At 43.3% G+C, this 72,089-nt stretch overlaps 2 protein-coding genes, 1 long non-coding RNA gene and 1 pseudogene across 3 annotated transcripts; 2 read left to right on the forward strand and 2 right to left on the reverse strand.

Moving 5' to 3' along the window:
• The first annotated feature begins 23,551 nt into the window (after positions 1–23,551).
• On the forward strand, positions 23,552–24,272 carry LOC136551260 (uncharacterized). Its single transcript, XM_066542844.1, has 2 exons — positions 23,552–23,753; positions 23,859–24,272. The coding sequence occupies exons 1-2, from the start codon at positions 23,706–23,708 to the stop codon at positions 24,102–24,104; spliced, it is 294 nt and encodes a 97-aa protein (XP_066398941.1). The 5' UTR covers positions 23,552–23,705; the 3' UTR covers positions 24,105–24,272.
• Positions 24,273–30,425: 6,153 nt separating this feature from the next.
• Positions 30,426–31,415, forward strand: LOC136551261 (uncharacterized). The gene is made up of 3 exons (XR_010782511.1): positions 30,426–30,552; positions 30,659–30,784; positions 31,274–31,415. It is a non-coding gene; the product is annotated as an uncharacterized lncRNA (long non-coding RNA).
• Positions 31,416–33,273: 1,858 nt separating this feature from the next.
• Positions 33,274–36,282, reverse strand: LOC136548354 (uncharacterized). Its single transcript, XM_066539915.1, has 3 exons — positions 36,133–36,282; positions 34,530–35,406; positions 33,274–33,734 (listed from the first exon to the last, which is right to left on the reverse strand). Exons 1-3 carry the CDS (start codon positions 36,280–36,282, stop codon positions 33,274–33,276), a joined length of 1,488 nt encoding a protein of 495 aa, XP_066396012.1.
• Positions 36,283–39,938: 3,656 nt separating this feature from the next.
• On the reverse strand, positions 39,939–47,174 carry LOC136551262 (F-box/LRR-repeat protein 13-like; annotated as a pseudogene).
• Between the last annotated feature and the right edge of the window lie 24,915 nt (positions 47,175–72,089).

A 72,089-nucleotide genomic window follows, 5' to 3' on the forward strand; every position in this document is an offset into this window, starting at 1 on the left:
TTATATCTGTATATTCAAAGTTCACAAATGAAGAAACATGTGATATTTTTGATAAACTAAAAAACGCTTAGTTTATAAACTGGGTATCAAAATTGAGTTCCTATTTGACCATTATATATCCTACAACAAATCCTTCAAAAAAAAGACCCTACATGAATATATTTGGATAAAATTTCGTTAACAAACATTGATCTATGAAGATAGAAAAAATTCTTCTATTGAAACTGCATCTTGAAATAATGGCATATCATATAGTGATGAATATATGGCGGTTGATGGGCTGGATCATTAGCGGATGGTTCGTAGCGTTGTTTCCAAATAATATATAGCGTGTTTATTATACAAGCCATGGATTTACATCGATCTAATTAATTTCTAAAGTAATTTCATTGGTGATCCTTAATTATACTTGTCATTTAGAGTTCCAAATATTCAAAACTTGCCTTAAGATATGTTTTTATTTAAAATCATTTAGAGTTCCAAATATTCATTTTTAGTTTCTATAGATTTTGTGATTCAAAATTTGGAATTTTCAATCGACCTCGACCGTTGACATGGCTTACACCAAAGTTGTAGTTTTCGACGTGATCTATAACTCGGCAGTGGAGGGCTCGGACGAATGTACAAAGAGATCGACGAATATATCACCTCGAAGCTCGGCAGTGTACGTACTGGAGGGCCTCGGGCCGGCGCGGTGGGGCAACGCGCGGTGGAGGGCCTCGGGCGCGGAGGAGGGCGCGGTGGAGGGCCACGGGCAAGCGCGGAGGAGGGGCACGGGCGCGCGCGGTGGAGGCCGCACGAGGAAGAAGACGGCGGCGCCGGTGTCACGGAAGGCGAACGGACGCGGCGCGAGGTCGAAGAAGAGGGCGGCGGTGTTCGACGAGGAAGAAGACGAGCAGATCGATCTGCCAGGCGCTGGAGGTTATATAGCAGAGGAGAATTACTCCCGGTGCCAGCCACCAACCGGGAGTAAAAACCCTTTACTCCCGGTGCGTATTACCAACCGGGAGTAAAGGTGCCTTTACTCCCTGTGCGTGTTACCAACCGGGAGTAAAGGTATACCTTTACTCTCGGTTGGTAACACGCACCGGGAGTAAAGGCTTTTTTTTGGCGGGCCACGAAACTGCAGCCCACCTTTACTCCCGGGTGGGCTTCCCACCCGGGAGTAAAGGTGGCCTGCAGTTTCGTTTCCCGCCTGTTTTAAGCAATAGTCTTGTTAAATACAATAGAAATGCAATAGTTTTTATTAAATACATAGTAAATTAAATAAAAGGCATAAAATTATTTTGTTAAAAATATGAATTTTATTTTTGTTTATTGCACATAGGAAAAATCGATAACCTAACTTTTTTTATTTTTTGTTAGAATTATAAAACATAATGTAACTAATATTTATTATTTCGTTAATGCAAAAATGTAGTGTTTAATTAAAATTATTAAAATTATTGGTTTTGGACAGGAAATTTGTTTTCACATCATTTTAACGTTAATATTTTAATTTTTCATCACTCAGTATCCTAATTTACCTTTTTGAGAGAGAAATCCCACCAAATCAAACATTGATTTAATTTGAAATATGACATAATAAACATCTGAATTCACAATTATTACATAATATCTCAAACACACACTATATTAAATCACTATATCATCAAGTGGGCACAGCAGTGAACTTCTTCTTTACGTATGTCCCTTGGTTATGATCGCTTCGTAACCATGGAGTGTCCTCATCATTTACCAAGATGCTAGGGTCTTTGTTCACTTTGAAGGGCGGAATTCGGTCATCCTTTTCATATTCTTCTGACATGTCCGACTTGTCCTCAATTCCCACGATGACTCTTTTCCCTGAAAGAACTATGTGGCGCTTTGGCTCTTTGGTTGAGTCATTATCGTTTTTCCCTCTTTTTGGTTTGGTAGACATATCATTGACATAGAACACCTGATTCACATCCTTGGCAAGGACGAATGGTTCGTCTTTGTACCCAATATTACTAAGGTCTACTGTTGTCATTCCATACTCGTTGTCTACTGTTACTCCGCCTCCGGTCACCTTGACCCATTGGCACTTGAACAATGGGATCTTCAAAGTAGGTGCATATTCTAGTTCCCATATTTCATCTATGCGTCCATAATATGTCTGCTTATTCCCATTCGGGTCTGTGGCATCTATGCGGACACCACTGTTTTGGTTGGTACTCCTTTTATCTTGGGCTACTGTGTAGAATATGTTCCCATTTATCTCGTACCCTTTGTATGTGACGATATGCCATGATGGTTGCATAGCCAATAAATACAGTTGCTCATGGATGCTCTCATCACCTTGACATTTTTTTCGCAACCAACCGCCGAAAGTTTCCATGTGCTTATGCGTAATCCAAGCTTCAGTCTTGCCTGGAAACTCGGATCGTAAGAGATCCTTGTGTGTCTCAATATACGGATCTACCAAAGAGGAGTTCTGTAGAACTGTGTAGTGCGCTTTATTGAAATAATCATCATCCGTACCAATATATGTTTTCCTCCCTAGTGTCCCCTTTCCGCTTAGTCTCCCCTCATGTCTCGATTCAGGAACACCAATCGAGTCAAGGTCGGGAATAAAGTCAACACAGAACTCAATGACCTCTTCTGTTCCATAGCCCTTGGCGATGCTTCCTTCTGGGCGAGCACGGTTGTGAACATATTTCTTTAGGACTCCCATGAATCTCTCTAAGGGGAACATGTTGTGTAGGAACACAGGACCGAGAGTGAAAATCTCCTTGACTAGGTGAACTAGGAGGTGTGTCATAATATCAAAGAAGGAAGGAGGGAACACTAACTCAAAGCTGACGAGACATTGAACCACATCATTCTGTAGTTTAGCTAGATCAGTTGGATCAATTGCCTTCTGAGAAATTGCATTGAGGAATGCACATAGCTTTACGGTGGCTAGACGTACATTTGGAGGTAGAATTCCTCTTAATGCAACTGGAAGTAATTGCGTCATGAGAACGTGACAGTCATGGGACTTTAAGTTACAGAATTTCTTCTCTGTCACATTTATAATACCCTTTATATTCGAGGAGAATCCAGATGGTACCTTGATGTTGTTTAAGCATTCAAACATGATTTCCTTCTCCTCTTTGCTTAGAGTGTAGCTAGCAGGACGTAAGTAATGGCGTCCATCATCTGTCTTCTCTGGATGCAGGTTGTCTCTTTCTCTCAAACAACGCAGGTCCTGTCGTGCTTCAAATGTGTCCTTAGGCTTTCCATACACACCCATAAAGCCTAGCAGGTTCACATAAAGATTCTTCGTCAGGTGCATCACGTCGATCGAGCTACGGACCTCCAGGACTTGCCAATAGGGTAGGTCCCAAAATATGGACTTTTTCTTCCACATGGGTGCGTGACCGTTAGCGTCTTTCGGAATAGGTTGGCTTCCATGTCCTTTTCCAAAGACGACTTTCACATCATTGACCATATCGAGTACATCCTCACCGGTTTGGTTGCGAGGCTTGGTCAGGTGGTCTGCTTTCCCTTTAAAATGCTTACCTTTCTTTCTTACGGGGTGATTTGCAGGAAGAAATCGACGATGGCCAAGGTACACGACCTTTCGACATTTTTTCAAGAATACACCTCTAATATCACCGAAGCAGTGTGTGCATGCATTATATCCCTTGTTTGACTGTCCTGAAAGATTACTTAGAGCAGGCCAATCATTGATTGTTACGAACAACAATGCTCGCAGATCAAAGTGTTCCTGTTTGTACTCATCCCACACACGTACACCTTCTTTATTCCACAAAATGAGAAGTTCATCAATAAGTGGTCTCAGGTACACATCGATGTCATTGCCAGGTTGCTTCGGGCCTTGGATGAGCACAGGCATCATAATGAACTTCCGCTTCATGCATAACCAAGGAGGAATGTTGTAGATACTTAGAGTAACAGGCCAAGTGCTATGACTACTGTTCTGCTCTCCAAAAGGATTGATACCATCTGTACTTAAAGCAAACCTTAAGTTTCTTACGTCATTTGCAAACTCCGGGAATTCTCTATCGATTGCTCTCCACTGGGACCCATCAGTAGGGTGTCTCAACATATTGTCTACCTTACGGTCTTCTTTGTGCCATCGTAACAATTTTGCATGTTCTTTGTTTCTGAACAGACGTTTCAAGCGTGGTATTATAGGAGCATACCACATAACCTTGGCAGGGATTTTCTTACGTGGACGTTCGCCCTCAACATCACCAGGGTCATCTCGCCTGATCTTATACCGCGACGCATGGCATACCGGGCATGCATCCAATTTCTCGTACTCTTTGCCACGGTATAGGATGCAGTCATTAGGACATGCATGTATCTTCTCTATTTCTAGCCCCATAGGACAGACAACTTGTTTTGCTTCGTAGGTAGTGGCGGGCAATTCATTGTACTTCGGAAGCATCTTCTTTTGGATTTTTAGTAACTCTCCAAATCCCTTGTCAGATACACCATTCTTTGCCTTCCATTGCAGCAATTCTAGTGTGGTTCCCAACTTTTTCTGCCCTGCATCACAAGTTGGGTACAACAATTTTTTGTGATCTTCTAGCATCCGCTCGAACTTGATCTTCTCCTTTTCACTTTCACATTCTCTTTGTGCATCACGAATGACCTGACAAAGATCATCAGCCGGCTCATCTTCTGCGGCTACCTCTTCTTCAGCTTCTCCCATTGCAGTATCATTGAAGCACGCACCATCAGGAATAATATCATTGTCGTCCCATTGTTCTTCTTCATCTTCTTCCATTACAACACCGGTTTCTCCGTGCTTTGTCCAACAAATATAGTTTGGCATGAAACCCGACTTGAACAAGTGTGAATGAAGAGTCCTTGAGCAAGGATATTCCACCGTATTCTTACATATGGCACATGGGCAGCACATGAAACCGTCGCGTTTGTTTGTCTCGGCCGCACGTAATAAAGAATGCACGCCGTCAATGAACTCTTGTGAGCGGCGATCAGCATTATACATCCAATGACGGCTCATCTGCATTACATGACATAAATATCATATTAAAACCTAGATCATAATTAATTATTTATACAACATGCGTGCCACCACAAAAGATACAAATTTATGAAAGCATCGCTACAATGTAGACAATCCCAACTACCACTAAAAGAACTAAAGCTAAAATACATTTCAGGAGCACAAGGATTTCGCGACCAATCTCAACTAAAACAGACAGATCCCCCGATTGTGCAACATCTTTGGGCTTCTTCGGCTGGATCACTGCCTCATTAGCCGCCGTATCTGCCTGTTGTGCAAGATATTTTTGCACGAGTTCAACATACTCTTCCTCCCAGTAGAAGCCTGAACATCGTCCACTGCCATCCCACTGAAATTAAAACAAAAAACTAGAACTTTAATCACAACCATCATGAAAATAGGTATAAACTAACCATAATCATTAAATACGATAAAATAACTCACATTGCGATCCGGACACTTGTAGAAGATACGATCCTTGTTGGGACCCTCCTTCTTCACTCGGTACTCCATCACAATCTTCATCTCATCACGACACTTGCCGCATGGAATGAGAGGAAGGCCCGGCCTAAGTCGCTTTGGAAACCCATGAGAGGCCGAGGACCCGGAAGCAGTTGCCATCTACTCTCTATACTCATTTTTTAATACACTATAAATTTCTTCTTTTATAAACAAATAAAATTAACAAACTATAAAATTATCTAGATCTCTAAACAATGATATTTTTAATGGTCATTGTGTTCTCGTCTTTTACTGCGGCAGGTAAGTAATTCATATGATATTTCCGCAAATTAACAGAAGAATGGGAATGTACACACATAACAGACTACTACGACGATATCGGGACGTGTGAATAAATAACCATCCGTACTAGTTGACCTTGCTTACGTGATCATCTCGGCGAGCATTTCTCCACCGGACAGCACCATACTTGGTCAAGGAAGAGCTCCGATTCTATGAGGAAGGGAACACGGTCTCCCACGACCGTTGTCGCTCTCCCTCGTAGAATCAAAGCTCCTCCTTGATGTCCGTTACCGCTTGACAGAGAACATGCTTGCCGAGCTGAACACGGTCCGCAAGTTCAACTAGTACGGATTTTCTATAATTTTCTAACTATTTTCTAAGTTTTTATTTATATATACTACGTTTAGGTACGGTGATTGACAGACTACTACGACGATATCGGGACATGTGAATAAATAACCATCCGTACTAGTTGACCTTGCTTACGTGATCAGCTCGGCGAGGATTTCTCCACCGGACGGCACCGTACTTGGTCAAGGAAGAGCTCCGATTCTACGAGGAAGGGAACATGGTCTTCCACGACCGTTATCGCTCTCCCTCGTAGAATCAAAGCTCCTCCTTGACGTCCGTTACCGCTCGGCAGAGAACATCCTCGCCGACCTGAACACGGTCCGCAAGTTCAACTAGTAAGGATTTGCTATAATTTTCTAACTATTTTCTAACTTTATATTTATATATACTTTAACCTTCTTTCATGTAAATATGCAAGCTTAAAGTGATTTTGAGCTCAAATTGCTTACAAATGAAAAAAAACCACAATAAAGAACCATAAATATATATAGTGAATAAAATGGCATAAGAAAATGGTAAAAAATGAGAGTATGAGATTGGTAACCTTTACAACTGAAGAATCGACGGAGGAATCGAAGAATGGATGGAGGAACAATGGAGGGAGGGAGGAAGCAAGAACACTACTGCAGTGAGCTTCAAAATGTGCTGAGCTCGGGCTCGGGGAGGAAGGAGGAGACGGCCGATTTATAAAGGGAGAACATTTAGTCCCGGTTGATAGATCCAATCGGGACTAAAGGTAACTTTCCAACCCCGGGCGCAGCCACGACCCGGGAGTAGACCTTTACTCCCGGTTGGAGCCACAAACCGGGAGTAAAAGTATACCTTTAGTCCCGGTTGGTGGCTCCAACCGGGACTAAAGGTCCCTGCCACCTCTGTCTGGCGCAGTAGCCGTTGGGCAGGGACCTTTAGTCCCGGTTGGAGCCACCAACCGGGACTAAAGGTATTTCTAGTCCCGGGGGCAAAAAATTCCGGGACTAGAGCCCATTTTGACCGAGGATCAAAGGTCTGTTCTCTACTAGTGGAATCATTTCATCTTTGTATGAGAAATGCAAATGAAATAGGAAAAAAAATCCTGCGCTCCTCAGTAGAACTCTTTGTTTTATTAAAAAATCCTTAAGAATGATATGTTGAAAGAGTTAATTCTTCCAATGTCATGCACGGCCTGGTGCTGAGAGTTGATTCTTTGTCGTGTTTGCCATTTGTGCAGTAGGGTGGAGGTCAAGGCGGAAAGACCGGGTCCTGCGGAAACTGCCGATGCCGTTGCCGTTGCCGTTGCCTGAATAAGTGAATAGCTGGGTGGCAGGCATGCAACGCAATGGTATGGTAGTAACTCTATTCCTGGCTGGTTTCCAGTAAGACCAGACGTTTCCACCCCAAGCTATGATCGTGTAGCGTCCACTGCGTCATCTCTCGTCGTTGCATCTCCAAGCAGGCCCAGATCTCGATCGATCCTCTGCAGAAACGAGAAAAAAAAACAATGTCTTCTTCTCTCTGGGTTAGGCCGGCTGGAGGTATGAATTGATTACAGCATCAGGTTCAAATTAATTAACCCCTAGTATGTATGGTCTTCCATATCCAACATGATTTTATGTGTCTGTAAATGATTGCCAAAGATTATGGTTCATCCTTTTTTTTGTGATTGATTAAACTAATCAGGAGTAAGATTCATTTATGTTTTGGGCAATCTGCCGCCTGTCGTTGTAACTCACCAGTCTCTGTATCTATCTATATATCTATCTGTATCTATCTATATATGCATTTTTCACAATGAAAATAAGAAAAAAGAACCATAATCATTTATTCTAAAAGAAAAATCCCTCACGGTCACGGACATATGACATATCTGCATGTGGATGCGTGCATGCAGGTGTACCCGCTGTTCGCGACGACAGGGGTTGCGGTGGGGATCTGCGTGGTGCAGCTGGTACGCAACATCACCACCAACCCGGCCGGAGGTGCCGGTGACCAAGGAGAACCGGGCGGCCGGGGTGCTGGACAACCACGAGGAGGGGTGGCGCTACTCGCAGCACGGCGTGCGCAGGTTCTGGCTCTCCAAGCGCCGCGACTACATGCAGGCCATGGACAACGTGCCCACAGAACCATCGTCGTCAACGCCCACCACCAAGTAGATATACACAAATACATATGCCCAAGATATATTAGCACAACTGCAATGCATTATATTAATTATTGCAGCATCACATCCAGTCATTGTACGTGTTCGCATGCATTTTGACTGTAAGCTTAATGTTCATACTCTCTATATATAAATCGGATCTCACCCCGCTCTACATGTTCAGTAGTCAAACTGTTCGTTTCCTATAACGTGTTTCTATTTTTTCAGCCTGTTTTTCTCCTTGTGGTTTCATTTTAATTTGGGGATGTTCAATAGAAGAATGATATACATTTGGGCACACCACATTCATTCCGTGATGGAAATACTGCTCTCCCTCCATTCCAAGCTATAAGTTATTTTGACTTTTTCTAGATACATAGAGCCTATGTATCTAGACATAGTGTATATCTAAATACATAACAAAAATTATATACTTAGAAAAGACAAAAGCACTTATAATAATTTAGAACGGAGGGAGTGGAAGTTACAATAGATGTTGACACATCAATGTGAATAGAGCAAAGGAGGGAGACGGATCGGATATGGTCACAAGAACATAGCAGCGCGTGGTAGAGGTGCGAGAGATCAAAGATATGGGGGAGCTCATGTCCAAGGCTACAAAGGAGTACATGTCTGTTTTACTAGTGACTCTTCTTACACATGATTTTGTTTTTTGGTCCCTTCTCACACCATTTCCCCATCCTCTCTCTCCACTCTTGTAAAATAAAGGCCAGAGAAGGGAGGAGGGGAAAACCGGTGACAGTAACGAGGGTTGCACACTTGTGCCTGGGGATGTCTATCATGGATAGGGGTGAGGGAGTATGAGTGGAGGTGTATGGGAGAGAAATATGTACTGGGCTTGGACCAAAACACAGCTAGCCTAGTAACCTAATATAGCCCCGTTCGCAATTGCATGTCTAGTTGTCCAACATTTTGCTAATGGGACAATTAACCATATAATTAGATGACCACGGTTTTAGTCGCTCTTATCGAGTTGGAGTGCCTAATCGAGCCAGGGAGATTGATTAGGATGATTGATCGAATGACTTTGATAACACCACACTAGGTAAATATACCATATGCACATCTAGTTAGTATGGTTTAGCTTCGTCTCGTGAAAAGTTGAATAGGGCTCTAGATTAGTTTTTAAGTGATCTGGTTCATCCCTCCCCTCTTGGGCCACTCATTCTTTACAATTGTATCCAAGAATGTCTGAGTGGAGGCCATTGGTGCCTTGTGTACCACACTCCCAGCCTTCCATGTCACTTTGTCTCTCCTTTTTTATTAAAATATTTTTAATCTGCATTGAAATAGTCCTTGTATACTTTTAAAATGCTTCCACGATTTGTTTCATGAAAAGACTTCGTGAATGCATTTTCTAAAAAGTTTTTAAATTTTCTAAAGAATGAGTCCTGGTGAAAAGTCTTGATGGTTTGTTGTGGTTCAAAATCTGCCGGTTATCTTTTTGGGGATGTTTGTTGCAGAGGGGAAAATTGGTGTCCGGCCTACACATGCTCTTTTCCCTAGGTGGTTCTTCTTGGTAGAAGTTTCATGAAACACACTTTGATCTTCAATTTATTACAATGTATTACCAACTACTTTTACAAAAACCAATGATGTGTTAACCATCTTTGAAATATAAAATGTTGATATGACAATTGTCCACTAAGCATGCATATTATTTGATTAATTGGTAGTGAAAATCGAAAAGTTTAACAGTTCAAAATCCTAATATACCCTATCAAAACAAACAAAGGGAGTCTAAGAAAGTGGTACTTAAGAAAGTGGTACTTATTGAGTACTCAGCTACTTCGTGCAGTACATCGTAACAACTATATCAAAATAATGTAGATGGATTTAATACAAGCATATCAAAATGGTATATATCAGAATGAGTTAAATGCATGGGCAGCCCTTGAACTTGTGAAGGGGTGTCACTTACATCCAGTCATGAATGAGTTAAATGCATGGGCAGTTGTACCACAGTGGTCAGTATTGTCTAGAAATGGACCTATGGTGCACCATTTTACAAGTTTAGGGATATGTTGTGCACCACTTAACACGTTTAGGGACTTAGAAATGTGTTTTCAAAGTTCGTGAACCTAAGTGTGATAACCATTGACAAGTTCAGGCCGTTGATGCATTTAACTCGAACAAACAACCTACTATGGTCATACAAGAAAACAAATGGATTAATGAGCTTGGCACAAAAAACGAGGTGAGGAGTAGGGAGGTTGTGAAGATGAGAGGTAGTAGTTGATATTGAGTAGTAACACTTAGGCCAGTCTCAGTGGGGTTTCATCAGAGTTTTATGGGCATTAAATAGGCTGATGTGGCACCGTATTGATGAAGAGAGAGATGATAAGAGTTTTATGGGAGTAGAGAAAGTTTCATAGGGATGAAACTCTTCTGCACTATTTCTAAAATATGGATGCATTGGTAACAGGGCCATGAAATCCCCACTGAGACTGGCCTTATAAAAACATTTATTGAGTAGAACAGTAGAATAAATTAGAATCGTTGCATACAACTTTGTATCAAAAGATGTGAAAAGAATTTATTACAAATTTATTAGTTGTGTATGTGTGCTGGAGGGGTTAGTAATTCCCTTGAATCTGTACCTATCAGGAAGGATTGACATTAGAAATTGTTCATTTTCCACTCTAATCCCTCTCAATGGGTGAGAATAGTTTTATCCAAACAAATCCACTACCAAGTTAGGGGACCTATGTTTGCAATTTACTAAAAGTTTAGAGATTTGGATAAAACATTATTTGGAACAAATTAAAGAAGTGCTAGTATATTTTACTATGATCATATTGGTTTATGTGGAGTTTCATGGTAAAGCGCCAGAACTCAATGTATCCATTGTTTGCCTTTTCTTTGCTAGGTGCTACCTCTATCCTTTTGTACTTGATATTTTTGAATTTAGGGTCTTGAAATGCTATGGAAGCGCCTTAAGAGCCCTTTAATGTGCCACCTATCATAAAAAAATATCTAGGTTTGTCCTAAGTGAAACTTTTAATCTTTGATTATCAATTGTCTAAAATCTTAGATAAATTGACAAATCAATGTTGAAATTTCTAGTTTCATTATGAAAATACTTTATATCGTATAACTCTTTTTTCCATATTGCATCCTTTTTGACCGGCGGTTAGCACACCACTAACAAAGCAGTATTGTCCCTACCATTGTACCCCGGTCCACGAGCATGGATGCACTACAACATACCTGGGTTGCTGCAACAATCAACATTTGGCATTAAAGAGTAAATTTACGTCAAGTTATGGATTTTGTGACGCTTGCATTACACATTCCCATTCGTTGTCTATCTGACATGCTTAAATACCTTTCGTGACGAACACGGCTTATTTCATTGCTAAATTTTCGATGTACTGCTTTGCCAAAAAAATCTATGACATCTCCATAATATATCATTGTTTTAGGAAGAACAGCCACTAACTATAAGTGCCATAAACCACTATGATGGCATGGCTGTTTTCACACTATAAGATAGGTCCGAGAGAAGGCCAAATAGAGACTCACTTGCTCATGGGGAAGGCCCGTGAGCTATATGTTTCCACAAAGTTACTTGATTAGGAGCTTCTATAGCGAGGATTAGGGGGAAGCGAGAGCTTCTCGATACACCGGGAAAAAATCGTCATTGGTAAGTTTGCATTCGCTAACTCATTTACATTTCCGACACTTTTGCATTTCTAGGTTGTGTGCTTTTCCTAATCTAGCTTGTTAGGTTAGCTGTTAGAATTGGAATCATATCTATGCTGCAAAACTTTATTTGCGTCAGAGATAGCAATACTTTACAAAACCATAGTGTACATTTATGTAGTACTTTGTGTAGGTTTTGATAATAAGTAGGATATAGAGGACATTAGGTTTTAAATTGTCTAGTTCACCCGCTTTGTCTAGATATGCATAGAACCAATTATACATTCTCTTGTAAAGCATAAGGCATATTTGGTAGAATATAGAAAAAGAAATAGCACCACTAGTACAGAAACAAGTTGTACTCCCGGTTGGGAAAACCCTTTAGTCCTGGTTTTCCAACCGGGGGCACGAATCCGGGACTAAAGGGCCTCTCCTTTAGTCCCGGTTTCTCGCTCAGGACTAAAGATTCACCTTTAGTCCCAGTTGGTAATACCAACCGGGGCTAAAGAGGCCTCCTGTCCTAGCCACGTGGGCCGGCCCTTTAGTCCCGGTTGGTATTACCAACCTAGGACTAAATGTTTTCTTTTTTGTTATAAATGTTATAATATGGTAGCTGTTGTTTGGTTTTTTTGTTATAATATGGCTTGCTGTTTAGTTTATTGTTATAAATGTTAGATAAAAAGTTGTGGTAGCTATTTGGATTGCAGCCGCATGTTAGTCAAAATGCCCCGTCTACATTCTCACTAGGAAATGTTTGAATAATCATCACAACCACATGAGAAGCTTAATAATGTTTACTAAAACAGTAGCACTAGAGCAATATACTATCAGCTTCTAGCTTTTACAAAATGAATATCCAGCCACTACAAAATCAACAGCCGGTCTTCCATTCTTCATGACGAGACAGTCCTTGCCTTCCATTCTTCATGAGCAGATAGTCAAAATAACACATGCAAATGTTCAAAAGAAAGATGAAATTAGTAATATAATAAACTAAAATAGCTTGGAATACAAATGTACCGTATGAGCTAATTTTGTCAACAACAGAAAAATTCTAACACCACATGCCAAATCTGAAGATTTCCTATATATTAGTTAACCAAAAAATTGTCTATTCGATAGCAATCTTGCCTAGATTAAAGAAACGAAGCACCTGCAATGATTTGTCCATATGTACTAAAGAAAGGAAGCACTAACTAGCAAGAACCAGATGGATTCACCGCATCTCTGCATAGATTTATTCTTACAAAAATCAATGGAAAGGGAAAAATGGAAATGCCTTCTCTGACGGCTGCAGGGGTTATTGCGCCTGAACCTTCTTCCGCACAGACTGGATCTGCATGAATCACCACCATGAGATGGATGAATCTTCACCTGGCTGATTGATTTGCCTCGGCTGCGGCTTCCGATTCCACATCTACAAGATCACAGCTTCTACAAGACCAAAAGTATATTTTAGATCTACACAGATGGGGAAAACTAGAGATTAGCATATGGTAATGAGAGAGAAGATGAGAAGCTGCACAAGTTCATCACCTGTGTGGACAGGAGAAGACACCCGTGCTCAGCAGGGCAGGACGGTTCTTTATATAGGAGGGGACCTTTAGTCCCGGTTGGAGACAGCAATCGGGACTAAAGGTCCCTTTCTAGTCCCGAACGGAGCCTACAACCAGGAGTAGACTTTTACTCTCAGTTGGAGGGACCAACCGAGAGTAAAAGTTAACCTTTAGTCCCAGTTGGAGACAGCAACCGAGACTAAAGGTCCCTTTCTAGTCCTGGACGGAGCCTCTAGCTAGGAGTAGATTTTTACTCCCAGTTAGAGGCACCAACCGTGTCGACGAAATATGGTCGGCAGTCTACCTAGGGGTATGCTCAAGGTAGTAGATTATCGGTAGACAGGTGCACAAGCTACGAACGAGATGGTGACGCAAGACAGACACAAGGTTTTATCCAGGTTCAGGCCGCTGTGAAGGCGTAATACATACGTCCTGCGTCTGGTTGTATTGCTGTGTGTAAATGAGATCATTTTTGAGAGGGTCCCCTGCCCGCCTTATATAGTCTGGGGGGCAGGGTTACAGATCTGGAAACTAATCCCAACCAGTTACAATTGCCATAGGTGGCTAGGATAAGGATTCTTATTCTAACCGACCAGGATCTTGCTTGATCTCCAAGTCTACCTTGATTCCTTGCGTGGGACTCCGAGCAGATTGGCTAGGGCCATGCGTCGTCTTCTAGTGGGTCGGACCCCCTGGTCTAGGCCGGCCCAAACCTAGCCATAAGGGTATAGGGGTTAATACCCCTATAGCTAGTCCCCGAGGACCATGTATTATATTGCGACACGCTGTTTGATCTTCTTCGGCTAATGCGGTCTGTCTTCATGTCATCTCCAACTAGGTTGAAACATTGACCAAGCAAATAGTGCCTAGTATTCTAGTCAGCACAGAGAGCAGTAGACCATGATTATAGCCGAAGATTCCGGTTGTTCGAAGAATGCATGGTGCTCTAAAGAAAAAAATAAAAAGATTTCTTTCCTGATCAAGTGTGCCCACTTGTATTTCTGAAAAGAAATGTAAGTGACCCTTGTACAGTAGTAGTTATGGCCAACAGTCAGAGTGTCGGGGTCGATAAAATAAGCACATTCACCGCAAGGTGAAGTGTGCCCACTTAGTCCCCGAGCCTGGTAGTAGGTGACGTAGACACGTGGTGCCAGGGTCTAAAAAGAATTCCTAGTTAAGTTGAGAATCCAATCATCGTACAAGCGATACAAGCTGCACCGGTAGGTGCATCATACCGATGTAGTCCCTGAGCTTGCTGGAAGGCGAGGTATCAGCCTTGTAGCAAGGTCTAAGTGAGAAAAAATAAATGCTTCTCAACTGTATGTGAGTACAAATCACATGTACCCGAGGAGAGCGGTCCTCGAGCAATGGTCGGAGAGTGGTCGGGGCAGTCCCTAAGCGTAGCATGGGGAAAACGATGAATCCCCAAGAATAACCGTTGGGGGTGTGCATACATGTGCTAAGCATGGTATGTGCTCACTACCCCCTGATCGATCTCAAGCGCCTGGAGGGCTGGATACCCGAAGGAGGTAGATCCAGACAAGGACGAGGAGCTACAGGATGACCCTAGCTAGACTTGTCGGCGAAAATAATTGGCGATATTAACCTATGTGGAGGTGCTGACACCACCCGTACAAGAAACGCCGTCAACAAGTCAGCTGGGAGCGCCGTCATCCTCAAGCCAACCAGTGAATCCTACGGTCTCGACTAGCCAGGCATCGGCGGGGCCATCTTCTTTAGCTCGATCAATGGCAGAGTCCCCAAGACCCGAGCACGATGTCAGGCCCAGCGAGCAGCAGGCGCCGCGTGCCCCGACCAGCCAATAGTGTAGGCCATAGCTATAGAAGAAGATGTAGTTGGGTTATTGTAAACTTGGACCTTTTCAGGCAAGCTTGTAATAACGTACTTGTATATCAACATAAGCTTGTTTGTTTTGTAGAAAACGTGTTTAAGCTCGGATATCGTGTTGATGTAACTAAGTTAGAACGTGTTGGCATTCTGTTTAGTTGTACCAGTTTAGTCAACACATCATCCTAAAAGGTTTGTATGGCCCTAGTTTGTCTTGCGATCGGAGTGTGAGGTGCATAGCTTGTGCACACGTAGAAACACACAAGTCAAACCAGAGAGCACCTGCCGATCAGCCATAGCGTAGAGAGCGGATCCCATGCACGCGTTGGGAGGAACCAGAGACAGGGCCTGCTCTGAGAACCCGAGAAGGAATGGTGGCTGGTTTTAACTGGTAGAGTTAGAATAACAATAGACTTCGAAGTGACACATTAGAGTGTCGGAGAAATCATAATAGCTTTATTGAAATAAATCAAAAGTACAAGAGGGGTACATATCTTAGTAGCTAAGCATAGAAACGCCTAATTTTGTCGATGTGCTAGGAATTGGGTACGTCTGTGCCGTCTAGGCGAGCTAACCTGTAAGATGTAGGGCGTGTAACCTCCTTGATCATGAAGGGTCCTTCCCATGGGGTTGTGAGTTTGTGGACACCAGTCTGATTCGTCTTTCACTTCAGGACCAGGTCCCCGACCATGAAGAACCGCTCCTTGACGTTCTTGTTGTAGTACCTGCGCAAAACAATAATGTATTTGGCTGTACGTACGCAAGAATCAAGCCGCTTCTCTTTTGCACTATTCACTTCTAGCTCCCGCACTTCATTGGCCTTGTCTTCATCGAAGTTCTCTACCCATGCTGATCTGAAGGCCATATCTGCTGGGAGCACTGCTTCAGCGCCATAAACCATAAAGTATGGTGATACGCCGGTATTGCGACTGGGCTAGGTTTTGAGACCCCAGACCACGGCTGGTAACTCTTTGAGCCATCTTCCAGAAGCTTTAGTCATTCTCTCTGTACATCCTCTTCTTAAGTGTGTCTAGGATCATACCATTTGCCCGCTTGACCTATCCATTAGCTCTAGGGTGTGCCACCGAGACATATTTTACTACTATGCTCCTTTCATCGTAGAAGTCCCAAAAAGCGTTCCCGGTGAACTGAGTACCCAGATCAGTGATGATGCTATTGGGTATGCCAAAGCGGTGGATGTTCTGGTCAAGAACACGTGACAGCCTTTTCTGAAGATGCCTTGACCAGGGGCATGTACTCTATCCACTTGGAGAATTTATCGATCAGCACAAAGACGCATGTAAATTTTCCAAGGGCTGGTTTGAAAGGCCCAATCATATCTAGTCCCCAGCATGCGAAGGGCCAAGAGGTTGGTATAGTCTGAATCTCGTGTGCTGGTATGTGGATTCTCTTGGTGAAAAACTAACAACCTTCACAATGGCGGACTAGCTTCTCTACATCGGCTATGGCTGACGGCCAATAGAACCCTGCTCGGAAAGCCTTGCCGACCAACGTTCTCGAGGCCATGTGGTTGCCGCAGGAGCTAGAGTGGATTTTGTCTAGGAGATGTTCACCATCCTCCTGGGTTATACACTTCATCAAGATTTCCTCCTTCGCGTTCTTGCGCCACAATTTGCCATCGATGAGCAGATACTGCTTACTGCGACGCATCAGGCATTCGTTTTCTGTCCGATCGGTGTAACCGCTACCATCTGTCAGGTACTTGATGAAAGGTACTCTCCAATCGGGCTTCTTAGTGGTCGGAGGTGGTTTGGTGGTGTTTGACGCTGGAACCGTAGCCACCAATGGTTGGTCTGGAGGCTTGTTGACCATGGGATCTTCTTCTTTGATGGAGGGCGTGAGCAGGTCTTGAACAAATACGCCATGTGGACTTTGGCTCAGGGATGATCCTAACTTTGACAGCGCATCTGCTACTTGATTTTTGTCCTCGGACCACATGTGTGTACTCGATGCCATAGAACTTGCCTTCTAGCTTTCTGATCGCTTTGTAGTATGCGTCCATCTTTTCGCTGGTTGTATCCCAGTCCTTGTTGAGTTGGTTGATGACCAGAGCCGAGTCTCCGTAGACATAGAGATGCTTGACACCAAGCTCGACCGCAATGTGCAGACCGTGTAGGCATGCTTCATACTCGGCGGCATTATTAGACATCGGGAAATAAATCCTGAGGACATATCGGAGCTGCTCCTTGGATGGTGATACGAAAAGGACTCCTGCTCCTGTGTCCATTGATGTTGAGAGAGCCATTCGAAGTACATCTTCCAATACTCGGTGGGCCCCTGAGAGGCAGGTGTGCTTAAGTCTGTCCACTCGACGATGAAATCGACAAGTGCCTAAGACTTGATTGTAGTACGGCTTGCAAATTCCAAGGAGAAAGGGCATAGCTCCATTGCCCATTTGATGATGCGCCCATTTGCATCCTTGTTGCGAATGATGTCTCCTAGAGGGTACTCAGTCATGACCACCACACGATATTTGTTGAAGTAGTGTTTCAACTTTTGGGATATAATTAGTATGGCGTAGATCAGTTTCTGAATCTATGGGTACCTGGTCTTGGATTCACTGAGCACCTCACTAATGAAATAATTGGTCGCTTACCTTGTAGACAGTGGTCGGGCTCATCGCGCTCGACCACCATGGCAGTGGAGACCACTCGATTAGTTGCCGCAATCTAAAGCAGGAGGGTTTCGTCTTCTCTAGGAGCAGTGAGGACCAGAGGTGATGTAAGGAATTGTTTCAGCTGTGTAAAGGCAGCGTCTGCTTCCTTCGACCACTCAAACTTCTTGGATGCTTTGAGCAGCTGGAAAAACGATAGTCCTTTTTCGCCTAATCTAGATATGAAACGACTGAGGGCAGCCATGCATCCGGTAAGCTTCTGAACATCCTTCACCTTTTTGGGCGGCTTCATGTCCAAGATAGCTTTTACTTTCTCTGGGTTAGGGCATATGCCATCGTGACTGACTGACAGTTGCCGAGTAGTATACCAGATGGAACACCAAAGATGCACTTCTTTGGGTTTAATTTCCATTGGAATGTGTTAAGGGCTGCAAAGGTACGTTCTAGGTTATCGACAAGGGTGTATGCTTTCTTAGTTTTAACAACTACATCGTCAACATAAGCCTCAACGAGGTCGTCTTTTATCTTGTCTTTGAGGCAGGCCTATATGGCGCGTTGGTAGGTAGCCCCAGCATTCTTGAGCCTGAACAACATGGTCATGTAGCAGTAGGTGCAGAAGGGCGTGATGAAGGATGTCTTGATCTGGTCGTCCTTTTCGAGAGCGATCTAGTGATAACCAGAGCAGCAATCGAGAAAGGAAAGCAGCTCGCAACTGGCAGTTGAATCTATGCCCTTATCTATGCGAGGTAAGCCGAAGGGGTCTTTAGGGCAGTGTTTGTTGAGATCAGTGTAATCAACTGCACATTCTCCATTCCTTATTCTTTTTACATACAAGAACCAGGGTTGGCTAACCACTCCGGATGATATACTTCTTTGATAAATCCAGGCTGCTAAAAGCCATGTAACTTCAACCCTAATAGCCTCCTTTTTGTCACGAGCGAACCATCGTAGCTTCTGCTTGATGGGTTTGGCCTTGCCATCAACATTTAAGGAGTGCTCGATCAAGTTCTGAGGTACACCAGGCATGTCAACGGGTTTCCATGCGAACACACTCATGTTGCTCCTCAAGAACCTGATGAGCGCGTCTTCCTATTTAGGATCCAGGTTGGCCCTGATAAGGGCCATTTTGCTGGGATCACCGTCGACCAGCTAGATCTCTTTGTGCTCTTTGGACTTGATGTTCTTGCGTGGGGCCTCGAGCTCTAGGATCTCTAGGTGGTCGGCTAGGGTCTGCTTGGCATCGAGCGTGGTCTCAGCCATGCGAATACAGAGGTCGTGAGCCTCTGCTATTTTGAAGTTGTCATCCTCGCAGGTGTAAGCTGCGTATATGTTGCCCCTAGAGTTAGAACCCCCTTCTCAGTACGCATCTTGAGCACCAAATACCTGTAGTGAGGTATGGCCATGAACTTGGTGAGCGCTGGTCGGCCAAGGATAGCATGGTAGGTGCCTTCGAAGTCGGCGACCACGAAGTTGACGTAGTCGGTGCGGAAGTGGTCTAGGGTACCAAATTGCACACGTAGCGTGATCTGCCCGAGAGGTGTGGAGCTCTGTCCAGGGGAGAACACCCCAGAACTATGCCTCGTATGGCTTGAGATCAGCCTGGGTTATCTTCAGGGCTAGCAAACTATTCTTGAATAGTATATCGATGGAAACTACCATCGTCAATCAGCACTCTATCAAACTGAACCTTGTTGATACAAGGATCGAGAACCAGAGGAAAATGCCCTGGCTCAGGTATTGCAGCCCATTGGTCCTTTCTGCTGAAGGAGATCTCGCGGTGAGACCAAGGAGGGAGCCACGGATTGGCGAATGAGGTTGTCAGCATTGGCCATGTTCAAGCAAGCACGGGTGAGCAGCTTGCGCTCTCGTTTGGTCTCGATGGACACTCTACCCCCAATGATGGTGTGGACACTGGTCAGTTGGCTTGACTGTACTTGTGATGGGGATCTACGTCTTCATCATCGTTGTCCTCGTTACACTGCTCCCCTACGTCGTTAGGCTTGTCGGATTTATCCGTAGCCTGTTGGTGCATGTAGATGGATTTGAGAACACGGCAATTCCCCATGGTATGGTTTGACTTGGGATGGAGCTGGCAGGGTCCTTTCAATGCTTTGGTGTAGTCTTCTTCGTAGTTGCGACGTCCGCCACCTTTTTTTAATGATGTTGACTTTGACGTCATCTTCCCGAGCACGCTTGCCCCTGTAATCGTCACGGCGATTACGCCACTGATTACGCTGGTCGTGGTGGTCGCAAAAATTGTTACGCTGGTTGCGGCGATCAAAATTGTCAGTTCGACCATGGTTGCCACTGGTAGTCGTCGTGGTGTGGGGGGTGGTCAGAGCATGGAACCCTTGCTGCTTCTTTGATGATTATCTTTTTAGCATCATCGGCAGTCCGCATATTTTTTAGCAGTAGCTAGGAGCGCTGTGACCGATTCAGGTCTTTTGCGGAGGAGCTTGTCCCTTAGGGCATCGTGGAAGCTGAGACTAGTGATGAAAGCTTCCATTGCCTCATTGTCGGAGATTGATGGGACCTTGATGCGCATCTCCGAGAAGCGTCGAACATACTCGTGCAGTGGCTCATCTTTGCGATCTCGAATCCGCTGCAGATCATATTTGTTGCCGGGTTGTTCACAAGTAGCAAGGAAGTTGTCGATGAATGCTTGCTTGAGCTCTTGCCAAGAATCAAAGTAGTTTGCCGGCAAGCTGACCAGCTATTGGTGGCCTGCATGGCCGACGACGACTGAGAAGTAATTATACATGACGTGCTCATCAGCCATGGCTGATCTTGCACGCGGTTTCGTAGAGCATGACCCATAACTCGGGGTTCTCCTTGCTGTCGTACTTCTGGAGTTTTTTGAGCTTGAAGTTTTTTGGCCACATGACTTGGCGAAGGTGAGGAGTAAACTGCTTCTAAACCTGGAGGGCCGTGGGTAGTATCATATTCCATATAGCGATAGCTTTCGTGGGATGCATGATCGTTGGCTCTTTGGTTAATGTGATCGCGCAGATCGCGTTCTCTAAGGAAATGGCGGAGATCGTTATTGCCATCACGGCGATCCCGATTGCCACCCTGGTTGACCCCACGACCGCGGTTATCACTGGCGATTGTTGCGGTTATCTCGTCGATTATCGTCCCTGGTTGTTGCGGTTGTTATCGTCCCGGTAGTCGCGGCGGTTGTCGTCCCGACCACCATCACGACCACCATTTCCGCCTTGACAGTTGTCTAGTGGGTCGTTGTTGCGCAAGCCACGTTGGTTGGGTGGCTGTGGGTGACTTGAGTACTGGCGACTGTGGCTTGATTCGACTGAGACGGACGGAGCTCGGGCTTGGTTTGCAATCTCTGCGGTCTGGGCTATAGCAGCCAGTCAGGTAGGCTTGTACATCATCACTGAATTGCCTGGATTTCCGAGGTATTGGGTAGTCGTTGCATTGTCGTCATAGCAACAGCTACGTTGGCTCTTGGAGTCTTGAAGACCTACTTTTCCCCTACCCTATCAAAGGCATTGTTGAGATCGCGTGGCTGGAACCTTATGTGTCAGTGCCTCCTCTTCTGCCTCGGCTTCGGCTTGTCTGCGATTAAACCGGTCAATATTGCGTGCTTCGCATGCTAGCCTTTCTTGTTCTGTTTCGCCAACTGCCGGTGGTTCGTCATTACTGACGACATTGATCAAGTCTCCTCGCCTTGGTGGGAAGGATGGGAATCGTGGGAACCCCGGGGAGTGGTCTGGGATATCCAGATCGTATTCAACTTCTTCATTGTCACTGATGCTGAAGCTCAGTGTGGACGGAGCCAATAGATGCGATGTTGGACGGGGAGCTTGAATCGCCCTCTTGAACTGTGTGGACCGATCCTTCTTGATACTCCTCAATCCGAACCATGTTGACCAAGTTGCGTGGCTTTGGCCGAGGATCGATGTATAAAACACAGATCCGAGCAGCGTTGTATATTGTACGCGTAGTTGGAAGCAGCGTTTCACAGGCCGTAGGGCTGAGCCTGTTAATTCTCCATCAAGGCTTCGCACTCAGAGAGCCGGAGACCCGTTGCGGGGGCTGGTCGGCGATGAACGGAGTGCCCTTCAGGAGTAGACGTGACCACGAGATCCGTACCGAGTCGTGCAGGACGACTGTCCCTGAGCTGGTCGGGTAGATCTGTTGTGGGTAGTGGTTACCTGCTCGGTAGGTTGATTTTGAATCGAATCTACCAGAGCTAGGGTTTCAGCAAGCTTGGTGCCGACCTGATCGATGGAGTCGAGCAGGTCGGTGTTGTCGATCTGCCTCCCTTTGTAGCGAGGAAGCGAACGACGGGTTATCAGCGTGGCTGAAGACGATGCTGGTGTGGCCGGAGCCAGATCCAACGTGGTCGGAGCCGTAGCTGATGTTGGTGAAGCAGTGGTCGACGCAGATTGGATCTGCGCCTCCTCCGTGGTCATGGCGATGAAGTTGTCGGAGCCAGTGGTCCAGGTGATCTGGCCGATGGTGAACGTGAGGCCGTTCGGTGTAGCCATGGAACCGGGGATGACGACCATCTTGTTCGTCTGGGGAGCAGTACGCACACCCCCTACCTGGCGCGCCACTGTCGATGAAATATGGTCGGACAGTCTACCTAGGGGTATGTTCAAGGTAGTAGATTATCGGCAGACAGGTGCGCAAGCTACGAACGAGATGGTGACGCAAGACAGACACGAGGTTTTATCCAGGTTCGGCCGTCGTGAAGGCGTAATACCTACGTCCTGCGTCTGGTTGTATTGTTGTGTGTAAATGAGATCATTTTTTAGAGGGGTCCCCTGCCCGCCTTATATAGTCTAGGGGGCAGGGTTACAGATCTGAAAACTAATCCCAACCAGTTACAATTGCCATAGGTGGTCGAATAAGGATTCCTATTCTAACCGACCAGGATCTTGCTTGATCTCCAAGTCTGCCTTGATTCCTTGCGCGGGACTCCGAGCAGATCGGCTGTGTCGCGCGTCGTCTTTTAGTGGGTCGGACCCCCTAGTCCGAGCCGGCCCAAACCTAGCCATAAGGATATAGAGGTTAATACCCCCACAAACCGGGAGTAAAAGTTAACCTTTAGTCCTGGTTGGTAGCTCCAACCGGGACTAAAAGCCCCCTGCAGCAAAAGCCTGCCGCAGTAGCCATTGGGCAGGGACCTTTAGTCCCGATTGAAGCTACCAACCGGGACTAAAGGTTTTTCTAGTCCCGGACGTAAAAAAATATCGGGACTAAAGCTAAAAGTCGAAGTGGATCAAAAATCGTTTGTCTACTGGTCTAAGTGGAAGGAGGTTTTCGTAGAACGCCCCGTCCCCAAGCGTACGAAGAACGGCCCAGCCCATGCAACACACGCCGGGCCACGAACAGAGGAGAGACCTGGCCGGCCTTTGTCTTTTGTTTATTTATTATTAGTTTTTTTATATACTTTTGTTTTTTTTTAAATTAAAGAGAGAGAGAACGATTTGGAGCAAACCGGCGCGGCTCTTTCGGAGCAGTCGGCGCCGAATCCTCCTCGACGTTCCAGGTGGGCATGCATGTGAAAGCGACGCAGCCGCCGGGCCCACAAGTGCGTGCAGTCCAGCTTGCGTCTGCATTGCATGCCCAAACGACGACTCTCGCCTCCGACTCTTTCTTTGAGTTCACGAAGCAGCACGGCGCCGCCTGCCTATATAACACGCAGCAAGGCTGGCGGGTGGCGGCTGGCCACAAGTCTTCTCCTCTGACTCTGATCTGAAGCGCGTACGAGAGAGACGCAGGCGGCGGTTGAGGAGAAGGAGGGGAGATCCATCGAAGATGGCTTCCGCGTCTGCGTCATGGTCCAAGAGGTGGATCCGCCCCGAGGTACGTAATTGGTGTGCTGATCTGTTCGATCGATCATGGATCTGATGAGTAATTAATGTCCCTGATGGTGGCGCGCGCGCGTTAATTCATCGATGGATGGATCAGGTGTACCCGCTGTTCGTTCCGATGGCGGCGGCGCTGGGCATCTGCTCGTACCAGCTGGTGCGCAACATCACGGGCAACCCGGAGGTGCGGGTGACCAAGGAGAAGCGGGCGGCGGGCGTGCTGGACAACCACGAGGAGGGGGAGAGGTACGCCATGCACGGCCTCCGCAAGTTCGTCCGCGGGAAGAAGCCCGAGATCATGGCCTCCATCAACTCCTTCTTCGCCGACCCTCCCAAGGACGACTAGGCGCTAGCTAGGCGGATCGGAGACCGATCCAATGATCGTCGATCATATATTATCTATCATTCATTACCGGCCGGCCGGCCGGCGGTATACATTTTTGCTTTTGTATTCTAATAATCTTCCCCCATATAAATTAATGGAAGAACATGCATATGTTGTGATGCGTGCTTGGCTGCGAACAAATGAAAGCCGGCCTAGGCCGGCCTGATGATTTTCATCACATACCTACCGAATTCGAATATCTATGGTGGTGGTGTTGCGTGCTGTGCTTGGCTGCGAACAAATTAAAGCCGGCAAAGGCAATTCGCGTTTGGCCACCGATCGACGACCGACCGCGTGCGTGCCAGTGGCCAACTGGTTGGCGTATCAATCTCAATCAGTTCCGGCCGGACATGTGGGAAATAAAAGAGGCGAACCGACGGTCGCTGCCTGCACGTACGTCCAGGCTGTTGAACGCCCCTGTGATTCGCTTCCGTTTCCACAAAGCAAGGCAAGGTGCTTAGCCCAATTCCAGCTTTCAAACCCAGCCTGTGGAACGCGCCGCCGCTAGCGCTTTCCGTCACGCTTTCCACAAAGTTTTATATTCCAATGTTTGACCTAAGTGAAGTACATATTATGCAGTGTAACGCACCCTTCATCGTAAAAAGATATTTATATTACAATATAGTTTTTTTTTGGCGAGACCCATATGGGTTGGTGATACAAATATAATTATTGTTGGCATACATACGAATGCCGCCATTTTAAATAAAGTTACTTCACCCTTTATATTTTGGAATCTTTTTAGTGCTTACATTTAGATCTCTTATATTTTCAGATAATGGAGAGAATACTAAGAGCCTCCAAGAGTTCCCAATAAAGTCTCTCATTCTAGGATTTTTTGGCACAATAGAAAAACATATCTCCAAGAGTCCCAATCCCACCTCCAAGCTTTTGGCAATTGAAAAAAAAACACCAAATGCGCATGCGCCTTCCACAAGCGTATCGGCCCGCCAATCTAAGGTGGAAGGGCATGAGAAAGAATAAAGAGTTGAAAAAGGTTTCTGCTGCAAATGTACAAGAGAGAAAAATGTATAAAAGTGGTTACATAATTTAGAAATAGTATATGATTCCTGATGTAAAATTATCTTCTATATTTTAGGAGTGATTTATTGAAAACCGTTAAAGATGGTCTTATTTATTCCTCTCAATACTTTTCGGCGAGTTGAAAAACTCCATAGTTTTGGAAAGAAATTCTTGAGAACTCTTGGAGATGCTCTAAATGATATCCTTACAAGTTGCACTACATTTTTAACAAACAGTTGGTAACATAACTTAGTACAATCCTAAACAATTGTTGAAACAGTTGGTACCATAACTTTATACAATCCTAAAAAAAATGTTGAATTTATTAAATAATAAGGTAACCTTTCCTATTAAACATTGTGGAAAAAAATATGTCTATGATGCTTCGCATATAGCTAGTTAAAGTGATATTCGATCTCACGTGTCGTTCCTTACACGTGAAACACATGTGAAAATGGTTGCATGCATGTCCTTAGAAAATTTCTCACTTTATTATCTCTTTATTTGCTCATTAAGTTTCAGTTTTGCAATGAAATTCTGTTGACTGATATATATCATGTTCATCCCCATCTCTCGCAACAGTCTTACCAAACTTGTGCAAAAATATTCAGTGCAAACCTGCTTCTACTTAGTGGAATCATGAAAATCTTTTAGAAAAAACATACTTAGGAGTTCTCGAAACATTTGAAACTATGTACATCCATAGTGCACCTATAGATGTGTATTCTAGAAAAATTAAGATTCAAACTCGTTCTGTAAAAAATCATATTGAAATAACAAATTTTAGATGCATATGCACTGGAAGACAAATTCTCAGGAATTTTGTCCTCTAACGCATATTCACTTGAAATTTATTATTTTAATATGAAGTTTTATAGATTGAGTTTGAATCTCAAAATTTTCTACAATGTACATCTGTAGATGCACAATAGATGTGTATAAATCATATTGAAATAACAAATTTTAGATGCATATGCACTAGAAGACAAATTCTCAGGAATTTGTCTGGAATTTGTCTTCTAGTGCATATGGAATTTGTCTTCTAGTGCATATGCACTTGAAATTTGTTATTTGAATATGAATTTTTATAGATTGAGTTTGAATCTCAAAATTTTCTACAATGTACATCTGTAGGTGCACAATAGATGTGTATAATTTCCAATTTTTTGAGAACTCCAAAATATGTTTTAAAAGGTTTTCATGATTCCGCCAAGTAGAGGGTTTATGCTGAATATTTTCCGGCATCGCAAATCCTAACGTAGAAAACCAATCGTACACGGGATGCCTAACACAGAAAACTAATGTTCCCTTGAACTTGTTAGCCTGGCTTATCAGCCATGGTACAGTGCTTTTCTCTCACAATAAATTAACGAATAGTATTTTTTAGCCTGGCTTTTCAGCGAAACGAACAAGGTCTAATACATGCTAGATACGGATGCAAGGCGGGTTATCCGCGAACCAGTAAATAGGCTAAATTTTTGCACAAGATGGTGAAAGTCCCTCAAACTCTGCCGTCCTCCTAGGAAAGGTGATAAATAGTGCATCTCCAATGTCTCCAAAGTCCACCCACCTTTCACCACCCGATCTACTGGTAGCGCATGACCGGCAAACAACAATGACGATCGACAATAATTCCTTTTGAGCAGTAGTAGTTGAGATTCTTATTTCCACAAAATCCCCATAAACTGGAGTATCCCCTTCTCTAATACTATATATGCTGGCGGAAGATCATTTCAGATGATTAAACAGTAGTTTGGTCTGAATCTGTGAAATTGTATTGTTCAGATCCAACAACTCTTCCATGCTCAAATCGAAAATCTGGAGTGGAAGTGAACAAGCCTCAAAAGAACAAATCGGCTCTTCCAAAACGGCACGATGTACTTAGCCATGAAATTGTCCTTGGTTTGAAGAGAAGACTCAGGCTGGATGACACAATCCCAGCTAAGAAGATTAAGTAGAGTGCTGCTCAGGTGACTCACGGCTGATGACTGACAAATTCTCTAATTAGTAACTACATAGTGATTTGTAATTGTCCGTATATAAGCAAGTAGAATGCGGCTCAAGTGTGTGACAACTGACAAATTTGTCACACTTAGCTTGCTTGTTCCTGCAATGGGTGATCAATGATGGACTATGGAACAGACACAGCAACCGGTTAAATTCTCTTGCAGCTTTCTGAATCCAAATGGAAAGCACCTACGGGATGAGGAGATGATCACCTCCCTTCCATGTAAAAAAGTTTGATCAACGGTTCAGTGATGACGGGTGACCTGTGCTGAGGCAAACTAGCATGCCCTATAGTCTTGTAATCTTCAACAAAATATGACATGACTTTGCTTGGAGACAGTTCTAGATGCAGCTGTTGCATTCAGCTTCTGAAATGAAATTTCCCTTCCTTGAATGTTTAGACTAAATGGCTAAATCTCCTATGTTATGGTAGTACAATAAAATTCCTTCTTGCACTACTGGAAACTCGAATTGCCCTGTGGGTGACGAATTTTTCTGTGCGTTTTTTTCGGTACGCACAGAAAAATTACGATTATTCTGTCAGGTTTCAAAATATCCCGACAGAAAAATACGAAAACCCACAGAATAATTGTATGATTTTTCTGTGCGTGACTAATACACACATGGAAAAATAAGCACTCACAGAAAAATGCAATTTATTCTGTCGGTTCTTTAAAAACGCACAGAAAAAATATATGCACGCATAGGAAAAATGTTATTATTCTATCGGTTATTTTAACACGCACAGAAAAAACATACACACGCACGGAAAATTTAAACGACCACTAGGACCCCTCCCTTCTTCTTACCCCAGCGCCCCCTCCCCCTCCCATCTTCTTCCTCCGCACCTGGACCCCAGCGCCCCCTCCCTTCTTCTTCCCCGGCACCCGGCCCCCAGCGCCCCTCCCCTCCCTACCGCCGCCCCACCCCTTCTTCTCCCCTTCTTCCTTGGTGCCGCCCCTCCCCGGCCTTCTTCTTCCCCGGCGCCACCCCTCCCTCTCCCGGATCCGGCCGGTAGCGGCCAGATCTGGGCTCTGGTGGTGGCGGGTGGTGGGCGGCGTGGCGGCGGGCTTCGTGGTGCTGGCATGATGGTGGTGGTCCCTGGCGCCGCCCCTCCCTCTCCCAGATCCGGCCCTCCCTCTCCCGGATCCGGACGGTGACGGCCAGATCTGGGCTCTGGTGGTGGCGGGTGTGGTGGGCGGCGGGCGGCGTGGTGGCAGGCTTCGTGGTGCTGGCGTGGTGGTGGTGGTCCCTGGTGCCGCCCCTCCCTCTCCCCGATCCGGCCAGTGGAGGCTGATGGCGGACGGATCTAGGCTCTGGTGGTGGCGGGCGGCGGGCGGTGTGGCGGCGGGCTTCGTGGTGCTGGCGTGGTGGTGGTGGTCCCAGGCGCCGCCCCCTCCCTCCCTTCTTATTCCCCGGCGCCGCCCCTCCCTGGCGCAGTCCCTCCCTCTCTTGGATCCGGAGCTGTTGGAGCTACTACCACCATGGGTATGTATTCACTACTGGAGCTGCTTCCTCCACTTCTCTTATTTTATTAACAGTAAGATGACCTCTTGGTTGCATTGTTGGGTTGTTCCAGCTGGTTTAGTAGTAGTAGCACATCTGATTTGTTGTATGAAGAAACCGCACTGCCATTTTGATTCATGAAATTCACAAGTAGAACTATACTAACATAATTCACTATTAGTAGTGCATCAATATTTCTTGAACATATATGAGCAATGAGCTGTCAGGTTTGATCCAAATGGGAGCTCTTCATTGTCTTTTATCAGTAACTTGACATCTTTGAAAATCACAAGTAGAACTATACTAATCATAATTTACTATAATGTAAGAAATATACATGGATGGACCACTCAAATAATGTTATTATATTTGAATTTGAGGGAGCAATGTAATAAGAAGATTTTACTGCAAAGTTAAAATACAATTTTAACTTGTTTGTTTTGTTACCCTAGGTTGCTTTTTCAGGTGAGATGCTATGAAAACAGTATCTTGAATATCTTGCATATATCAACCTGATCAATCATTTTGATATGTGATATTTGCGGAGCTGAGAATGATATGGAACCCCAGTCTCTGTGCCACGCTGCTCTCCCCTTCCCTAACTATGCCTTATTACTTTTTTTGTTTTGTACTACTCTTGAGTGGCTGTGATGAATCAAGTTTCCATTAGAGAACTTCTGCACTTTAGCACCTTATGAGCTGGTACATTGGATATTTTGTTCTGTTTGCTGCTTAACTAGGATGGCTTGTACCAGTACAAGCAACCAATTCTGTGGCCAGTTCAATTCCCATTAGAGAGAGAGAATTAAATTAAGCTCCAGGTAAAATTAAGTTGATAGTTAGTCATACTGATAATGGGTAAATCTGAGCCATTTCTCGAGTTCTTTTGCTCTTGTTCTTTTGCTCCAGGTGAAATATATGTAGTTCTTGTGCTTTTGACATACTGCTCTCTAATGGATCTGGAATGACCAATAGTTTCTTTTCTATTAGCTCAGTTCAATAGAGCTCTGTGATTTTTGCATTGCTATTTGTAGAAGAACATGACTTTTTTGCAAGCAAATCATATATTTATTGCCTTGGACTGTGAAACTTAGGTAATACTTTCAAATGTGAATTTTCTGGAGATGGTCACTGTCTTGTGGTATTTCTTCTGTGAAATTTTGGTAATTATATACTTTCAAATGTGAAATTTCTGGAGATGGTCACTGCCTGTGTGGCATTTCTTCTGTGAAATTTTGGTAATTATATACTTTTAAATGTGAAATTTCTGGAGATGGTCACTGCCTGCCTGTCATTTCTTTTGCACTTGTAGATTTGTAAGTTCTTCCTGTCTCTTGCAGCTGTACTGCTTTTGTGAAGGCTAGAAGTAATTATGGGCAGCATTTGTATTATGAAAACTTGAGTATGTGTAAGAACTAAGAAGCTTGTATGCTATGGCCACTGCTTTAGGCTCTTACCATAGTCCCAACACTGCATGGTTTAATACTAATTTTGTTTGCTTGACTGGACCGAGCTAGAACTTTTGTATTATTGACTAGTTCTATCGAATGCATCTTTAGTTTTATTTTGTTTAGGCTTAGTTTTATATTCAGTGGTACAGTAAAAAAAGAGATGATGGGTCATTGTGGTTTCCCATTTGCATCTTTAGTTTTATTTTGTAGGTAAAGTTGAATAAACTGATCAGGTGCTGCCATGTGTAACTTTTCAATCTTCTTCCGCTAACTTGCATATTACACTGCTTGAACCCTTTTTTCGACAGTATCGTTGTTCTTCTCTTTTTCCCCAATATAACAGAGTGTCAAAGAAAATGTTAACACCGCTGCTCGCGTCCCTCCATGGTTCTTCATTGAGTTGCTTGGAGATACTAATTGAGGTGCAGTATTTTGTCACTTTAGAGATGTTGCTTGCCCCAAACTATTTCTTGCCAATGGGGTTCAACAAATTTGATTGTGCGATTCCTAAGATGAACACAATTGTAGGCTGGTGCTGATGTGAATGGGACTGGTTGTTCTGTACCTCCAGTAGCGCTAGCTGCTTATAAAGGCTTAGATTGCTGCATCCAGTGTTTGTAGAGAAACGGTGCTAATCCCAATGTACCTGATGAAGTGAGTTCTACCTTGCTATTTCTCAATTTCAATATTAGTTGTCAGCTTCTTGGTTTTATGCCTATTTTAATTGTACATAATCTTTTTGGACAAATGTTCCATACCACACTAGGATCTTTACAATTTTTAGGGTAGTTATTATGACTCTGTTTGATACTCCAACAAATTTAGGGTAATTAGCAAAGGTTCCTTAAATGAGGCAATTTGTTGTTTGAGATTTAATGTTGTGATTTCAAAAATACATTTGTGCTTACTAGCCTATTTAGGTCTTGATATCCAGATATTGATTGTTGGAACTTGAAAGAATTGTGATACCCTGACACTGATGGAATTATTTCCTAACTAGAAGTTTAGGATAAAATACCCACATTAGATTTGCAGTTTGACATCTAGAAGTTAGCTGCCAAGTTACTATCTGAAACAAAGTTGTGCTTACTACCTGATGTATGCCAAGTTGATATTATCTTGCTTACTGTGCTTTATTTGCAGGTCGATAGGAGCAGCAATGAAAGAGCTAAGAGCTGCTCATTTTCAATGGTAGCAACATCGATCTGGTTGTCAGCAGAGTAGTACAGTAGTTATCAGTAGTGAAATTCATGAACTGCTGAGATGAGATGGTAATGCTTTTGAATGTATTGATGCCAGAAATATTTGGACATCATCTACATGTAGCCTGGATGCTATGAATGAATGTGCTGAGCATTTGGACTCCATCTTTATATGTTGTGATGAAATTACTGTATGGACAGTCCATATTTTAATATGCTATTGCTACTATTTTCAAATAATTATTGTATCCAATTTGCTGCATGGGTAAGTGTATATTATTCTGTCGGTGGTCTGTTAACACCTGACAAAAAATACAATTTTTCTGTGCGTTCACTTAACCCGACAGAAAAATACAATTTTTTCTATGAGTGCACCTCTGCAACTATGACTGGGACAACACTAACAGAAAAATGATTTTTCTGTCGGGTTTTCTTTTTTCTGTGAGGAATAATGCATATAAATTTTATTTTTAATCCTGGCCGAACTATAATTTTTCTGTGCTGTGTAAGATCGACAGAAAAATTGTTTCTGACGGCGAACGCACAGAACAATTGAATTTTTCTGTCATTCTATTTCCGTGTGTATTTTTCTGAGGGTACACCATCAAAAAATATTTTTCTAACGGATATTCATATTTTTCTGTGTGTTTTCGCACACACGAAGTAATTGAGTTTCTAGTAGTGTTAGTAACGATGATTTAAGTCATAGAAATCACTATCATGCCCTACAAATGTAGAAGTCCGAAGAATACCGGTTATACCACTAGCAACTCAAGGAATGCAGGTTTCCAAGGCCTTGCCGGCTCCAATAACCCCATATCGACACCATGAACATCTTTGATATTTTTAAATCCTGGCATCATCCATATTTGTAAATCCGGGACCTGCGCTCAACAGAAGGCACGGCAAGCCGCGCCAGTCTTTCTAGTCTTCTTTGATATTGTTCAGTCTCCAAAAGTCAATTGTCAAACGTGTGATTATTTCATCATTAATCAATAATATAATGGACCGTATATGTCGTATTTCGTCTCACTCAGCAGCATCCTCCAAATTTGGAAGACATATATTAAATCCCTACTGGCATATAATTATATGACTATGGCATGAATTGCCATCGAAATGAGTATAAAAACATGTACATAGAGGGGCATCAGCGGCATAATTGTCTGGCGAGGAGTACTTGTTGAAGGGAGGGAGCATGATTCGTTCTTTGTAGAAAATGTAACCACTGAATTTCAAGGAAAATCTGTGCAAAAGTATTTTATTTGTATTCCTTACATTCATCCAAGTCTACTACTCCTTTCATTCCAAAATGTAAGTTGTTTTGACTTTTTAAGATACAATGTTGTTTTTAGCTTATCAAGATACATAGCTTGTATTACGTACCTAGACATAATATATATTTAGGTACATAGCAAAAACTAGAAAAGTCAAAATGGCTTATAATTTGGAATAAAGGGATTAATTCTCTCTGGATCCCAAAGAAAGAAAGCATCTAGATTGTATGGATTTTGCTTCAGTTTATTGGGTTTCATTGATTTATCCTCCAACTAGAAAACTATAAACCCTCTCACTATTTGAAGCTCCAAATGGGCCCAACCGTCTCCTAGCTTTGAGCTAGGCCGTTTGTTCCTTGCGCCATCGCGTTAGGGCATGTTTGGTTTCTTGGGACTAGAGACTAGAGACTACACAGGGACTAAACTATAGTCCCTCGTGCTATTTAGTTCAAGGGACTAATCTACTGCACAAAGACCATGATACCCCTATTCAATACACAAATCAGCTAGGGGTTGTACCCCTGTTCCCGCGCTGCTTTTTCTAGCCGCGCTGATTGCTTTGCCTTGCCGCGTTGCCGGCAGGCTTTCCTCTCCCCAAATCATGGAAAAATTCAAAATAGTGTTCATGTAGTTCATAAATATTCAATATTACAAATCACCAGACCTACAATCTCTTAAATAAACCATCAGCTATCCAATCCCAAAACTGATTCATATTTTGATCTTCGTCCCCTTGACGTATACGTCGTCTATTTCCCTGAGAAGAACACGATGCTTCAGCCATTGGAACGTAGTTTTCATCCTGATCACACATATCAAAATCCGTATATGCTAAAGCACTCTCTCGAATGAAATTATGAACGGCCATGCAAGCCATAATTATTTGGCGTTGCTTTGCCATTGGATAACTCAGCAAATCTAACAATATCCTCCACTTCATCTTGAAAACTCCAAAAGACCGCTCGATGACATTTCGAAGTGAAGAATGCGAATAATTAAAGAGCTCCTTTTTACCTCTTGGCATTGGTCCTTGCCGAAACTCCTGGAGATGATACTTTGTTCCCTTATACGATGCAAGATAACCTATTCGGTTTGGGTAACCCGAGTCTACAAGATAAAACTTCCCTACATAACATGGAATTAAGACATAAATGCAGTTGTAGATTTATATCATGAAAATTGACGTGCACAACTACCTGAAGCACCCACCAGTATATATAAGATAAAATAAAAATTATTAACAGTTATCTGACATCAAGCATACTAGAATGGTGGCAAGGTGGCATATATAAGAAACTGGAGAGTGGACATGAAACTGAATAGCTGGTCTATAGCTCATTAAAAGGCATAGGAGTAGTTAACAAAGGCAATAAGAAATGTGTTCAAGTTCCCTAATAAACAGCAGTAAGTAAATCAAGTCAATGCCTAATGGACATGTCACAGCTCAAGTTGCCTAATAAACAACAGTAAGTAAATCAAACAAGTCAATGGTCAATGGACATGTCAGCTTAAATTCCCTAATAAACAACAGTAAGTAAATCAAACGAGTCAATGGCCAGTGGACATGTCACCGCTCAAGTTTGAGTGTGTGTAATGGCTAATTATCTTAGATGTAGTGCCTAATATAGCTGGAGTGTCTGTAATTGAAAATTATATTTCAATATAATTTCATCTCATGTATTTTTAAAATATTAGCTATTTGCATGGCTACCGGTAAGATTGCAACCACACCACAATATCTATTGCATCACTAGCACACATACTGAGCCACTGGTAAGCATTGCACTTGCATGGACTAAATCTACAGAAAAAGATCTACCAAAAGTAACAGTGGCTAACACAATCTAGGTGAAACATGGAAAGTAACATGAAAAGTATGTCAATCTAGGTGAAACAAGAGATGATAGTAGACATCAATACCTTTAGGTGGATGTGGAAACTTGTCGCCATACTTCTCATTTGCATCCTTGAATACCCTCATATCATGAACGGATCCAGGCCATCCTACCACAACAAAGGTAAATCTCATATTGAAGTCACATATTGCCAACACGTTCTGAGTAATGTAAACATGCCTCCCCGTATGTTGCACTACCTGATTAGTTGGCACAACTACAGTGACATGTGTTCCATCTATGGCTCCAATGCATTTATCAAAGAAAGGAGAAAACCGAGGGGATTGTAACCTTTGATGCACAGACCTAAAATGAGGATCAATTGTCCTAATGATATCAGCTGCTAGCTTGGACACGCTAGCCAGCACCTTCTCAAACTTCCTACTATCTGTCTCGAGTGATCGTGTAAACCTATTTTCAACTTGTCTAACAACTTGTTGTCCTCCACATATCCATAAGAAAATCCCCAAAGCCTCCACTGATGACATCTTACGTGTGGACTTCAATCCATATGACTCCCCAAGGACATTATGAAGCTTATCAAAAACATTTCTGTGCATCCTAAACATGTTGTAACAATCGGTCCTATTACCTAGGTTTCTCATGACCCATTCGTATCCAGATTCTTTAGGTACTCTATACTCAGCTTTGTTCATATATTTGTCGAAGTGAATCATACCGATCATGGATGTAGTAAGGACCATTTGCCACCTCCTCTTCTGAGCCCTCAAGAAATACTCTTCTATAGCAGCATCTTCATCATCCGAACTATCACTATCACTTGAATCATCATCCTCCGAACTAGCACTGTCACTTGAATCATCATCTGACCCTTGCTCTGAATCATCATCATCATCTTTAGTGCCATCTCCCTCAAGTGTTGCTGCATTAAAATCATCGACCTGAACACACAAACAGCAAACCACAACAGACCATAGGTTAACCACTCATAAAAAAAGTTCACCACTCAAGACATAGGTTCACCACTCAAGAGTCAAGACATAGGTTCACCACTCATAAATAAATTCATCACAGATAATAGGTTCATCAAGCACATAAGATGTTCATCACACATAATAGGTTCATTAAGCATATAATAGGTTTAACAAGCATAGAAGATGTTCATCACGCATAATAGGTCCAAAGATACTACACTTTACTTAAGATACTACAGCCATCATAGATACATCAAACACTCCATTGGTTCACACTTCACCCACTGCTGCGCTAGCACCATCTTCTCAACCATAGAAACCTTGACTCCGATGTGGTGAGTTTACAGAAGATGTTCCTGTTGTATTCTTTCTCAAATAATGTTGTAGCTATGAAGAATTCTTCTGTTTCTTCAGCTGCCCCACATTCCTTCGCCATGGCCAAGCATCTATCTATTTGTTCCTGCTTCTCTTGCTTCTTCTTCATATGTCTGAGTACCTTGCTATTTCTGTATTGATCCAATTTTCATTTGAAAGCTTGCTGTCCTGATCAAACTTGTCCATGATTCCACTCGTCATGTTCAGCAAAGGTGTCTTGCTTTTCCTGGGTGGACTGTCGCCTGACTTGCATTTCTTGGATGGACTCTCGACTATAGTGGCACTGTTGCTTGCCCTCTTGCAGCTGGAACTACTCACTGGACTGTTCCCAAACACATCTGCATCACTTCCTACAGGACTCCAAGCAGCAGCCCTAGAAACCTCAACCGCGTCATCCCCTACAACATCACATGCTTGCTGTCTAGGGATGCATGAAGATGACCCATCTACTGTCACACCTTGGAACATCTCGATTAGAAGGTGCAAGTAAGCAGGATTGCCCGACTAAAATTTCTTGCACTCTGCTTGTCCCTGAAATGCACAGATGAAGAACACAAATGATTAGATCACATCACGGCGAGCAAGGCGCATGGTTTAGGTGAAACCAAAGCAGTAAGTACCTTTGTGTTGTTGGTCCACCATTCAGGCGATGCATCAATTGTACCATCAGGTTTTCGGCCTAACCCTGTGTTTTGATTAAGCTTCAACCAGAACTGGTACATTGTCTTGCAATTTTTCACTCGGTTCTTCATGCATTTGGTGTCATGCCAGAGATTAGTGATGTGGTAATATTTTTTTTTTGAATTTCGTTGTAACCTCTAGTGGTCATGGTCCCATTATTCCAATTCCCTTTTCTCATTTGCTCAATAAAAAGTTCACAGAAATAGTATATGTTTTGGTCACTCCAATGTGCCTTGTCATAATCCTTCTATAACAGAAAAAAGATGGCATCACATATCTAGAATGCGGCAAAACTCAACTGTAAATTGGTGTACAAAATGCAGACAAATAAGAGGTACTTGAGGATTCAGCTGATTGAAATAACAGTCACGTACTACTTCACATGAAGACAATAAACTAAAACTATAAAAAGGTAATGCTACTGTAAAAAGTAGTCTAACTCTAACTACACAAGTAGCATGGCAATAAATTTAATCTTTCTAATTCACATCATTCATATGTGTAGAACCTAAACTCTAAGGATACCTGTGCAGCAATACTCAAATATGTTGCATGGAAACGCTCCTAGTTAAAATAAATATGATTGAGGTAACTACATAAGTAGCATGGAACTAGCAGCAAAGGTACCTACCACTGACCAGAACAGAAAAGTAGAAAATAAAAAGCATCATCATCTACTCTGCTCTACCATAACTACAATCTATTATCTATAGAATGTAGCTAAGCTAACCAACAATCTAATATAATACAAGAAATATTAAAACTAGTAGTAACTGACTACTAGTGCTCGAGCATTCCATGCCTGCACCAATTCAATCCTCGATTCCTTCATTCATTCAGTAACAACACTTGTTCTGTCTATGATTACAAATTTGATGCGCTCCAGCAGCAGAGATATGCCACATCTCTCGCTAGCTCGCTTATTACTCACTCACTCCACCATGTATTAACTGAAACTGAACCCCAACGTATGAAATGGATATATATGATCCTCGAATCCAGAGGGGTCACTCAAATGGCGGCGGGCCACATCAGAGAAAAAGAGAATTCGTTCAAAGTCGATCTTACCGACTGAAAACGCGGATCAAAGTCGTTGTTGTCTTGTTCTTCGTTTCCGTCGGCGCGGTCTACATCCTCTGCAGTGCCCGTAGATGTGGATCCACGGCCAACGCAGAGGGCACCCTTCCCCTGCGGTCACCACCGTCGATTCTGGCCATTGGAAGCCCCTGTGGACCGGATTGTGATGGCCGCCCGCCGGATCTAGCTCCAGATCGGCTATGAGAGCTCGGGCATGGAGGGTGAAAGTGGCTGAGACTGCCTTTGCCGCCAGGGCGAAGCGGAGGAAGGCCATGGCCGCCACGACCTCCATCCGCTTGCAGCTACTCCTAGTTGGGGAAGATGACGAGGTGGGGGAAGGCGTCGGCCTGGGAATTCAAATCCAGGTTCTCCCTGCGCATGTGGGGAGCAGACTGGCTGCTGCCGGCAAAGGGAGAAGGCGGGGCCTAGGAATAGAGGCCAAACTCATCGGCGGCGGGGAAGGCAGGATAAGCAGAGGAGCCGGATGCGGAGTAGGAAGAAAGCGATGCCTGAGTGAAGAAATCCCGGTAGTGGTTGTATTGGCCGTCCATGGCGGATGCACCGTGTGGAGGAGTGGGAGGGGCTGTGCCGGCGTGGGGAGGAACGGAGGCAGTGTCGTGCGGGCGAGCGAGGCGGCGGCGGGGAGGAGTGTGAGCGAGATGATAGGGTTTGGGGAGAGTTCGAGCGAGTTTGAGGGGCATGGGCTGGAAATTTGGGCCACTAGTCCCAATTAGTACCTCTCAAGAGACTAGTGGACTAGGGACTACTAGTCCCTCTTTTAGTCCCCTTGTTTGGCAATTTAGGGACTAAAAAAAGCTACAATCTAGTCTCTAGTCCCTAGTCATAAGGAACAGGGCCTTAAAATGCACCTCAGCCAAAGGGCTGAGCCGTGATTCATCGACAGGTCCAACAAACCACCAAACGTAGTTTATGCTATAAGCTAAATTTAAGACCAACCAAGTACTTATAAGTAGCCTGTTGCACTGCCGAGCCGACAAACCTTGCAGCACTTGTGGTCATATTGAAACCAATGCTCATCTCTTCTTCCACTGCGACTTCGCTCGTGCGGTACGGTTCTCAACTGATCCCCCTCTTAGGACTGACACTTTGCCAAATGAAGATGATGGAGTACAACTCAGTCTGTCCACTTTTATTACTGATTCCATTTCTGATTACCTGCTAAACGACAAGAGATTCAACAGACAAAACTGGACACAGTGGCAGGTCCGTCATGCATTCATGCTGTCGCTGCATTCATGCAAACTCATCTGCTGGTGACGAACAGATGCAAAATACACGGCCAGCCACACCTGATAACAATGAGCACAGCGGTGGCACTGACGCACCGCCGACAGAGTCAAACCAGGTAATGCCTCACTCCGTTCAACCCAATGCAGGTCGCACACGGAACAACACGACATCTGCAGGGCAACGAATTCATCGACAACAACCATTGCTCCAACCCAATCACCAGGAACAATCTTGGTCCTCCAGGTACGAACCAGTCGCATCCAGGAAACACAACACACAGTTCAATCCGAACCCAGACGAACAGGTACACTTACCAAGCATCAAGACCATACACTATTCAACTGCCAACCCTGCTACCAAGGCCATGCATCAACTCTGCTAGATCACACCTCACGACAGCCAAAGAGAGCTGGACGGGGAGTTTTCATCATTAATACAGAAATGCATCCAACACATAACATTTACATCAAGGGAGTGCTCTCAGATTCCTCGGTTTTAATGGCAGAGGCTGCAGCTCTAGCACTCGCTCTCTCGGCTTCAACTGCAGGACACAAACTTCTTACGGATAATCAAGAGCTGGTATGCTTCTTAAGCAGCACAAATCATTCCAATCACAGGATCTTCAAGATAGGGAGGCATCTAAATCAGATGGCTCATACTCTAGCACAACAGGCTATCCTAGAGATTCAGTCTCATCATGCTAGTCCATCTTTCACTTGTACAAATAGCAATCATGCCAACCAGTGCCCGTTGATGGAAGCACTGCAATCTGTACTCTCAGTCTCTGTATACCTGCTAACAGCTCGATGCTGTTGAAATAAATTCATGTTTCTTGTAAAAAAAAGACCAAATAAAAGAACTTATTAAAACAAAGTGATATTCACACTAGCTCTATTTTATTAACGCTACCTGCGACATCAAACATTGCCAATAACTTCTGCATAAAGATTTAGTGCATTGTGGATTAGAAAGTCAAACTGTGGCACTGTCAGATTGCCACAATTACACAAATCTTACAATACACAGTTCATTTAGCAACCCCCTACTTCAACACTGGAAAAAGGAATAGACCTCATCAAATTTAACAGCAAACAAGAGTACGAGTCAAGCAGCAACTACTCAAAGGATGCGCATACACCTACCCCTCTTTTTTCACATTCAAAGGGATCGGTTTTAGACAAATCATGGGCATGATTGATATGCATAAAGTCATGCTCACATCTTTTAGTAGTAAAATAAACCCGAGCACATCTTGAAGCCCTTTTCTCCAGCTGGAGCAGCTGATGCTGCTCTGCAAGAAATCTATCAGTCACATTGTACCTTTGACACTCAAATGTCATCGACTCCAGCATCTTTGCATTCAGTACAAAGAATGTGGCAAAGCTAATTTGTGACAATATGCCTTGATAATTATTCAACACAACTGTCTTGAGACGGATGTCAAGGCATTTGATAAGATTACGATGTTTACGGCGCCATAAATTCTTGTCCCCATCCTGGTATGACTGAAAAGGAAAAAACAGTATACAAACACAACCAATTGAAGAAGAATTGGCAAAATATTAAGTCAGACCCAAAGAATATATGAACACAATGAATTACTAGTTTAGTATGTTTACCCTGATATACAACTTCTCCAGGCATGGGAAGCATCTCATCAAGTCAATAATCGGATCCAGGCTAAGAATAAAAACATTGACTGCTAAAATCTTGACAGTACATGCCGACGTGTCTGAGTTAGTGACCCGGAATCCCTTTATGTTGCATGGCTGCATGAAACATGCATTAGCCCATTGATAAAAGTCAATATTTTCAAGTTTTTTCTGCACACAGAAAAGCAACTCAGAACCTGTAGGCAAGAGGTGGAAAAGCAAGAGATACCTCAATAATCATAGAGCCCAACGCGAGCCTGGAAGAGTGATCAGAAAAATTTAGGCAACCCAAGGTCTCCAGATTAGGTGCTGAAATAACTGATACTCGCAGTAACATTCCCGACTGTGGTTGTCGAAGATTAAGAATCCTTTTAAGGCAAGGGGCATCCTCGACAATGAATTCTTCTAAGCAGTTCATTGTTCGATCATACCCAGCACTCACCCTAATGCTTGTAAGCGTAGGCCAAAGATTCTGCGAAGCAGCAAGCACTTGAGGACGGGAGAAGCAGCAACGATGCTATGCAGGGAATCCTCCGAAATGCCGACCCGTTTAAGTGCGAGCTTCTTGAACCGGGGGAACTGAAGCGCCTGGGTGATGTCGACAGAGAGGTGGCATTGGCTGAAAGTGGCGACACAAAGGGACGACGAGAACCGGAAGGTAGATGCCGGCTGAGGTGGCAGTTTCAACCCAACCGTCGCAAAGCAGTCAATCTCTTGGAGGTTGTCGAGGGCAGAGGATCGGAGCCAAGCATCCACAGTGGCGGGGCTGTCCCATAGGCGTTGTGCAGGGAAGCGAAAGCGGCGGCCGGGGCCCCAGTGGGAGGAGAGGATGCGGGAGATGACATCGATGGTACGAAATTCACTGCCGTCAAGGTTGATGCGGGAGACGACACCGATGGTGCGAAGTTCACCGCCGTCGAGGATGAGAGGGGCTGAGCAGGCGCTGTTAGTTTAATCTCCAACGATTGGCCCAACGGCGGCCAATCGACCCCTTGACTGCATACTGATCGGAGACGCTTAACCCATCACTGGTCGGTGGGCCCCTGTCACACAGTGCTATAAGTAAAGAGAAAAATAGAGTCAGGGCACGCTAGACGAGGTTCGACGCCGCCACTGACCCACCAAAGTAACCCTAGAAGGCTCCTCTGATCATGGGCTGCGCTGCAACTGACCGGAAGCCCCGTGGCAGCGCCCCCGTCCTCTGGACTCTACCATGCTTCCTCCTCTATCTCCTTTGCCAACCCCGAAGGTATGGGCCTCTTTCTTTCTCTGTCTTCCTCTCCCGATTCATGTTCTAGATCGATTTGAACCAAATAGAGATGAATCTACGCACTAATCTACACCTAGACGATCCTAAGATTCTATCATTGGTATCAGAGATAGGCTTTCTAGGGTGTAGATCTAGTTTGGGGTAGAAAACTGAAAAGAAATCGAAGAGAAAGAGGAACAGAGGGTTCGATCCTTTCGGATTGAAACCCTAACCCTAATCGGGGGAAGAAACAGAGATGCAGCCGAACCCTAACCCTAACCCCTAATTGGACCAGCCCTAAGAAGAAAAGAAAGAAGATCCAAAAGAGAAGAAGGGGAAAGGGGAAGAGCTCGAAAGGCGGCTTACCTAAGGAAACCCTAACCCTAACTCGCGATGAGGAAGGGGAAGAGAGTGAACAGACAAGGGAAGGAGCTCCTACCTGGGGTCCGCCCGCTCCGTCTCCACCACCGGCCGTCGCATGGACGTCGTGTGGGAAGTCAACCCTAGCCGCCGGGGCGGGAGAAGCACCGCCGCACGATCTCCGCCTCGGGCTCGGTCCAAAGGGCACCACCGTGGTGCCACGCGCGGCTCCGGTCGCATGCCTGCGCCAGCGAGGGGTGCCACGGTGGAGCCGCCATCCCCTGTGTGGCGTCCGCCTTGAGCTCAGCTGCACTCTGTCGCTCGCGGGGCTGAGAGAGAGAAAGGGGAGAAGAGAAGTGAGCTAGGGTTTTTGGAGCCAGCACTGCGTCACCGTTTTTGATCCGCCGAGACACGCGCGTGGCCGTCTGATTTGCATCAACGGCGTAGATCAACCGGGCTAGATTGAGCCTAGGCGGGAGCGCGCAGCGGGCGACTTTGCCGACCTAGGCCCAGGTTGCGGCCTGGGAGGCGCCGCGGGCGCGCGCGGAGGTTGTTGGGCCAGGCCATTTTGCCGACTGGGCTAAGTACAGTGTTCAGTTTGAATCCATTTTTTGTTTTTCTTTTTCCAGTAAATGTTTATCTCCTGGAAAATGATTAATGGCTCAAGAAAATTAGCAAAAGAATTCCTGTGGGTAAAATTCACAAATTTTGTTTAAGTTTCCGCTGCGAAGTTTAATGCTGATTATCTTCTAATTAAATTCGAACCAACGGAAGAATTTAATTTGAAGAGCAGTTATATTTAGTAAATGATGATTATGTTGATCCTCTAATTAAATTAGAACCAACGGGAAAATTTAATTAGAGGAGTAGTCCATTTTTTGTTTAAGTAAGATTATGGTATTGTTATTTTTTGACCAACGTTGATGATGACAATATTATAACGAATTTAAGTTTGAAGTTTAAATCTCTGGAAAATTTTACACCAATGTGGTGAATGTTTCAGAGAGTTGATAAGGACCAAGAAATGCTCCTGAACTAAAAGAATGTATTTCATTATTAAGTTTCCACTGCCATGATGTTGATTATCTTCTAATTAAATTCGAACCAATGAGATAATTTAATTTTGAAGAGTAGTTATATGGATTTCAAGTTAATTCATGAGTTTTATGCATTAATTCTATTTTCTGTCTAATGGTGATGTAGAATTGATGTAGAAGCATATTGTATGTTTTATTTTATCCGACAAGATCACTCGGCTGTATGCCAACGTGCTGTAGTGCTGGGGAATGTGAATGAAAAGGCTTGAGTCAAGCTAGTTCAGGACAATTTTTGTTAGTTTACTAATTTTCTGATTAAATTGGAACCAACGGGAAGATTTAATTAGAAAATGAAGTATAAGTGAATGTTTAAGTCATCATGACTAAGTTTTTATATAGATGTATACCGCATGGGGAGAAGTTTTAGCATAGTAATTATGCTAGTCCATCCAGCATGGCGGGAGAAGTTTTATGATGACTCATATGTTTTTGTATCCCGCATAGCGAGAGAAGTTTAGGTAGCTCTTATGCTATCCTAGTATCGACCATGGAACAATAGAAATGCATCGTCATGGTCAATACTAACCAAAGGATAAGAAAAAGATATAAGCGTGACTTGTAAAAGTACTGCTAATGAAAGACCTCGTTGAGTTCTTAAAGTGAATTAAGGAAAGTGTACTCCTAAACGGATCAAGAAATAACTTTGTTTACATGACACAATCATGTGAATGAAGTAAGTTATAAGTGTCTCCTCGTTTACAGGCTTTCTAAATAGTTATCAAAATTATGACAGTAAAATTCATGCCATATTTCGAGGGGGAGAATATTAAGATCAATTAAGAAAATACTCTTCATTAAGAGCGAGATAAAGATCAATTAAGAAAGATACTCTTCATTAAGAGTGAGATAAAGACTATTGGAGGAGTACAACGGTTGCAATAATGATACCCATAAGCAGAGAAATAGCTAAATTTCTAGACCTTTTAAAGTTCCGACAGGAAAATAGCATAGTCAGTCTCAAAGATGTTAAGGTGGTGCTTAAAGTGCCATATGAGAGTTTAACAGATTAAACCCAAAATAAGATATTTGAAGATACACTATCTTTAGAAAAGATGGGAAGATCTGGGAGCTTGGTATGTAGAGGTATGTAGAGACCTAAGACTTGAAGAGAAGCAGGACTGCATGCCTACTTCAGTGATTCAAAAACAACAAATCTCTCAATACCTGTTGATGTTGTATGACTTATACAACACCTATTATTGGCTTTTCGAAGAAGATGAATAATGTAAACAAGAATCTTATAATACAGGAGCCTGTGGAATCAATTGCCTCTTGGCAATGAAGAGCAACAACAGCCCCATAGGAAAGTGCCAGTAGATAAGGTCCCAGAAGGTCTCAAAGAATTAGTAAACCAGTTTTTTCAATGACTATGAAGTCTATGTTAGTAAAGAAATTCAAATTGAGGGTGATTCCACCTCATTTGAAAAAGCCATGACAAGCGTTTACTCGTTTAAATGGCAAGAAGCTATGAAAGTTGAAATGAATTAGATGAATACCAATGATTTTTGGAACTTAGAAGTAATTCCTAATGGAGCTAAAACAGTAGGCTGTTAATGGATCTACAAGAGAAAATGTGACTCCAAAGGGAATGTAGAAAGATATAAAGTTGAAATGAATTCGATGAATACCAATGATGTTTGGGACTTAGATGTAATTCCTAATAGAGCCGAAATAGTAGGCTGTTAATGGGTCTACAAGACAAAATATGACTCCAAAGGGAATATAGAAAGATATAAAGCATGACTTGTAGCAATATGCTTTATACAAAGAGAATAAAAAGATTACGATGAGAGTTCTCTCTCCAGTCTCATGCAAGGATTCTTTATAATCATAATGGTGTTCATGGCATATTACGACTTAGAAATACAACAGATGGATGTAAAGACGACATTCCTCATCAGGAATTTATATGAAAACGTTTACATGGCATAACCCAAAAGGTTTTGTCGTGGAAGGAAAGAACATAAGGGATGCCGCCTGTATAAATCTATTTATGGGTTAAAAGTAAGTCTCTAAACAGTAGTATTTAAAGTTGATGAAACGATAAGAAAGTTTGGGTTTTTAAAGAAAATGAGATGGACAATAGCATTTATGCAAAGCTCAAGAATGGAAAATTCACTTTCCACGTCCTGTGAATAGATGATATTCTACTCATTAGTAGTGATGTTAATCTATCATTAGAGAAGAAGTTTTGTCCTCAAGTTTCAATGTGAATAATCTTGGTGAAGCGTCATTGGTTTGAGGAATCAAAATTCACCGTGATAGAAGAAAATTGGGTATTAGGACTATCGCAAAGGCATACTTACAAAAGATTCTAAAGAAGTAAAGTATGCATGCGAGTAAACCTACGCCTGCTCCTATAGTCAAGGGTAATAGTTTTGGGAATTTTAAGTGTTCCAGGAACCGATATGAGATCGATCAAAAGAATATGATTCCATATGCTTCAGTTGTTGGAAGCTTGATGAGTGTACATGTACAAGTAATAACTTACCTTGACATAGTTTATGTATCCAGGATATTTTGGCAGAAGTCCAGTTCAGATATAGATCACTGGAATTGAGTTGAGAATGTCTTGTAATTTTGCAAAGTATCATAGGCCTCATGCTGAGTAAGAAAGAATAAGTACTCTCAAATAGTTGAGGGTACAAAAAGTTAAGTCTTGGCGAGATGTGTAGTGAAATCCACATCAGTTGCTAACACTCGTAGTTGGAGTATTATTATGGAAAAGCTCCAAAGAAATAGTTATGGTGTCATCAGTGATGCATACCATAGTATAGGTTGTCATGAGGCTTAAGGAACAGGCAAAAGGAGGTTAAGGGAATTTGTACCCAGATTTAAAAATGGTAGACAACAGCAACAACCATTTAAAGTAAGTTAACTCTTAAGACAACAACTCAAGTGTGCTGCCAAACACATTGACACTAAGGTACATGTTGTAAAGGAGAAAATCCAGAATCATTTTGAAAGCATTGAGCACATAAGTATCGAGTAAGTACTTGCGGATCCGCTTGCCAAAGGTTAACCACCCAGTGCGTTTAGAGAACACATAGTCGACATAGGTTTATGAGAAAGCCTATGATTTCTGGATACTAAGGGCCTAGTTGAGTATCTGTTTTAAAACAAAGAGGTGTATTGTAGCTGTTAAATCTAATGGCAACTGACCGTGATGATGAGGCACGCTCTATGCACTGATTTGTGATGAAATGGGATAAAGATAATGTAAGTAAGTTAAGTTTAAGTCATAAGGTGAGATCAAGGGGGAGAATGTTAGTTTGATCTCCAACGATTGGCCCAATGGCCAATCGGACCCCTTGACCGTATCCTGATCGAGGACGCTTAACCGACCACTGGTCGGCGGGCCCCTGTCACACAGCGCTATAAGTAAAGAGAAAGGTGGGGCCAGGGCACGCTAAACGAGGTTCGACGCCTCCACTGACCCACCGAAGTAACCTTAGAAGGTCCCTCCGATCATGGGCTGCGCTGCAAGTGACGGGAAGCCCCGCCGACAGTGCCCCCGTCCTCTGGACTCTACCGTGCATCCTCCTCTATCTCCTCTGCCAACCCCGAAGGTATGGGCCTCTCTCTTTCTCTGTCTCCCTCTCCCGATTCATGTTCTAGATCGATTTGAACCAAATAGAGATGAATCTACCCACTAATCTACACCTAGATGATCTAAGATTCTATCAGGCGCCACCAGATGGCGAGGATTTGGGTGTGGGCGACATCCTTGGTGGGGAGGAGAGAGATGACCTCACCTAGAATGGCGTCCGGGAGGAGGCTGAGTCGATCGACACCATCTTCTTCCTCTCCGGTAGCTCCAGGTGGCGGATCTTGGTTGTAGGTTTCGTCTCCTCCGGCTCCAGGAAGACTGGATTCAGGCGCACTCGTCGCTGGTACCAGCGGTGAGATGTTTGGTCCACCCTCCTGTTCCGGGCTCTTGGACGCCTCCGGCTTCCTTCTCTTGGCACGGCGAGGCACCGCCTGTGTCTCCATGGCCGCCCAGCGGTGGGTCGATTGGGGGCGGGGAAAGGAGAAACACGAGCACGACGGCTTGCAGAAGCTCCGTAGGGTTTGATTGGGATTGGGGCCCGTGTCTCGCGTACCGGCCCATGGGCCCGAACCATCTACGTTAGGCTTCCCGCGTGCGCCCACGACGCCGCTGAAATTCGCTCTGATTCTAGAAAAGCAAGGTACGCGCCGCGCGCTAGGGCTGGGTAGTAACGCCTTAATTTCAACATCCTAATTATTTCTCTTTTTTATCAACTAGATATGTGTCCGTACGTTGCACAGGGGCTCAATTTTTTGTCCACACGTACTGCGAAAGATTTGATCATTTTTGGAAAATAATAAAAAAGCATCAAATGATTTTGCATTGGGAATCTAAACTATTTCCAAATACTTAGGCTTTTGGATCGTATTCGACATAATTCATGTGTGTGCCAATTCTGTTTTTTAGATTTGAGTACGGCCCATTGAGCCTCTTTCGGTCCGCACACACAGATCTATATTCCTGACTTTGGAGTTGACAATTTTGAGGCTTTCCAAAGTAACTTTGGTGCAGATTGTTAATGGGTTGTACATGCCCTTAGGCTTTTCAGGATTTATATTTCACACGCAAAGATAAGGTTACACTCTCTAGTCGAAAGGATGTTGACAAAATTTGAAATATAATTTTTGGATTTGATTATAATTTTATATAGATTTTATAAGTCTCAGTCAATTTGTGCATTGTTTGGAAAAAGACAGGAAGCTAACAAACACTTTTTTTTTCCATCTGCAACCCTCCACTTTTTCCTATTCTTGCCATCAGGTCATTGCTGAATCAGATCACAAACTCATGCACTCTCGATCGTAACGGCCGGTATGGCTGGCCAGGACTGACCTCGCCGCTGCTGTGGCCCTGGAGGCCTGGACAGCCGCGAGTCGACTCGTTTTGACGGGGGCACGAGCAGGAGCTAGCGTATGTGAGTCGTAGCAGAGTTAACGAAGACGACGAGAGGCAGGGCCCAACGGTTTTTTTTTTACGAAAGCACACCGTATAATGAGTAGTGGGATGTGGAACGTGGGTGAGTCCATGTCAGAAATGAGGCCGTGGACGTGCGCGAGGCTGCGAGCTCCGGGACTCGTTTCCAAACCGTTATGAGCGGGGTGCGCAGACGATAACCTCCGGTATTTTTTTTTTGTGTAGAGAAGAGAAGAATAGATATACTGGACTGGATTCGTACGACATAATGACTTGAGCCTGTACGTGTTTTTTTTTTGTCATATATATGTATAAGCCTGTACGTTATTTTGAATTAAATAAATGGCAAGGTGGCCTGAGCCTTCCAGCGTTCCGTTTAGTTGCAGGATACAGACTCAGTAGACGTGATAAGCGTCAGAAGCGGGGAAACAAACGGACTCCATATATACTCCGTAGACATGGGCAGACGTCCGTAAAGAGGAGCGAACGAACGGGGCGTCTGACGATAACCTTAGATATTTTTTAGGCGTAGAGAAGAGATTCAATTAGCGTTTCGGCATCTCGTCTCCTTCTGCGTGGAATCAAAGAGAGAAGATCAGCTGTCAAAAAAAAAATCGCCATCCATGTTTAACAGCCAAAACTTAATCTGTAGATTTACATTAAAACAACCTGATAATGATAGGCCATGGGCATCCGTCCATCCGAACGACCGACCCACCTGCGCCGTGCGCCTAAACCTGCGTCGCCCCGTCCGCGTTGCACGTTGCGCGCCCTCGCCCCACTCCGCACTCGCTGCTGCCACTCCACTCCACACTCGCTCCCTCCCTCCCGTCGCACGCGTTGCCTGCTCCCACCCATCGCGCGCGCCGCCTACACGGCTAAGCCAAGGCCGGTGCTGGTCGTGCTGACGATGGTGGTGCTCATGCACCGCCACTGGTGCTGGTGTAGGTGGTGCTCACGTGCCGCCGCCCGCGCGCCGGTTCCCACCCTGACGCCTGGAATCGACCGGCCCCGACCTTCCCTGTGTTGCAAAACGCATGTTTGAAGTGTTTCAGATGTTTTATATGGATGTTGCAATGGTAGTTTATGAATCTTGCACTTGTTGCAATGGTTATACATCGTATCTTGCAATAGTTTATTCAAAATATTTGATCTATTTTCAGACACATATTGCAAGTATTTTATTTGGATGTTGCATATGTTACAATGGCTATGTTGCAAATGTATGTTCAAATGCTTCATCTGTTTCAGACGTATGTTGCAATTGTTTTATTTGAGTGTTACAAAAGTAGATCTAGATGTAGGGTTGTTGAGTGATGAAGAGAGAGCTAGTGCGGGAGCCTTGGCGGCGTCGATGTGGATAGGAGGCGCAGGCCGTGCAATGCCGATGTGGAAGAGGCGGGGGAGTCATCCGAGTGAAGTGGAAGAGGTGGGTGCGTGTGGTAGAACCGCCCAAAATAATACGTTTTCGGAGGCGTTCGTCTTCCACTAGACACTAAGCACATCGAATATGAGCTACATCGGACAGTTTCGTCGAGCACACCCCAAGGGAGAACTCGAAATAATCTACGTTTTACATCCAGAATCCAATAATGAGTACGAGCTTACAATACTTAGTCCATTTTATACCACAAGAGTTCTTGAAAATTATTTAATACAATACCGGAGTTCAGAGTGCGATAATTAAACAACGGAATAAAAATAAACATCTAGCGGAAACGATACAAGGATCCGTCTGTGTCCACTAGAAGAATCCTCCACACAAGAGATACTACTCAAGCTGCACCTATAACAGGGGTAAAATAAACCTTGAGTACACAATGTACTCGCAAGACTTACCCGACTAGTGGAAATAGTTTCTCGACTCCAAGGAGTATGATAGGCAATATGGGTTTGTTGTTTTCTTTTTGTTTGCGAAAAAACATTACTAGGAGTACGTCCTTAAGATCAAGTTTTATTAGCAGTCATGATTACTTCATTAGCTAACCATTCTAAGTACGCACATGTTCTACTTTCAATCAAGGGTTGAGCAATCAGAACCATTTTACCATCTTTCATCTTTCATCTTTCAGATCCTACTACGGTGCTAGACCATAGCCGAGTGATATCGTCTCATGGAAACGGCGATTCGCGAACCAATGTATCCCAGCTGGGTACCCCAAAATACACGCCTCGTTTATACCCCAGGCACAAACAAGACCAACCCATTCCACTCCTGTCAAGGGGTACAGATCCCCATCTAAACTTGGACTCCAAGCCCCCACACTTGAGACCTAGTCTTAGTATGGTGCTTAGACCTCCACCTTTCCCCGCCTCCAATCAGTCAATCCGGAAAGAGCCGAAACCCACGACAAGAGTGTAACGAGACTTCCTGCTCCTATAAGTAAGTATGTGCTCAAGATAATAAGTCTGTGATCGTGTGGCAACGGATGGTCCTTAATCGACACGTATAGGGAAAACGGTGTAACCAAGCTAAGCCTCGTGGCCGCGGGACACAACTCGTCACACCCACCAATGCCCATACCATATCCCTGCCCGATCTCCATTTTTTTCTTTCATCATTTTATCATGAGAGTAAATATAATAATCACTTATTGTGAGTAACGGCAGGTTACTCATGCTACCGAAAACCTAAGCATAGCATCTACTCGAACCTATACTAGTAAGACTCTTAGGACAAGTATATCTATGCATGTGGTTTCCATAAAAATTTCTGTAACATAAATGCACATCACATATATATATTCAGTGATTATAAAAAATAAGGGTTATGCACCGGGGCTTGCCTTGGGCAGGCGCGGTGTCAGCTGAGTCTGTCAGTGGCGGCTCCGGGACCTCCTCCTACACGAGAATCTCCTCCTCGTACTCCTTGACGATCTCCTCACACTCGTGATCGCCGGTGGTCACAATCTCCGCCAACTCGTTCTCTACATGCATGCGATGATGATGCAACACTTAGCATTTAGGCAACAACAACTCTTAAACTAAGAATACACATACTAAGCTACTAAGCTAGCTCTAATGACTAAGGTACTAAGCAAACTATCATCTTTACCAAGCAAAGTGTTGGGTTCAACTAACAAACACCTAGCTTTACAAATGAAGGACATATCTTTATTTCTATTGATGATTTAATGTATATTGAAACAAAGAGCATTTAACTACCCTAATGCTTAGTCTATTCTAAAGCTACAAAAATTACAGTGAGCACGTAATAATACCATCAAGCTACTATAAAATTTTTAGGACCAAAGCTAGCACCAATTTACCACAAAAATTCCTACAATAATTATCCTAACAATATTAAACATTTTCAAATGATTTAATAGCTCATGGTATCAACATGTACATATATAAACTAAATACACTAACAGATAGAGCATAATTTTAGGAACCTAACAAAATTTATTTCACAATTTTTGGACACCTACATGATTTTATATGATTTACCAAAGACCAGGTCAAAAATTAAATTAGAAAACTATTTCTAATCCCTTAGGAAAAGAAAAATGAAATCTTCCACGCGGCCCGCGCGACCCAGCGCACGCGCGCAGCAGCCCGCGAAAGTGGCCCACGCGACGTCAGCCCGCGCGCGAGCCGACCCACGGCTGGGAATCCCCGTGTGCTGGCGCTTTTGCAAAATAGACATCGCACTTCTCTCGAATTACAACTAAGTCCTAACGCTATTTCCCCTTCTCACAAGACTTCTCACTTAACCCCCTGGCTTTCCTAGAATCCCCCCACACGCACCCCCGGCTGGCCACATGCGGCCACGTGCGGCCGAGCCGTGCGGCGGCGCACCACGGCAGCATGGTCATGTCAGCGATGACGGGGAGGCGGTAGCGGTTCGGCTAAGGTGCGTAGGGTGAAGAGGGAGTCAAGGCGATGCTAGTGGTGCAAGTGAATTGTCTCAGGAGGGATGGTAGGAGGGCTGCCCTCGACCATGGCCGAGCGCGGCCTTAATGGCACGGCGGCGGGAAAAACTCCAAATTGGAGCTTGGCCTTGCACGGTTCGAGCCTGGGTGGGGTCGGGCAGCGAGAGGACATGATGTTGAAACCGTGGATGCACTGAATTGAATGTAGGTGATCGTTTGCTGGGTAATTTGATGGCGTGGCTCGACGGCGGCAGCAGAGCGAGAAAGAGAGAAACAGGGCGTGATAGGTGGGCTCGGCTCGGCCTCGCCTTGGCGGGATGCGGTCGACGCGATCGTGGAGGCCCACGTGCAGGCGCTGAGGACAAGCGCACGCATCCACGACCGGCATGGCCTGCGCGACCGCAGTGCCATAAATGGCAATGCGATGGCGAGCACTACCATGCTAGCAACCCTAGTCAGCCATGCGCGGTAGCGTGCGCACGCATGACCAGCACGGTGACGTCGAGCGCCCAAGCTGGGTGACCGCGAACACCCGACTAGTTAGGCCGAGAACGTGTCGTGCATGCATTTTAAAACACCTATAACAACTAAATGGTTGCTTCTAGACCTAAACCATCTTCACCATGCTCAAGATGGCATATGAGGCTACCAGCCCAAGCTAAAACACGACACCACCTCCTAACTCGATTTCACAAAATAAATCGCCAAACATTGCACTGTCTTGCTGCTTTTATATACTTAAATTCTTCTAAGTCCTTGAGCTGAATTTGATTTCAAGTTCCATTTTTAGGCTACTAGAAATGTTGGCTAGTAATGTTGTTTTTCCACAATAAGTATTTCATTGTCATCTACAAAGTTCATATTCCAAATTCTATTTAAGTGCCATGTATATGTTCTATAGTATTTTTGTTCAATAAAAATTGGTTTTAAACCCTACTTGATATACATGAGTTGTGTAATAGCTTCTCATTTAACATTTTTATTGATCATTTTAGGTTGCAATACTTCATCTATTCATTCCATCACATGCATTATCACGTAAACATGATGCTCATGACATGGTTTAGTAATTTGTTTAGAGCGTAACACCGAGGGTGTTACAGCTCTACCCCCTTATGCAAAATCTCGTCCCAAGATTTCATATGTGCCTAGTGTGGGAAAGAGATAAGAAATAAATTTCAATTTACATAATTACCTTGGTGAACTAGAAAGGAGATGGGGATAATGCTCTAGAATATAAATCTCTTATTCCCAAGTTGCTTCATCCTCTGAATGATTTTACCATTGGACCTTATAGAATTTTACCACTTTGTTCCTAGTGACTCTCTCTTTTTCATCCAAGATTTTGATGGGATGCTCAATATAAGAAAGATTAGGTTGGAGAGGGAGTCCTTCAATTTCCACCACTTCATCGGGAACTCACAAACACTTTTTTAGCTAGGAGACATGGAAAACATTATGGACTGCTGATAAAATATCCGGGAGTTGGAGACAATAAGCAACAGAACCACGCCGCTCCAAAATTTAATATGGTCCAACATAACGAGGAGCTAACTTTCCATGGACTCCAAACCGATGCACACCTCTCATCAGGGATACCTTTAGGTACACATGGTCACCAACTTCAAACTACAAGGGCCTTCTCCTCTTGTCTGCATAAGCTTTCTGACGGTTCTAAGCTGCTTTCAAATGACTCTGAATAACACTGACTTGCTCTCTTGCTTCTTTGATAAAATTAGGCCCGAAATAACCACGGTCACCCACTTCCACCCAATTAAGAGGTGTTCTACATTTCTTGCCATACAAAGCCTCGAAAGGTGCCATTCAAATGCTCTCTTGATAGCTATTGTTATAGGAAAACTCAGCTAAAGTCAAGCATTCGTCCCATGTTTCTAGATAAGAAATGGTACAAGCTCTCAACATGTCTTCAAGTACTTGATTGACCCTTTCTATCTCACTGTCAGTTTGAGGGTGATACGCTGAACTTCTGAGAAGACGAGTACCAAGGCATTTCTAGAGTTGCTCCCAGAAGCGAGAGACAAAGACTGACCCTATATCAGAAATAATGGTAAGAGGAACTCCATGTAGGGTCACAACCCGATCAAAATACAACTTGGCATACTTCTTGGCTGAATACCTTGTATCCACCGGAAAGAAATGAGCGGACTTGGTAAGGCGATCTACAATGACCCAAATAGAGTCATACCCCTTGCCGTGCGGGGCAAACCCACAACAAAGTCTATGGAAATATCCTCCCATTTCCAAATAGGGATAGGCAAGGGCTGTAGAAATCTAGGCGTACGCATATGGTCTGCCTTAACCCTTCCACAAATGTCACATTCTGAGATGTATTTGGTAATATCCTGTTTCATATTTGGCCACCAATACAAGTGATGCAAATCATGATACATCTTGTTACTTCCCGGATGAATGGATAATTTGGAGTTGTGAGCTTCATCCAAAATTTTCCTCCTAAGCTCATCACTTGAGAGAACCACCAATCGGTTCTTGAACTTCACCACACCTTGATCATCAATACTAAAATGAGGACCACGCCCTTCGGTGATTAGCTTCTTGATATGCGGAATTTTCAAAACATCTAGCCTTTGCTCTATAATAATTTTCTCAAGTAGATCCGAGACTAGAGCAATATGGGCTAACACCTCAGAATGGTTGAGAGACAAAGATTCTTCTTCAACTTGATGCGACTTCCGACTTAAGGCATCAGCTACCACATTAGCTTTTCTAGGGTGATAATGAACTTCTAAATTGTAATCCTTGATTAACTCGAGCCACCTCTGTTGCCTCATATTCAACTCGGATTGAGAGAAAATATATTTGAGACTCTTGTGATCTGTGTAGATATGCACTTTATTTCCCAACAGGTCATGTCTCCAAATTTTTAGAGCATGCACCACTGCAGCTAGCTCTAAATCATGGGTGGGATAATTCAACTCATGCTTTTTCAACTGACATGAAGCATAAGCGATCACATATCCGCCTTGCATAAGCACACATCCCAGTCCCATCCTAGAGGCACCACAATATACATCAAACGACCTATCAATATCTGGTTGGGCAAGAATAGGAGCAGAGGTAAGAAACTTCTTTAGGGCTTGGAAAGCTTCTTCACAAGCTAGACTCCATACAAATTTGACATCCTTCTAGAGCAACTTGGTCATTGGTTGAGCTATTTTGGAAAAATCAGGGATGAAGCGCCGATAATACCCAGCAAGACCAAGGAACTGACGAATCTGATGCACTGACTTTGGAGATTTCTAATTTAACATGTCCTGCACCTTGCCAAGATCCACAGAAATGCCTTCAGGTGTCAGAACATGTCCCAAAAACTACACTCGATGCAACCAAAACTCACACTTGCTGAATTTGGCATATAGCTTGTGTTCCCTTAACTGAGTCAGTACTATCCAAAGATGCTGTGCATGCTCTTCATTATTCTTGGAGTATATCAAAATATCATCAATGAACACCACTACAAACTTGTCCAACTCCGGCATAAAGACTAAGTTCATGAGGTACATGAAGATTGCAGGAGCATTGGTGAGGCCAAAAGACATGACTAGATATTCATAAAGCCCATACCTAGTAGAGAAAGCTATCTTTGGTATATCTTGTGGCCGAATCTTAATTTGGTGATACCCAGAACGAAGATCAATCTTTGAAAACACTTTTGCACCAGCCAACTGATCAAACAAAGTATCAATATGAGGTAAAGGATACTTGTTCTTAATGGTTACCGCGTTGAGAGGCGATAATCCACACACATCCGAAGAGTGCCATCCTTCTTCTTCACAAAAATAGCTGGATAACCCCATGGTGAGTGAAAGCATCTAGGCCCCTAGTTGGGTTACGGTGATTAATGACAATACAAGATTACTATGACTAACATGTGTTTTGTAGAGGCAATTAAGTTAGGTCATGGTAATGGCAATTGATTGGGCAATCATGGTTGTCATGCCCCTACGATGGAAATCATTTCAGTTTTCAAAGGATGGACGATAAGGTTAAGGATGGACTAGTTCTAAGTGTCGTTTGGTGTTCAAGAGACACTTAGAGTAGTTTAGGACTTTGTTTTTCCTTTGGCCATACTATTAAGGGGGTATGAACTAGTAGCTTGACCTAGGTGAGTCTAGTGGGTTAGGTGTAGTGCACACTTATCAAATCTAGCACTAGGTACCTCCTAAGTAGCCCTTAGATCAATTGGAGCAAACTTCATTCACATATGATTTTGAGCTGGAAGTGAATGGAGGGTCAAATGTTGACCGGACGCTGATTCCAGTGTGACTGGACGTTGGCGCAGAGTCCGGTCACTTCATTTGATCAAGGTGAAGTCATCTGGTTGCGATTGGACGCTGAGAGAAAAGTGACCAAACGCTGGGTGCGAGCGTCCGGTCCACATCAGTAAGGTTCTAGAGAGCAGTTTTTGCGACCGGACGTGTCTGGTCAATGCTGACCGAACACTGGTTAGTGTCCGATCACAACTTAACGGCTCTATGGCGGGGAGAACTGACTGGAGCATCCGGTCACCCCGTAGAGGCACATAACGGTTCATTTTGAATGAGGGGGGGTATAAATACTTCCTCTATTCATTCAAGGGAGTACTCTTGCTCATTTCAACAGCTAAGAAACACCCTTGAGAGTGCCAAGGAGAGCAAGAGCCTAGTGAGGAGATTGAGATTTGAGAATCCAAGATCAAGACCTCATTAGTAAAAAGAGAGTAGCAAGTGTGCATCCACCCTTCTCATTAGGCTTGTTGTGGTCAAGTGAGAGTTCTTGCTTGTTACTCTTGGTGATCGCCATCACCTAGATGGCTTGGTGGTGATTGGGAGTTTGGTGATCATCTGGTGGAGCTTGTGGATGACCCAACTCAAGTTGTGAGCGGTTGTGGGTGATTCACTACGACGGAGTGTTGAAGAATCAACCCGTAGAGAGCACTTGATCCTTGCGTGGATCAAGGGGGAGCTACACCCTTGCGTAGGTGCTCCAACGAGGACTAGTGGGGAGTGGCGACTCTCCAATACCTCGGCAAAACATCGCCATGTTCCTTCTCCTATCTCTACTTTAAGCATTTACATTTGAGCAATTCAATTCTTGTCTTTACATACTTAGAATTGCCATGCTAGAGTAGGATTGGAACTTAGGGTGCTAAACTTTTGTGCAGTAGATCAATAGAATCACTTTCTAGGCACAAGGGGTGAAGTGGGCTAAGTGTAGGGTTTAATCATTGCAAAGAATTTTAGAATTAGCCCAATTTACCCCCCCCTCTCTTGGGTATCTTGATCCTTTCAATTGGTATCGGAGCCTCGTGCTCACGAAATTAGACTTAACCGTCTAGAGAAAGATGTCCCACGGGGATGGACCTCCTTCTATCTTTGAGGGAGATGATTTTTCATATTAGAAAATCTGCATGGAGGCTTACTTAGAAGCTCTAGATGTTGGAATACTTAGAGCCGACTCACAAGGCTTCCCAAAGCCTAGGGATCCCACGCACCTTCGAGGCAATGAAGTGAATTACGAAAAATGGAATGCAAAGGCTAGAAACACCATCTGTAGAGGCCTTTGCAAAGATGTGTTTAACCGTGTGAGGAACCACAAGGACGCCCATGCACTATGGTTGGACATTTGTGCGCTCCATGAGGGAACAAAAAGCGAGCGTGAGGAACGCTATCATCTTGTGATGAAAAAGCTTAATTCTTTTGAGATGCTTCCGAAAGAAAGCGCTAATGAAATGTACTCACGTTTGAATGTTCTTGTAGAGGAAGTCAATGGGCTTGGACTTACTCAAATGCAACCATCCGATGTTGTAAGAAAAATCTTGAGTGTCCTCCCCATTGATAACTATGGGCATATTATGACCGTGCTTCATCAAGGTGATCTTTCCACCGCTACACCAACTCAAATCTTGGGAAAGATTAATGCTCATGAGATGTACATGCACATCACACCACAAGATGGCTCATCCTCTACCAAGAAGAAAGACAAAGACTTGGCATTCAAGGCTAGCCAAGAGAAGGGCAAAGCAAGAATTGAGTATGAGAGCTCAAGTGATGATGAAGTTGATGATGCAAGTCTTGCTCTCATGGTGAGAAGGACCGCCAAGATGCTAAAGAAGCTCAACAAGAACGGCGTCAAATTTGATGGCAAGAAGAAGTTCTTCGCTAGCAATAGAAGGAAGCCAATCTCTGAGATGGATTGCTATAATTGTGGAGAACTTGGTCATCTAGCTCATCAATGCACCAAGCCCAAGAAAGACAAGTACAAGAAAAAGTGCAAGGGCAAGAAAGATGAATCAAGTGATGAAGATAATGATGAGAAGAATAAAAACAAGCCATACAAGAAGAAGGATGGCAAGAAGGACTTCCACAAGAAGAAGAAAAATGGGAAGGCATACATCATCGGTGATTGGCTCACAGACATTGATTCATCAAGTTGCTCATTCGATGATGATAGTGAGAACAAGAAGGTGGCTACTATTGTGATTGAATCTTCATCATCTTCACCGACACCACCACCATCATCCTCTACATACCTATGCCTTATGGCCAAGGGTGAACGAAAGGTATCAAATGATGATGATAGTAGTGGTGATGATCATGCTAACAATGATGATAGTGATAGTGATAGTGATGATGATGAATTTGAATCACCTTCATATGATAATCTTGTTAAATTGCTAAATCAATATACTAAGATCATTAGAAAGACTAGAGCTAAGAATAAAAAACTAGAAGCTAAGAATGACTCTCTTTTAGCTAAATGTGACATAGCGGAAAAGGCTAGTGTTGAGCTTAGACAAGCAAATGATGCTATGTCATCCAAACTCAAGGAGCTCAAATCTTCTAAGAAAGAGCTTAAAGATAAACATGATAAACTTGAGGGGATACATAATGAGCTCATCACTAGCTACAAAATGCTAAAAGATGAATATACAAATCTCAAGATCAATCATGATAATCTTGTTATCTCTCATGAGTATTTATCCAATGAGCCACATGATGCTACTAACGATGTTGTTAAGATTGATATAGCTACATCATGTGATGATTTGATTATTGAGAGCATTGAGCAAGGTTCTAGTAGCAAAGGCAAGCAAGTGGTTGAGTCCGATGACTATGATGAGTATGTCAAGATCAAGAATGAGAATGAGAAGCTTAAGGAAGAGAACAAGAGGCTCAAAAATGAGAAAAATCATGATGAGCTCAATGAAGAGAACAAGAAGCTCAAGCTAGAAAAATAACATCTCAAGACCGAGTTGAGCAAATTCACAAGAGGTCAACATCTTCAAAGTGAGCTACTAATGAACACTGTCATGAAGATGGATAGAAGTGGAATTGGATATTTGGCAAATCAAGAGAAGAAGACTCAAGCTCAACAACAACAACAAAAGTCAAAGCCAAAGCCAAAGAGGTGTTTTGAGTGTGGACAAGAAGGCCACTTTGCCCATGAGTGTCAAACTCCACCACCACAACCCTTGCCCAAGCATGCTAGACCTTTTGCTTTCAATGCTCATTACATGCTTAGAAAGGACTCTAATGGAAAAATCAAAGTTATGTTCTTAGGACCTCCCAACAAGAATAGGCCTAAGAAAATTTGGGTTGCAAAGTCACTTGTAGAGAAAGTCAAGGGCCCTCAACAAGTTTGGGTCCCTAAACAAGCTTGATCTCTTGTGTGTAGGTGAACTACAATACCGGTGGAAGTCATTGGGTAATTGATAGTGGTTGCACACAACATATGACCGGAGATCCTTGAATGTTCACCTCACTAGATGAAGAAGTAGATGGCCAAGAAAGAATTACATTTAGAGATAATTCAAATGACAAAGTAAAAGGATTGGGCAAAGTGGCAATATCAAATGATCACTCTATTTCAAATGTTCTATATGTTGCTTCTTTGAGTTTCAACTTGCTATCCGTTGGACAATTGTGTGATCTTGGCTTCCAATGCCTATTTACCATGAAGGAAGTGGTTGTATCCAAGAAAGATGATGATCAAGTTATATTCAAGGGATTTAGATACAACAACCTATATCTAGTGGATTTCACCTCTGTTAACACTGGATTTTGGTCGATTCTGGAAGATGACAGGTAGACCCACATGCAGGAAGAAGGGTGTTCGGCAAATAAAACAAGTGGTCGGCTAAATGCTTGTGCGGTCGGTTACTCTAGAAGGCGGTAACTTCATTCGGGAAAACAGAAGATGGCAGGCAAGACCGATCGGAAAGATGAGAATTGTAATAATAAAGGAATTTATAAGTTTAGGGTAAGGAATCGTAAGTTTCCAGGTTTGTTTAGAAGTTCCTTTGTAAATCGTAGTCCTCTAGGACTCACATTTTGTCTAGGGTATAAATATTGACCCTCGACCATTGTAAAAGGGGTTCACAACCAAATCAATACAACCGGCCCCGTGCCAACTTTCGAGTCCTTTTGTCGTGTCGTCGAGTTCTTCGAGAGGAGCCATCGACCCGTCGACCTCCGTAAGTTCCGACAACCTTGTTATCATGTTTAGTATCATGCGGTGGATTTAAACGTGGTGCAAGTAGTCTTGTTTGTTTTCAATGGTCGTGCGGCGGATCTTTGCTTGACAATCAAGAAGTTTTTGCTTATGCTTTGTTTATGAGTAAATACCGTGCGGCAGGCGTTTGCTCAATATGCTTAGTGAAAGCGAGATAGTTATCGGCTCTATATTAGATATGGCAAATCTAAATAGATTCATTAAGTTATCCAGTGTTGCATGTTTTAAACCTTTTATATATTTGTAACACACTTCTGCCCAATCTAGATTGATATTGTTCGGCCTTCTCTCTCTCTCGTGGTTTTATTCGTGCTTCAAAGATCATTGCCTTTTATATTGCCTTTGCAAATAGATAGCATGCTCATAATGGTTGAATTATTTTAATCTAGATTGTTACATGTCGCGGGTTCATGCATGTTAATCACGTTTAAGCTTTAACGAAACCAGGTGTCGTGCGGCAGATGCAGGTTTTAGATTGGTTTAATCATTTTTATTTGCATGTTCCTTCTTCATGGACCCCAACTCGGCTGGATTGCCGAGCTTGGTTATGCATTAACTCATAATTAATTTCACTTGTTTAAACATGTCTTCCCATGCACATGCATTCGGCAATTAGGTCTTTACATGCGCTCACCTTACGATTAGCTGAATGATCTATGAACTTGTTGGCAGACAGCTCTCTATAGCTGTATGTCGTTGTAAGTGGCTTCAGAGCCATATATGTGGAACTGTCTGGTATTACCCGGCATGTTCCAGTTTGACATTTAATTGTTTCATCCCTTGTTAGTTTTCAGGTCAAACTGACTGGCACGCCTCCGGATCACGAAGCACCCGGGAACCCGATTGAAGCTACGCTTTTCGGCTTGCTGTGTGTGAGGCATAGTACGTCACATTTTGTGTCAATACACTTTTTGGCACGCTTGGTGGGACCATCTGCTAGTTCAAGATGGCATCTGAGATCAACAATGATCATGTTCTAGATGTAAGCATGGCAGAATTGCCAGATAATTACAAGGATTTAGTGCTACAAGCATGTGAGCAATACCAACGGAAATGCTTGATGTCTTTTTCCAAAAACAAGAGCAATAAAGTATTTCAAAAGCAATCAATGCCAAGGGTTCTTCTTCCGCATCAAACTGATTACACTGAAGAGGAGGATGCTCAGAAGATGGCATCCCTGGTTTATAAAGCTATGGGAGAAACCATGACAAATCATCACACAGCTTTTCTGAATACCTTTCGGGCAATCATGATCAGTACTTTTGGTCCAATGGTTGATAAATATTTCGAAGAAAATGTTGGACCACTCAGTGGGCCGACGCTTTTCAATGTTCCAAAGCATCAAGAGAAGCCTGTTGGAAAAGAAGTAGCGTCGCCTTCAAATATAGGTGGATTGACTCACACTGAAAAGCAATCACATCCCACCTATGGCCAAGTAACATTTGGTACCATGGGAGAAGTGCCACCTTCAGCTTATAGAGTTTCTCCAGCATCAAACAGATTGCAGAAGAATATGTATGGAGATGGGTATCAAGAATTTACTGATTACAGTGCTATCAATGCTATGCCAAATCCAGGGTATAGAAGTGTTTCAGGATTGCCTTCTGGAGTGCAAGTACAAGGAAATCAGGATCTAGGCATTGATGTTTTGATGCATAGGATGGCTGATATGATGCAAAATCAGTTCGGCTTAAAGCCGAAGAATCAATCCTATTCATACAAGTCTCCTTATCCAGAATGGTATAACAGAGTGGCGTTGCCTCCAAGGGTGAGGCCTCCAATAGATTTGACCAAGTTTTCTGGTCAAGATGATACTAGTACCATAGAGCACGTCAGTCGATTCTTAATGCAGCTTGGAGAAGCTGCTTCAGATGAAGCTTGGAGAATTCGATATTTTCCTTTGTCTCTTATAGGACCAGCTTTCACATGGTTCACGTCTCTACCAGCTCATTCCATTGGTACGTGGGCAGAACTAGAGCAGAAGTTTCATTCATATTTCTATACGGGTACTAATGAGAAGAAGTTGGTTGATCTCATGAGTCTGAGGATGAGAACAAATGAGACACCATTGGAGTATCTTCGCAGATTTAGGGAGACCAAGAATATGTGTTATTCTCTAAATTTACCAGATGATCAATTACCTGGAATAGCTATAGCAGGAATGTTGCCGAATATCAGGGAGAAGTTGTTCGGTTTAGAGTTTGATGATCTTGGCCAACTTGCACAGCGTTTAGCAGCTATGAGTAATCAAGCCCAAGGATTTAGGAGAGATAATCGCTTTCAGAAGAATAATGCCACTAATGAGGTGTATCAAGGCTTTTTGGATGAAGCGACTGAGTATATTGATGAAGATGAGATAGCTGTAGCTGAGTTAAATTGGGCAAAGGAACCCACCCAAGTTAGTCAACGCTGGTTGAAACAACAAAAGGGAACCTATGATTTTGATGTTACTAAAGCAGACAGACTTTTTGCATTGTTGATAAAGGAAGGACGCATCAAGTTGCCAGAAGGACATCCTATGTTACGTCCTGAAGGAGTGAAAGACAAAAAGTATTGTGGCTTTCATAACACTAATTCTCACTCTATCAATGATTGCCGAGTGTTCAGAATACGAATCCAGAAAGCTATCCAAGAGGGACACTTGAGGTTTGATGGCAAGATGAAAATTGATGATCAGCCTTTTCCACAAAATATGATTTCTTTCTCTGTGAATATGGTCTCTGCCAATGATCTCAAAGGTAAAGGCAAGGTGAAAGTGTTGACTTCTGATAGAGCAAAGGAGAGTGGTGCTGTTGACCCAGATTGGCAAGTTACCAAGAAAGAGTTGCAGCAATGAGTTCAGTTTCAGAGTAGCCGAACCGAGAAAAGTCAAACTTCCAAACCCAGAGTTACATCACGTATTCTGCTAAACAAGTGGTAGAGGGAACAAGAGAAGGAATACTGTAAGAAACAATGGTTTATGGAAGAATGCCGGAGGTATGAGGAAGAAGTATACCGAAAGGAGCAAGAAGAATACATGACAGAACAGGAGCAGTCTCATTGGGGTTGTTCGTTCTTTAGGCATTGTTGGAATGAAGGTTTGAGGTTGCCTGCAAGAAATAATTGTCCGGAGTGTAGTGCTCAGTACTCTGAGTATAGGCAATCTCGAGTCAACCGCCATCCCGTCTATGAAAGACTTGGAGCGAAGGTTCCTGAAGATGATCGGCGCTTAAAAATAGGTGACTTTGAGAATCAGCAAAGGAAAAGAGTTGCAGGTTCATGTTGGATTCGTGATAGAGTGCATGATGAAGAAGCTGACTTCTATAAATACGTATGGCAAAAAGGACAGTGGTGTCCTCCAGGCCTGAGGAAAAGTCAGAAAAGAAGAGTGCAATGGTTGAGGAATAGGGAGTTGGAACTGGAAGTTACCGAAACAAAGCAAATATGGCGTCCTAAGAAGAAGCCTGATGGATGTGGTCCTTCGGCTAATGCTTGCATGGCTTTCTTCCTCCCATTAGAGTTTATAGCTCCCGAAAGCCAAGATGTCCAAGAAGAGGTGTACTCTGATTTTGATGAAAGTGAATGTCAGGATTTGATGGCTCAGCTTGTATTAACACAGCAAGCTGTTTTTGACAAACCAATCAAGAATCGGCACTTGAGACCACTCTATTTGAAAGGATATGTCAATGGCAAGCCTTTGACCAAGATGTTTGTTGATGGAGGGGCTGCTATCAATATCATGCCTTATACTACCTTCAAGAAACTTGGGATGACTAATGAAGAGTTGTTGAAAACTGACATGGTGCTTAGGGATTTTGCTGGCAATCCTTCTGATACCCGAGGTGCTATCCATGTTGAGTTGACTATTGGGTCAAAAACTCTGATTACCACCTTTTTTGTCATTGATGGCAAGGGGGCATATAGTCTACTCTTGGGCAGAGATTGGATCCATGCTAATTGTTGCATTCCTTCAACTATGCATCAAATTCTCATTCAATGGATTGGAGATGATGTTGAAGTTGTACATGCTGATAATTCGGTGAGTGTTGCTGCCACAGAATCTACCTATTGGGAGTATGAGGGCATCGATTGTTTCTTTGGAAAAGTGTGGAAAGAAGGTCCTGTAAATGTTTTCAGCGAAGGCCAACAGCCGATCCAAGCAGTCGGCTCTCATAGCAATTTTTAATGGGAAATCCCGTCGATGGCAACAAAGGAAAGTTGGGACGTGGTTTTATGTCGGCTGATAAATTGGAAGAAATTAATGTAGGTGATGGATCTAAGCCGAGGCCGATGTATATTAGTGCAAAGTTAGACTCGGAATATAAATCAAAGTTGATAGATTTGTTGAAAGAGTTTAAAGATTGTTTTGCTTGGGATTACACGGAAATGCCTGGATTGGATCGTTCCATTGTTGAGCATCGATTACCCATTAAACCTGGATTTCGTCCTTATAAACAACCTCCAAGGAAGATATACAAAGAGGAAGTATTGGCCGATGTGAAGAGGGAGGTTGAAAGGTTAATAGAAGCAAACTTCATTCGGCCATGCAAGTATGCAGAGTGGATTTCAAATATAGTACCGGTATACAAGAAAAATGGAAAAATGAGAGTTTGCATAGATTTCAGAAATCTTAATAAGGCTACTCCCATGGATGGTTACCCAATGCCAGTTGCCGATTTGCTGGTAGATGCAGCAGCAGGTTATGAAGTCATTAGTTTTATGGATGGTAATGCTGGCTATAACCAAATTTTTATGGCAATAGAAGATATTTCGAAAACAGCTTTCAGATGTCTTGGTCATATTGGTTTGTTCGAATGGATAGTCATGACGTTTGGGTTAAAGAATGCTGGTGCAACTTATCAAAGAGCTATGAATTATATTTTTCACGAGCTGATCGGCAAGATTGTAGAAATCTACATCGATGATTTAGTAGTCAAATCTAGAGATCATGAAAGACATTTAGCCAATTTAAGAAAGACTCTGGAGTGCACAAGAAAGCATGGCTTGAAGATGAATCCAAACAAATGTACCTTTGGAGTTTCGGCTGGTGAATTTTTGGGATTTTTAGTTCATAAAGGAGGAATTGAAGTTGGGAAAAAGAGCATGGAAGCAATAGACAAAGTTGTGCCGCCAACTAATCTCACAGAATTACAATCATTGTTAGGTAAAATCAACTTTGTAAGAAGATTCATATCCAATCTATCAGAGAGAGTTTTACCCTTTTCTCCTTTATTGAAGCTCAAGAAGGATCAAAAATTTGTAGTGGGGTGACATACAACAAAAGGCTTTCGATGAGATCAAGCAATATATGAAGGCACCACCTGTGCTGGTACCTCCACAACTTGACAAGCCTTTTAAGTTGTATGTGGCGGCCGATAGCCTAACGATAGGATCGGCCCTTATGCAAGAGTTTGAAGGAAAAGAAAGAGTCATAGGTTATCTTAGCCGAAAGCTGTTAGACCCAGAAACAAGGTATTCGGCTGCAGAAAAACTTTGCTTATGTCTATATTACTCATGTACCAAATCTCGGCACTATTTGTTGAATTCCGAATGCGTGGTGGTTTCTAGTTTTGATGTAATCAAACATATGCTATCAATGCCGATTTTGAATGGAAGAATTGGAAAATGGATTTTAGCGTTGTCGGAATTTAATTTAAGATATGAATCGGCAAAGGCGGTAAAGGGTCAAATTATTGCCGATTTTATTACCCAACATCGGGATCTTTCTGTTGAGGCGATAAGCATTGTGCCTTGGGCCTTGTTCTTCGATAGATCATCTTGTAGCAAAGGTGGTGGTGCTGGTATTCTTTTGATTTCCCCACAAGGAAAAGCTTTTGAGTATGCAGTTCCTATTGAATTTCATGTTACTAACAACCAGGCAGAGTATGAAGCATTGCTTAGAGGGCTTCAGCTTCTTATAGAAGTAAAGGCCGTTGCTGTTGAAATCTTTGGGGATTCTGAGTTGGTGATTAATCAACTGAATGATCAGTATGAATGCAAGAATAATGTGTTAAGAGAATATTATGAAGAGTGCAGAGAACTTTTGAAGAATTTTCTAATGGTGACCTTGCATCATATCCCTAGAGAGTACAATGAAGAAGCAAATAAGTTAGCTCAAGATGCTTCTGGATATCGAGAAAGTCGGGAAGTTTTTGCTATGGAGGAAGATGTTTTAAATACTGATCCAGTAGATGGTGATTGGAGATGCGAAGTTACCAATTATCTGAAAAATCCATCTCAAAAGGTTTCCCGAAAACTCAGGTACAAAGCTCTCAAATTTGTGTTTCTTGATGATCAGTTATATTACAAGTCCATCGATGGAATATTGCTCAAATGTTTGAGTCAAGAAGAGGCTAAGAAAGTGATGTATGAGGTTCACGAGGGATTGTGTGGTGCACATCAGTCAGCTTATCGGATGAAGTGGATAATTAGGAGAACTGGTTATTTTTGGCCAACTATGTTGGAAGATTGTTTTGAATATTACAAAGGGTGTCACAATTGTCAAAAATTCGGCAATATTCAAAAAGTTCCAGCGTCTGCTATGAATCCTATAATCAAGCCTTGGCCGTTCAGAGGATGGGGTATAGATTTAATTGGTCAGATCAATCCTCCTTCTAATAAGGGACACAAGTTTGTACTCTTGGCCATGGATTATTTCACCAAGTGGGTTGAAGCTATCCCGTTAAAGAAGGTAACGTCAGAGAATATGATCAGTTTTGTTAAGGAACATATAATTCACAGATTCGGGATTCCTCAAACTGTAACAACTGATCAAGGAACTCAGTTTACTTCTTCAGAATTCTGTGATTTTGCCAAGGATATGGGGATTAAGTTGTATAATTCTTCTCCTTATTATGCACAAGCTAATGGACAGGCAGAAGCATCAAATAAGATTATGATTAAAATCATTCAGAAAAAGATTGATGAAAAACCAAGGAGATGGCACTTGGTTCTTAGTGAAGCACTGTGGGCTTACCGAATGGCTTGTCATGGATCCACTCAAACGTCTCCCTATGAACTGGTTTATGGGCATCATGCCGTATTACCATGGGAATTACGGTCAGATTCAAGGCGAGTTGTGTTACAGAAAGAATTGGCAGAAGAAGACTATAAGAATCTAATGATGGATGAATTGGAAGATTTACATTTGATTCGTCTCAAGGCATTAGAAAATATTGAGAAAAATAAAATGCGCGTTGCCAAGTATTATAACAAAAGGGTTAGGCTGAAGCAATTCGCAGAAGGAGATTTGGTTTGGAAAACTATATTGCTAGTTGGGACAAAGGATAGAGCGTTCGGCAAATGGTCTCCAAATTGGGAAGGTCCTTTCCGAATTGTAGAATGTGTGCCTGGCAATGCATACATATTAAAGACTTTATTTGGAGAAGAGTTTACCAGAGCTATTAATGGAAGATTTCTTAAGAAATACTACCCCAGTGTTGAGGTCGGTTCATGAATGTAGATCAGAAAGACCGACAGAGAGAAAATCGCCTTTGGCCTAAAAATCGGATACAAGACTGAGAATAGCCGATATCGTTCATATCGCCTTTAGCACAAAATAGCCGATGCAGTTTGCATCGCCTCTAGCACAAGAATGTTTATTCAAAACTGGGTTGTTTTCAGCATTTTTCTGACAGTCGCAAGTGGAATTTTACCGAAAAGAATCAAAGAAGTAAATATTATTCCAAAGGACGAGATTATTTATAAAAGTCCATCCTAATACAAACTACTCCTCAAATAACTTGTTGAGGACGGACTGGGGGTTTGTGATTTCAGAAAGGGCAGCGGCATGATCATCGTAGGCCTCCAGACGTTCATCAATGTCGTCGATCTCGTCCGGGCGTCCTCCAACGAAGCCAACTGGCTGGGAGGAGTAGTCCTCGTTGGTTTGGGAGGTCATTGCCGCCAGCCTGAGAGAAGCGCCGAGGTGCACACCTTGGATGACGGCCTAATCAATGCGACCGTCCACAGCATCAAGGCGTGCTTCGGATGTCTCCCCCTGGGCATTCACCTTGTCAGCAATCTTGTTCGCCGCCGCCTTCAAGCGGTCATTCTCCGCGGAAAGAGCTGGGCAGAAAAGAAGAAATGGGTCGGCAAGCAAAGGAAGCAAGGATGGTAAAACTAAATGAAGATATCAAACCGGTGATGGCGTCGCAGAATTGCTTCCGCTGGTCCTCCCATTCGGCTTGATCGATGTCGAACTTCTTGGAGACGTCGCCTAGCTCCTCCCGGGCTTCGTCTCTCTCCTGGCGAAACTTGAGCGCCTCCTCGTGAGAGTATGGATGGTGTGCATCTGCTGGTTCTGCCGAACCCCAAGGATTGGAATGGTAAGAGCTTGAAGAGCTGGAAGACCCGGAAGAGCCAATAATGGAGTTCCCGGTTGAGTTGCCGTCACCAGAGGAAGGAGATGGTATTGGCTGGAGCTGATGACCCTTATACTGATGAATGAGGAAGGAAAAATCGAAATTAAGAGATGAACGAGGAAATTGCAAAGGGGGCAAAGAGCCGAATCATACCCACGACGCCGGCAGCGCGATGCTCTGCTTCCTTCAGCCTCTCCGTCGGCAGGACGCTTGCCACGGTTGCCACTGTTCGTCATTTGCTTTGATGGAGGTTAGGGTTTTCTTCTGGAATGAATCGAACGAAGGAAGTGGAGGAGACGGATGTGAGAACGCTGAGGCGAAGATAGCGATGAAGGCTAATAGAAGGGTCTATTTATAAGCCGAAGCGAAGGATCGTGGCAAATTCCACGGGGTTGTGGGGCGAGAATCCCGAACGGCGGAGTAGGTTTTTTCCCTTTCGGCTGGGCCGTTACTGGGCTGGGCCAGGCATGGATTAAGTCGAACATCGCTTGAATATCTCCCTGGTTTGTTGGAGCCAACATTGTTCGGTTATACCCTCACAATATTTGAATTGGATTCGTTCGGCTATCGGAAGAATGGAGACAATCGGCTACATTCTAATCGAGTAATTTAAGGGAAAGGGGCCGATTGCTTTCGAATGAATAAAAATAAATAAACATAAAGCTGGTTAATCAAGGGAAAGAAGATATCACACTTAAGTTTATTACAAATCCAATGTCTACTGGTTCAGAAGATGATTGATTGCCTCTATAGCCTCAGTCCTGATTCGGCTAACATTATCTAGCACTTTTTGATCTTCATCTTCAAAACTCTGGATGCTGGATAACTTAGTTTTGATCTGCTGATCTTCTTTGATGGTCGAAGCTATCTTTAGTGAAGGCTGCTTCTATGTTCTTCGGCAAATTAGTTATATGGGCCCTGTGAGACTGAATTTTGGCATTCAGTTCGGCTAGTTGAGCTTCTAGTCTGCTTTTTTCATCCTCCATGGCTTTCAGTTCAGGCTCCAAGGTTGCCAAGGAATTTCTCGTAGTCTGGATATGAGAGTGAAGATCTTTAATCTCCAGTTTTTTCAAAGATCTATCCTTCTGCAGAGCGGTCCTCGAAGATATATTTTTGGTTGCCCTTCTCACCATAGCAAAATGGTCATCAAGATGGGCTGCAGATTCTAGGGGAGCCTTGAGAGCAAAGGGGATATCTTGATCAATGAGTTCAAGGAGGTCTTTTATCTGGTCTGCATCCTGAACCAGACTGATGGTATCCTTGTTTAGCAGAATGATCACCTCTTTTAGCCGGGCCTGATTTTCCAGCGATAAGGTTTGATGGGAAGTAATCTCTTCACCTTTCTCAATGATGTAATCCTCAATAGAGAAAGAGTAACTGGTGGTCGGTTTAGTGATGTTCTTCTAAAGAAAAGAGAAGAAAGAAGGTGTTAGCCGGTTGGGTAATTTTGTTAAAATATAGTGTAAAACAAGGGATTACCTGCTGAGCTGGTTGATCATCGGGATGGGTTATACCCTGGCTTGCTGGGGAGCTTGGCTGAAAATTCAGAGGGGACAGGTTTGGAGCTTGATCAGGAGAGGTTTCCCTTGCCAGTTCATCTAAGATTTCATCTATTTTCAGTGAAGTAAATGATAATGAGCATAAGAGAATAGATGTTATTAAAAAGAAAAGAAAAAGAGAATTGGTTGAACAATGTTACCTATAGTCTCATCAGGTTTATGAGCTTTTGAACCTTCAGCTTCATGAGTCTCTGAAATTTCGCTATCATGAATTTCTTCATCTTCAGTGGAAACTTCAGGGGTTGGTTCTGCAGGCGCTGAGGTATTGCCCAGTGTGGGAATTTCGACTTGTGGCTGCAATGAAAGTAATGAATATAGAGGTAGTCAGGCTTACTGCTAAGTGAGATTGTTGACCTGATAAGAAAATAAAAGATTCATGCCTTAAGGGATAATCTGGCTTTCTTGGTCCTTGGTTTTTTGGGTAAGAGAAAACTTTCAGGTGTTTTCCTTTTGCTTTTTCCTCTTGAAGATGCAGCAGCCGAAGTAGCAGGAGTTCTCATGAGTGCTTTTAGAGGTGCTGAATCCAAAGTTACAGAAGTTTTCATGAATTCCTTTAAGTTTGGAGCATCAAACCCCAGAGCAGGCTTGGGACTAGCCGAATAGTACTGGATTGCTTTGGCTGGGGGAGTAAACTCAAGATCCTGTGCATGACCAGATGTTAAAATGAGAAGTGGATTCAAGAACAAGAAATGATGGGCATAATGAAATTACCTCACTATCAGAAGCAAAATCGGGTTGCAAGTTTTTGCATAAAGAATGAACTGATATATTGAAGATATGAGGCATGCCATTCTTGCCACCAAGAAACGAAGAAGGGATGAGCAACATCTATTAGCCCAAATGGAGATAGGTTCGTATATTGGCAATTCCCATCCTAATTCAAAGACCTTCTTGGCTTCCATTCCTTCTGTTATTACTTCCCTTGACTTTATGATTGTTGAGAAGAGGAATTTTGGAGGCAGTTGGCCACATCCTAATTGTTTGGCCACCATGTTTGGATAATAGAATTCATAGGTGGATTGTACTAATCTCCCATGATGAAATTCGGCTGGCAAAGTGCAAGGTTTGATAAAGGAGTTGAAATCTCCGTGGATTCTTGGCCTGAACAACCAATTTCATAGCTAAACTTGCAGGGCAAAGTCAGATTTTCATTTTCTCTGTAAGGAAACCAGAGCACATTGCCGAATCCTTTGAAAAATAGCTTGAAGAAATGACCAATGTCTATATCAATGCTTATAGATGATGCTGCTTCCCCATAAGTTTGACAAGCCTTAACCTTTGCTGTGCTGCCTTCAGCATAGTTAACTGAGGGAAAACTTAGGTTGAAGAGGCTCACAGGGGTTATCTGATGCATATATAGCTGGAGCCACATTTGAATTAGCCACCAGGGACCATTCACACAAGAAATTTCTCCACCTTGGCGCATTTGAAGGGTGATCTGATGCATCATATGATAAGCAGACCCTAAGAGATATTTGCCTAGTGGGATCTGAGTGCCTGCAGCTAAGTCTTCAGCCATTACCATATGATTCAGGGTTGGTTCATTGGATTTTCCACAGAAGATGAATCTGCATAGCCACATATTCATGAAGGCTTTCAACTCTTTGTCAGAGACGGCGCCAGATGCATTCATGTAG

This window comes from Miscanthus floridulus, chromosome 4 (assembly GCF_019320115.1).
Source record: "Miscanthus floridulus cultivar M001 chromosome 4, ASM1932011v1, whole genome shotgun sequence".
Classification (NCBI taxonomy): Eukaryota; Viridiplantae; Streptophyta; class Magnoliopsida; order Poales; family Poaceae; genus Miscanthus; species Miscanthus floridulus.

What these genes read in the sequence shown, in the direction of transcription:
- LOC136551260 (XM_066542844.1), top strand. Translation starts at nt 23,706, where the DNA reads ATGGCTTCCGCGTCTGCGTCATGGTCCAAGAGGTGGATCCGCCCCGAG. An exon ending in AGAGGTGGATCCGCCCCGAG is followed by an intron (nt 23,754 to 23,858) that starts GTACGTAATTGG and finishes TGGATGGATCAG; the next exon opens with GTGTACCCGCTGTTCGTTCC.
- LOC136548354 (XM_066539915.1), bottom strand. Translation starts at nt 36,282, where the DNA reads ATGTTCCAAGGTGTGACAGTAGATGGGTCATCTTCATGCATCCCTAGA. An exon ending in ATGTGTTTGGGAACAGTCCA is followed by an intron (nt 35,407 to 36,132) that starts GTGAGTAGTTCC and finishes TTGTGTGTTCAG; the next exon opens with GTCGATGATTTTAATGCAGC. An exon ending in GTTTCCACATCCACCTAAAG is followed by an intron (nt 33,735 to 34,529) that starts GTATTGATGTCT and finishes CATGTTATGTAG; the next exon opens with GGAAGTTTTATCTTGTAGAC.